Here is a 72,089-nt window from a genome sequence, read left to right as displayed (position 1 = left end):
AAATAATCATTTATTAATACACAAATGCATACATTTATTCACAGGGCATGCACAGAAGTTAGAATAAGTAACATATAACAAAGCTAGGACCAAAGAACATAAGAACTGTTTTCAAAAGTTTAAAATACAAAATAATATCAAAAGCAGTATAAAAATTTTAAAGGCATTTTTGCGATATAAAGATTACTGAGAACAGTCTAGATCTACTGTGTGGAGAAGTGATATAATGTTACAAATGATTATGAGACAGATCAGTTATTTGGTTTCAATTTCTATTCTTTGATTTCTTCCCCAGAGATACTTGGCATAATAGCTTTGAGGAAATGTAAGCCAAAGACGAAGGAAGAAAAGTGCTCAACTTTACAAGTTTGCGTAGGTTATCACAGGTATTAACCAAAATGTCACATTCCTGACTGGTTTACTTTCGAGTCTCTATGCCTAGAAAGTGCCTGGCCTACCGCCTGGCCCAATGCAGGGGCTCGCTGATGTGAATAGAGTGAACAATGTAGTCACTGTCATCAGTCTGAGGAATCCTGGAAAGTGCCAGAACACGGAAGCAAGGAAAACTTGTCTTCTGAAAACTACAAAATAATGAGTTTACTTAAGATCCCTCGCAACTTGTTAGGATGGATTGGGAGTCTTCAGGGAATGAACCATTGAGTCTGACCTAGAAGGGCACCTTAGGAAAGTAACAAGATAAGTGCAGAACCATTGAAATGAGCCCATATTAAAGGATAATTTTTCTATGGAGCCATGATTTTTCATATCCTTTCATATATACTTTTCTCTTTTTTTCCTTTTCCTTTTCTTCCTTTTCTTTTCATCATACAATAAATTCTTCAAGTGAACTTTTAGTGGGCAGACCAACATGTAAACTGTTATAATAGAAGGATAGGTATTTAGAGCATTATATTATTATTGTCCTATTTCTTGCTTCTTCCTTCTCTGGTGGCTCAAAAGGGACTTCTAGAGAGCCCAAAATATAGTCATTCTGAAATTGAAGTATAAATTGATATCAATTGAGGTGCTAAAAATGAAGAATCTTATGTCACCATCAGAGATTCTCATTACAAACAAACCAAAAAAGAACACAAGTATCGTAGATGATGTTGATTTAAATACTGTCAAGGTTCCACACAGTTTGAAACCAGTAGTATGAAGATAAATTGCCTTTTGTGTTTGCAGCCTGACAGAAAGCTTAAGAACCTGGCTTTAAGTATAAACCAATTATAGGTTAATATGGAGGGAGGCTTTAGTGGTGTCATTAGGGGTCATGACTGGTTAGATCCTTTTACTCATTGCTCTTTCAGACTAGACTCATGGGGCATATTCATGATCATAGAGCCCACTGAGAATTTAAGACTAAACAAAACAAAACAGAAAACACCTTTATTTCTCATCTTCTTTGGGGGAACTTAGCCTTTTCTTGTCCCCAGGACAATTCAGACAACTCAAAAGGCAGCTAATTCTTCCCAAATGATGAGTTTTTACCTTATCCCCTTTACTTCCCGGGGGTCATTACCAGTTTAGCTCTTGAACACTAACCTTTCCATTATCCACCTGTGCTAACAGTTTCCTGGGTACTTGTGTTCAATTACTTATTGGCATTTCATTCTTGCTGTAATAACTCCCCCTCAGTGGGTACTACCAAATCTTTTCCCTTCTTTATTTTGTGCATGTACATTTACAAGTAGAATTTTCTCCTCATTTGCTCCTTTGCCACCTTCTAGCTTCCTGAATGGACCATTGCTGTCAATCATGTACCCCAACCATAAGGATAATGTGGTTGGCTCAAATCTGATAGGAATTCTGATTTACCTACTGTGACTGAGCCAGTCAGATATATTCCTCAGATGCAATTTTTTGCTCTCCTCATACACTTCTTTGTATCACAGGGAAGCTGACACCTATAGGCTACATATTCCAGGCTCCAGGTTAACAGCCTTCCAACTCTCTTCACTCCAAATAAGTTTTGGTAGCAAATTTTAGTATCTGGAAGAAAGAACCTCTCTTCCCATTCTGTGTCTAAGGGCATCTCTGACTAGGCTGGGACACTGCATGACTCCAGCTACCTCCTGATATTCTAGTTTCTGTCAGATGTCCTTGGCCTTGGGGTTCAGTAACACTGAATCACTCTTTCCTTTTATCTCACCAGCTCTGTGGCAGAGTGGCTTTTTGTTGTTGCTATTATGAGGATTACCTTAACTTCTCAGTTTTTCCATCACCTGTGTAACCAATTCCCTGAATTAAATCCCCTCTGATATAAATACTTGAAATGGTTTCTGTTTTTCTGATTAAAACCTCACTACTCTTATTTCCTTTCCTTTTCCTCCTCCCCCTCCATCTCCTCCTCCTCTTCTTTCTCCTTTTTTTTTTCTAGCTTCTCCTCCTCACTTTTGCAGCTAAAGAGCTTAACAAACAAAACTCCAAGTCTATTTCAGATTTTCTAGTGCACCCAAATGTGAAACCTCCTCCTATCCTATCCCACTCTTGGGATTAAGTTTCCCTGTCAGAGGAAATTGTTAATTAACCAAAAGAATTTTTTTAATAGTTATAATTATGATCTGTGACCACTTAAAAATAAGATGCAAAAGACTGATTACTAAGTATTGAATCAGAATCATATGATGATTATGTAGATAGAATAAGAAAGATGGGAAGCCCATATGCTACTTTATTCATGAGAATCTTGTGTCATTTAGGAGCAGAAGGCAACATACTGTGAAGCATAAAGTGATAAGAGTTGGTGAGACTAGAGACCAGAGATATGGTTTCCAAGGAAATAAGAATTCCTTTGTCTAGAGAAAATCATGCACTTTTTCTGAGAACAGGCCTTCCTAGAGGGATTCTTAAAGGATTGTGGGTGTTCTGTAATGAAGACTACTAATTTACAGGCTATGATTTATCCCAGATATATCAACTGTGCTGACTGGTAGATAGGGCTCCTTAGTAAACCACAGTCTTTACCCATTAACAGAAATATATTTATTTTGGTAGCAGTACAAGATACTTAAGGATCATATGTCCTGGTCCTTAACTCTTTTTTTCTTTTAAAAAGATTTTATCCATTCATTCACGAGAGACACACAGAGAGAGGCAGAGACATAGGCAGAGGGAGAAGCAGGCTCCCTGTGGGGGAGTACAATGCAGGACTTGATCCTAGGACCCCAGGACCATGACCTGGCTGAAGGTAGACGCTCAACCACTGAGCTACCCAGGTGCCTCCCTGGTCCTTAACTCTTAAAACACTGTCCACCCCTCCCCACCAGACCCTACCAGACCCCACTGTCCACCCCTCCCCACCAGTACCCTTATATACACACACACTAACCTACAAACACTCATACCCTCATGGGAAAACAGACACTAGTAAATTGTCCTCATCAATATAGTTAAGAAAATGGTACATTTCTCCAGATCAGGGATCAATAGGGTCTCTACATCTGGATTTCTAAGTTTTCTTGATAATCTGAGTTATTGAGTACATGTGGAAAGAACTAGATTGCTACTGGATAGATCAAAGGGGCTTTGTGTAAGTAGTACATCTTTAAAAAGTAAACTATTATTAGGCATTTTTTGGATTTGGATTTTAGTTCCTATGTAACCTTACATTAATCATTCAATTTCTTTGAGGTTTGCTTTCCTTATTTTTGTAAAAAGAACAACAGTACTCAACTTACAGAATTATTTTGAGAGTTAAAAAGCACACATTGCCTGGCAAGTTGTAAACCCTCAAAATATTTGTGGATGTTGTAGTTTCTATATTATATATATAACAATTCCCAAGATATGTCCTGTTGTTCTATAACACTAAATTCAACATTGTATATCTTCTGCATCTATAGTATTCTACAGAGATTGAAGTTCTCTCTAGAGAACTTCCTTGAAGTTTCAGAATAAGGAGCTAAAAAAAAAAAAAAAAAGAAAGAAAGAAACCTGAAAATAATTTTTAAAGAATATTTAAAATTTATTAAGCATACTTGTTTGACTAAGGACAGGTAGGTAACAAATTTGTTTTACTGTGGAGTCTTACTATTAAACTTTTCCATTACACTTTAGTTCTTTCCAGTAGACTGTACTACCAGGAAAAATACCAATTTTCTCAATCTTATCTACTGTTAACCATTTCATTCTTTGATCTGTCCTGACATTTTTTTATGCTCATTCACTTCCACTGAACATACTTTATTCCTTCATCATGTCAATGGATTTTACCCTCATTTTTATTAGAATCATTTATTTGTTTTTTTGGATACAAACATACAACTACGCTCATTTTGAACCCTAAGGTCAACATATTAAAAATTAAGCAAGTAATTCTAGGAAAATGGCATCCTGTCCATGTTTATTTTACCCTTCCTCTTCCAATGCATGACATATATCTCTTATGGGCCATTGCTGGGGCAATACACTCTTGGATGCATATGACGCATTGGGTGCTGTGGGAATCTAGCTAGTGAGAGCTGGTGGGGATTGAGACAGAAACTAAATACTAATATCTAATAACTCAGGGACAATGATTAGAACTCAGAGGCCCCTGTGAGAACTCAGCTGAATGATATGTGGGTGCCAGACCAGCTACATAATATGGGGACTCAGTGTAAAACAGAAGTGCAGGAACTCTTGTTCAACAATTGTTAAGAATTTTAGCAGAATGGTAAACCAAGCAGGAGGTTTTTTATTTTTATTTTATTTAATTTTTTTGTGAGGATTTTCTAAGTTTAGGGCTCTATGTAACTCCACAGATCACACACTCATGAACCTGGTCCTTAAAGGGGTCCTTTAAGGAAAGGAGGGTGTAAGCATCAGCCTTGTGATTGTGTCAGACTATGTAGCCCAAGAAATCAAAGAGCTGAAGCCTCCCATCCTTGAAGTGTAGGGAGTATGGGGAGATTGAAGAGCAGAGACACTTCCTCCTAAGATGGTATCAGAGGACTGGCAGCCTGCATGCTACTGGTACCATCAGCCCAGAGGTTTTGGTTTCCTCATCTTATTTGACATTGACTTAGAGGTTCTAACAAAGAGAAGAAAAAGAGAAAATAAAGGAAGAAAAGACTGATATAAACATTGAAAAAATAAAACTATCTTTTTTTCTTGATAATAATATTGTATACTAGAAGATAGAGGATATTTTTCCAAAATCGAAAATAATTGTGATAAGATTGTTTGGTAAAGTTGTTGGGTATAATATAAACATACAAAAGAATACTCTCCCTGTAGTGTTAGTTATGATTCATTCAGGGAAATAGAACTACTAAGAGTATTACAAGAGGGGAAATTTATTATAGGAACTAAACATTAATTCCATGTGGGAAGATGCCAGTGGATGATTGCTGGCTTTTCATGGCCACTGCCTCTGTAAGTTCACAGTTGAGTGCTGGTGGCAGGTCACTGTCTGTCAGTAGGACCAGTGACCAGGACAGAGAGCTGGGAAAAGCAAATGCAAACTGGAAACTGCATATGTATAGCCTAATGACTGCTGCTTCATTGCCTCCAAATTTTCATGCAACGTCACTTGTGGCCAATTTCCAACCTGTAACTATACAAGAAGCTTGGTTTTGGGAGTCATGGTACCCTGAAAGCCAGGTCTAAAATAGAGCAATTGAGCTTTGTATGTCAAAAAAGGATAAGTTGTCTACTTTCTTTCTTTTTTAAAAATTTTATTTATTTATTTATTTATTTATTTATTTATTTATTTATTTTTAGTTGTCTACTCTCAATAGCAAAATATCAACACACCATTTAGTAATAAATTTAATAAGAATGGCGTAAGACCTGAGTGAAGGACATTTTAAAATCTAAGGATATTAAACAAGATTTGGTCTTGCCTTATAACTTAATAGTATAAAAATATGAATTCTCCCAAACTTAGTATATATTTAATATGTATACACTTGGCATCTCAAGAGTTTTTTTGTTTAATAAAATGATCTTTAAGTTTATATATGAGAGTAAATCTTTAAGAATTCCCAGGAGAGGGATAGTGAGAAGTGACTTGCCTTAGAGATTTAGAATGTATTACTAAACAGAAAGCTTCTGCTCATAAATCATTATGGTGTAACTTCAAGAATAGATAAAGTGGAAAACAGGGAAGGTTGAGAGAATCCAAAAGTAGATCCTGATATATATGAACATTTAATATATGATAATGACAATATTTTAATATAGAAGAAAATAATGGATTATTTAATACCTGCATTATTTAGTAAATAAAAGTAATGTATGATTTAATAGAGCACAGCTGGCTGTCCACCAAGAAAAATAAAAAAATGGGCTTCTTTCTGACTTTGTATGAAAAAAATCTACATTTAGATATTTAAATGTGAAGAATAGAAAAAGGATCTTGTAAGAAAAGTTTAGAGTATGAATACTTTAGAGGCAAACAAAGGGTTCTAATTCTAATGCTCGGAACCTATAAAAGAAAAGTAAAAACCAATTGGGTATATATAATTAAAAATTTTTTATGATGACAAGGATACCATAAATGAAAAAAAAAAACAACAATAAATTTGGAAAAAAAGAACAACTTGTAAAATGGACGAAAAAGCTAATATCTGTAGACAAGACTATAGACAAGACTCAAAAATTGATAAGGATATAAATGATAGAAAAACAGAAGTCAATATGAAGAAAATATTTACAGCAATGAAAATCTACATGATCAATGATAAATGAAAAAACACATAAATATATTAGTAGTCAGGAAAAGATAAGTAATAGGTTTCACTTCTTACTCTTTAGATTGGCAAGTATTAAAATGAACAAAATCTGCTGCCACAGCGAGGTGGGAAATGTAGCATGCTAAAAAATGCTAAAAGAGATATGAAAACAATCCCCCAACATCTATAAAAAAAAAGTGTATAACCATGTATACCCGGTAATCTCTTTCCTGATAATCTATTCTATATAAAGAAAACTTTAGTTCCATAAGGATTAGCTACAAAATTGTTTATATCATTATTCAGAGTAGGAGAAAATTCCATAAATAAGTTTTTGTGCTTTCAAACCACTAAAACCTTGAATGAGAAGTTATATATACCAGGGACTGTGAAAGATTTTGTGAAATTGCCTGGAAAAAGCAACAGCTAAAGTATTATGCATCATTTCATTTTTGTAACATACTGCTAAAGCCTATGTGTGGATACTTGTGTATATTTATTTGTACATGGATATATTACCTATAGGTGACTACAGGAGCATGGAGAAAAAATATGAAAGGATACATTTTACTTATTGATTTGGGTTGTCTAGTGGGGAGGAGGCAGAAGAGAAGTTCTGTGAGTGGGGTGGGGAATGAAGCCAAAAAGTAAATTACAAATTAAAAATGAATTAATTAAAAGGAATGCATATGATCATATTTATTCATGTATGTAAAGTCAGGATTATATGACTATGTATATAAAAAAGTTTTAAACAGAGTTTGAGCCAAATGCTTGGCTAGTCCTAAGTGGATAGATTTCTTTCAGGCATTAGCTTTTTTTCCTTTCAAACTTTTCTAATACCAAGAGTTCAACCATGTTGGGGACTCTTAAAATGAAGAGGAAAATGAACTCCAGGGGATTTACAGTTTGCGTGCATTTTCCATTGAATCATTTAAAAGAAGGTGAATTGAATCCTATTTCTTCTTGGGAAATATGTAGGATCGGTGTTTGCAGGGCACTGATAAACAAGGCTTAGGACCCAGGAGGGTGCAAGAATGAATGTGAAATAGGAAACACAAAAGGAGACAGAGCTTCAGAGAGAAGGTCACAAATTTCATTAGAAGAGATTGCATTTGAGATGCTGCTCTCCACACTTCATGATGGGGCTTTAGAGGAAATGGCAGAAGGAGCGGATAGAAGGTAAGGAGTGGGGAAAAGGACCCTCTGTGGTTGGGAGACAGACATTCACAAAATCACTGAGCGAATTTTGCAGATGAAAATCAGTCTTGGGGCAATCACACTTTTAGAGAGAAGGAAGATTAAGTGAGGCTAGTGAGAATGTTGAAGGTCAATGCAAAGAAATAGAATAAGCTGAAGAAAAATTCCTGCAGAAGCAAAGAATATTCCTCTGCATAGAGAGGCTGCCTAACCATGCCAGTGAGATGGAATGGACAGAATGTCCAGGCAGAGAGCAGACCACTAGATTTGTCAACTCAGGGAGGTAATCCTAACCTAGGGCAGCAAACATTGAGAGCTATTGTAGACACTTGTGGGGGTTCTCTCTACGTTAGAAGCAGAGAAGAGTTAAGATGATGTGGGATGCGGGAATGGAGACAGTTTAAATCCACTTCAAGATATGTTTGGGAATCCTTTGAAACATCATTATTATTACTTTAATAGTAAAATGTATCTGTGCCACCAAAATGTAAAACAGCTGCTCAGAGCTCAAGGGTGGAAATTGGTTCAAGGTGAACATGGTGACTCTATTAGTATTCTCTCTTAGTAGCCACCCCCACTCCACTGTACCCCTTAGTTCCAGCCATAGCCACAGTGAGATGTTCCATGTTGGCTTCCCAGCTGCGTGCAGGAGCCCCTGACAGCACCAGTCTCAGGTTTGCCAGTGCATGCCTTTGGCTGCCCCACCTACAGCTTCTGTTTCACAAGAATGTGTGATATTTATAGGAACCCACTTAGTGCTCACTATGTGGAATACTGCTGTGTGAGTGTGTGTGTGTGTGTGTGTGTGTGTGTGTATGTGTGTGTGGTGTTGAAAGGAGATCCTTTGACCAATGAATAAGGACCAAAGGATAAATGCCTCCTTTTCTTTGTCTTAGGCTCAGACACATGAGCAAAGATGTATATCATATGACTTCTCATTTGATCTTTTCAATTAGAACACTATTCCCCCCATAGCAGCAGTGGCCAACTCCATCATGCTTTCTCATATTCCTCTCCCTTATTCCTGTTTCAGTTGCCCTATCCCTCATTCCTGACACCTCCCACTAAATTATTACATGTAATCCTTTGTCTCTGACTCTGTTATCTGGAGGAACTCAAGACAGCTTCTGTTTAAAAACAGAAAACTGGAGCTGTATGGTCCAATAAAGGAATAGAGAATGGAGTGAACACTTTTTTTTTCCACTAGAAAGTGTGAGTCTGTCCCTTTATTTCTTTTTAAAATTGGTTTGTATCTCCAGTTATTTTCAAAATGCCTCTAATATGTTGATTTCCTTAGGTGAACAGCAGTAGAAGAACCAAGTGTTTTCTGATGGATCTTCAATTAATTGCAGAATATACAATGGAGGGTAAAAGAATTCAGCTACTTTGAATAAAATGCTCTTATAATTAAAAATCTGTTAGGAAGAACAGTCCTAATTTTCCTTTATGTGCCTTGAAAATTTGCCAGGAATTTAAAAGTCTTCCATCATTACACATGGCTCTGGACTTTAACAGTCCCTTAGCTACCCAGTTAATTTTATGTCCTAAGCCAAAATTACTTCTTTAGGCTTTCTTTTCTTTCTTATGTCACCCAATTTAGTAAGATTTTTGGAGATGGCTATTCTGATTATGCTTTTGTTATTTAATTATGTGATCTACTGTAACAATTATGCTATTCTGAAAGCAGCTTCTGAATAGAAAACTCTTTTTGAGACTGATCTGGGAGATTTCCAGTTTTATGCCCATTTCTTTTGATGTCAAGGTTGTTCAAAGAATTATATAGCATTAATCGACATCAGATGCAAGACCAGGAGTTGAGCTTCCTCTCTCTATTGAATTCAATTAGAACTCATCCAATTACTATCTATATTTGCTCAAAGGTTATCTGCTAGGGATAACAGTTTCTCCAAGGACAGCATCCTAAACTTTTGAGGCTTCTTTGTATTTTTGGCATTTCATTCTAGGCTCCATCTATTTGAACTTTCTTTAGAGGAAGAAACTGTTTAGCAAATTTGCACTGCAGTACACATTTGAATGTCAAACACTTTATTCTTGCAATTGAATTATACCTCTCATTTTGAGCCTGTGAGATTGAAAAGAAATCTGGCAGACATAAACTCTATCTATGTAAATCTGGTCTCAGTCATTCACTCTTGGCACCATTAAAATGGGCATTGGGAAAACTATTAGCACCATGACAAAGTCTTTAAGTCCATGCATATTAATGTCAAATTGTCTGAGGCTAAATCCTGACTCTTCCACTTATTACCTAATTAGTCTGACAAAGGTTACATAATTTCTCTAAACTTCTATGTCCACATCTGTAAGCACAGGTAATAACTGCAACTATCTCATCAAATTGCTAGGCCCATAGGAAGCACTCACTGATAACTACTATTATTCATTATACCTGCTAATGTCAAGTGTAGTCAATTACATTAAATGTCTACAATATCTGTGGGTTTCTTTATGGTAATATGAATTGTCTTTTAGATTTTTAGAAGGTAAGAAAGCAAGGAAGAACCAAAGAACCTTGGGTGGAATTTGAAACCAATGCCTTTAGGAGAAGAAACACTGTGTGTTGGTGAGCTAAAAAGCCTGGGTTCAAATCCCAACTGGTCACTTAATAGTTCCTATTAGCACTTGAATGAGCTACTTAATGAGCCTATTTCCTCATTCTGAAATGAAAGATAATTATAGTATCAACCTCATAGTTGTTATGAAAGTTAATTATCTGTTCTTAAAGTAATGTGTGGCAGGGCTGGCTCCATGGTTGTAGACCTGTACAGATGCATAAGCTGCCATGCTCAGAGCAATCCCATGCTTGGTTTGATGTTTTGCTTTTGCTGTCTTAAAATTCTTAATTTCTTATTATTCCTAATAATTTTAAGCATGCATCTGAGTAGATGAGATATGCATAATATGCGTGACTGTGGCCTCCACACATAACATTTGCAATGCCTGTGAGTGTAGAATACTAGTGGACCCACATGTGTGTGTGGTGGGGGAGGGTTCAGCGAGGCTCAAAGCAAGTACCAGGTAATGTCTTACATGTATGACTGGAGAAGTAAGAGTGCTGACAGCTCCAAGAGACCACAAATTCTACTTAAATTGAAACTTTCCTCAAAGGCAGAAAGAAGGCAATGACATTCAAAGAAACACAATGACCCAAAATCCTATTATATTTTTTCCTACTCATGTTACTTCCTTGTATTAGCCAACCACTTATGCTAAAAATCACATAGAAGGAAATAGAAATAACTCGCAGTTCTTTCTCCTGTCAGTTTGTCCTTATTCATTAGTAAGCTGAGGGTATAGAGTGTTGACAGAATGTGCATGTATCAAGATGTGATATAAAAATAGCTGAATAATTTTTCTTGCAGTGTTTCCTGTGTCCCAGCAAGAAGGAAATACATATGTACAGTAAACTATAAGAAATACGGGCTGTGTAACTTTGGTTACTTTGGTTATTGTATCTACAAAATGACTGCTCTTTTTTTCTTTTTAAGACTTTATTTATTTAAGGGAGGAAGAGAGGGAGAGAGAGAGAAGGCAGGTGCATGAGTTAGGGGAGGAGCTGAGGGAGAGGGAGAATCAGACTCCCTGTTGAGCAGGGGGCCCAGCCAAGAGCACGATGAGTGCTCTTATGTTTTCATTTAAAGCTGGAATTGCATGATATAAAGATGGAAAATAAAATTCAAGCTAAATTTTTAAGAATTAATTTGGCATTAACAAAGGAAAGATACCATGACAAGTGAGGAGAGAGACCGTGGAAAAAATGGTCTTTATATTTTAATAACTGCAGATGGTCTTCATATTTTAATAACTTTTACAGCACATTTTAATCTTGATGTTTTTAAACAGAGGTCTCTGCATTTTAATTCTGCATGGGTTTTTACAAATTATGTAGCTGGGGCTATTGCCTGGTATATCATAAGCAATATATATTTATATGTATGTTTGTATCTATTATCTATCTATGTATCTATCTCTCTCTATATATATCACAAAAGAGTTAGTAGTAATTCTAGATTTTTTTATTGGAAAGCTGTATTCCTAAAAGGAAATTCCAGAATTTTAATCCCTGAAGAAAATGACTCAAAGAGGGAAAGATGGTGATACTGAATATATTATCAGGATCTGAACCTGTTTCCATGAGTTTTATATTCTTCATCGGGTAGATAGATCCATTACTCCTAGCTTGGGAGTTTTTCTATTCTGCAGATGGTCCCAAGTAGCCAAATGGGCAAGGTCCATAGGACACAGTTCGTTTCTTTCACCATCTCTTAGGCATTTTTCAGTGTTCCTCAAAAGAACTTTACCTCTTTCTAAACCCTTTCAAATACAGTATTTCACCTCTACCCCACAACCTTTTTGAATTAGGCAGTGGAAAACTTAAAAAATAATGTGTGTGGCTGGCTACTTACCAACAGCCCCTGGAGGGGCATCACCTGCTGAGCTCATCACAACCCTGAGTCTGACCCCTCAGTCCTACAGATTCAGAAAACAGACAGTGTCCATTTCTCAGAGCTTTATTGGACTTGGGCATGCTGATTCACATCAACTAAATCCACAGGAGAATAAAAGATAGAATTCAGAATGCCAATGCTGTGATTTGTAGAGAGAAATGTAACTTTCCAGCACACCACAACGTTCTCTCCCTGTAGAAAATCATCCTGGGAAGCTAGATTATCAGAAGGTAGCTTGTGAGCATGGAATCAGAACAAGGAGAGTTGACAGCATAACTCATATGTTTAATGGTATCAGACTGATGGTCTGACAGATCTGTCTTGACAATAAGGAGAATTGGGCACGTTTGCATCATTGTATCTTCCTAGGACACTTTGTTCTTCGGTGCTGGAGGCATACTGATAATTCATGCCTTCCTTTCTATCATGCTCCTTGGTGACTGATTCATTTTCCGATGGACTTATTCTTTCTTGAGATATGTGATTTTTTAACAATATAATAACTGCCAGATTCTTCTCCTTTCTGCTTCCAGCATAGGGAATACTTTTTCTTCCTTAAGGCATTTTTCATATAAAGGGGAATTGCATATAACTTGTGCCAGTTTTAAGGTTTAACTCTTAGATTTTAGGACTGTATTGTTCTCAACCCTGCCTTCAGGCAATATACTCTCTTCATTTTCCAAAACAGAAAACAGTCTCAGGGAATTTTAATAACCCAGTCTGGCGAAGGAATCCACGTGTTTACTTCTCTTCGGGGTTTGTTTGGATGCAAGCATACTGTCCTTCCTGCTGTATTATGCTATGCTACATCTGCCTTCTTGAAATTTCAACACATTTTTAATTTCCAGACAACATCATATTGATTACCTGCCAAACTCCTGCACGTGACCTACCAAATACTACAACTTTTCTTCTTAGCTTGCTCTCTGACTTTGTTTTCTCTTTTTCTTCCACTCACTCCTCCTCCGCTACATTCACGTGTTCTTGCCCCAGGGATTTTTCATGTACTTTCCCCTCTGCCTGGAACGCTCTTCCTTCAGTTATGCCTTTTGTTCCTCTCCTTCACTTCATTTATATTTCCACTCAACTTCAATCCTCTGTCTAAAATTACACCCCATCCCTGTCTATCCTAGTTTCATACTTTACTCCTTCTCATGACACTAAATACTAAGTTATGATAGCACACTTCACTTTTATGCATCTATTTTTTATTTAACTTGTCTGACTTCCTTATTGGAGTAAGGTTCAAAGGAGATTTCGTTGTTTTATTCACTGCTGTACCCAGACTTTTGAATAATCTGTACCACTTTGAAATACTGTGGAATAAAAAAGTGCATGTAGGGCACTTAGCATCAATCCTGGTCTTTACCGAGTGTGTAATAAATATTACTGTGTTGCCTCACACCCATGTGCTCGTTGGTTCATTCACTGAGCATCTTTTGAGTGGTTACTATGTGCACAGAGTAAACATTCATCAAATATATGTTGAGTGAGGAGATGGGTAAATGAGTAATGAAGTGCTCTGGGTTTTGAAAGGAGGAAAAAGTCACTTCTAATCAGGCCAGGTATCAAGAGAGGATTCATAGAGAAGGTAGCATTTAAACCAGGTCTTGAAGGATGAATTTGATTTATTTCTGTGGGCATGGAGATAAAAGACACTCAATACACCTTTACCATGTGTTCTAAAGTACTCTGCAGTTTTAACATCCTAGAAAGTAAGCTTCATGAAAGAGTCTGTCTAGTTTATACTGATATATATATATATATATATATAATAGTATTTTGATATATCTAGTGTATCTTTATACATATGCCTTATGTATAAAGAACAAACACAAAGTATTACACAATTTACAAAGCTGTGGTATTGATAGATATAACACTAAAGACTCTAAGTGAGGTAAAGTAAGGTACCTAAGTAAGGTAGAAATTAGGCTTGTTTTGTGATTATACCTAAGAGTTTTGGGTTGTCAGTGAGATTCAAATATCTTTGTCAAGGGATGTCTGGGTGGCTCAGCAGTTGAGCATCTGCCTTCTGCTCAGCACATGATCCCAGAGTCCCTGGATCAAGTCCTGCATGGGGCTCCCAGCATGGAGCCTGCTCCTCCCTCTGCCTATGTCTCTGCCTCTCCCTCTGTGTCTTTCATGAATAAATAAATAAAATCTTAAAAAAATATATCTTTGTCAATTTAGAAGTCCATTTTTCTCTGGGAAAGTTGGAGTGATAATATGTATACAGTTTAGAATGAATTTCAAGTTACTATAAAGTTTTATTATGGAATGTTGATATTAGTACACTTATTTCATAATTACTTTTTTTTTTAAATTAGAGTTTCAAAAAAATTTTAGTGGTCAAAAGGCTCATAAAGTTTAAATAGTTTCCTTAATGATGTGATGAGACCTTATTTGTCTTGTGAGGTCTTTAATGGTTAAGCTCTGAACCATTGTAGTACCTGAGGATAATTAATAATCATATATCTTTATGATAGGAAATTCTCTCTTGGGAACATCTAATATACGATGTTCCTAAACAATAGGTACTGATGTTTCTTATATCTCCATTAGTCATAGGTACAAAACAGTGTTTAAGTATTTATTTATGTAATGGCCAAGTCACTCAACTACTATGTGGCTGAAGAGGAACTTAGAGTCAAATTTTATGAGTCTAAATGTGATTCTTATTTCACCTCAGCACAGCAACCATAGTGAGGAAAGAAGAGTCTAGTTTTTCCTTGGGAGATATTGTTTCCTCCCTACCTGGGCATGAAGTTATCAAAGGGCAAATTTACCTCTCTTTGCCTTGGGGATGACCAACTCTGATGGCCATTTTAGCACAGCTGCAAGGAGAGACTTGCTAATTCTAAGTACTTCTTTATCAATTTACCTGGCAGAGCATGAAGTGCAATAGATGCCTGACTATTTTTCAGGTAATAATTCCCTTTTAGATTCTGTACCTTCAAAACAACATATGGCAATACTTGGTTTTACAACCATGTTACAACTAGCATGAAATGTTTATTAATTGTGCCTACTAAATTACAATTTTCCAAAGCTAGCTGGGTTAGAAAACATGATATGGTTAATTATTTACACAACTCAGCCAGTGCTGTTGTTTTAAATAGAAAAATGTAGCAAAAGAGGAATTGGATATCACAACATTCTATTTTCTTTCTTTCTAAGTCAATGGTACTTATAAAAATATTATAAAATAACAAAATTTGCTAGGCTTTTTAAAGATTGTAATTTCTTGAAGTTCCAACCTGAGGTAGGTTATCTTTTGCAGAATAAGTAGTTGATTTGAGTTATGGATATGGTGCTGAAAACAAGGAGTGGCCAATAAATTAGAAAAATTCTTTTTTTAAAAAAATATTTTATTTATTCATGAGACACACACACACACACACACACAGAGAGAGAGAGAGAGAGAGAGAGAGAGAGAGAATGAGAGAGAGAGGCAGAGACACAGGCAGAGGGAGAAGCAGGCTCCATGCAGGGAGCCTGATGTGGGACTCCATCTCGGGACTCCAGGATCACGCCCTGGGCTGAAGGCAGGAGCTATACTGCTGAGCCACCAAGGGATTCCCCTAATCACAGAAATTTTGTTTGAACTTTAAAAATCAGTGAAAGGGGGGCACAAAAGAAGGCCAGTACTGGATTAGATGATAACTTCAGAGCCTGAGAAACAGGCAAAGAAAGGGAAAGTCAGGTGTTCTCCATGGCATATCCTGACTAGTTTTTATGGCAACCCCTTGAATATCCATATTTTTGCCTTTTGGGTGTTTTCCTCCTAGTTTTGTTATTTACAGATTAACTTAATAAGATGAAAAGATATCATGAAACCATATTACCCTGCACCTATTCTAGTTTTCATGTACTTATTCAACAAACATTTTTTATGCATTTATTCAGAAAAGGCGCTACAGATGTGGGTTGGGGGAGTTGGAAAAGTCATTATTTTTCAATGAACTTTCTCTGTAATAATCCTGAATGGTAACTTTGTGTGGTGTAATTTTTCTGGGTCAGCCTCGCTAGGACACAATACCTAGATATATGACCAAACACTGGTCCAAATGTTCCTGTGAAGGTTATTTTCAAAGATTAACATCTAAGTTAGCAGGCTTTGAGTAAAGCAGTTTCCTTCCCATAATGTGGGTGGGCCTCATCCAGTCATTTGAAGACCTTAATAGGAAACAGTTGACCTTCCTGAAGAAGAAGGAATTCTGTTAGCAAGTTGCCTTTGAACTTGAACTGCAACTCTTTATTTGGTCTCTAGCTTCCTGGTTTATTCTTCAGATTTGGACTTGCCAGGCTTCACAATCACGTGAGCCATTTCCTTAAAAGAAATTGCTCTCTGTATGTGCATGTGTATGTGGGTATACACATATATACACACATAGAAATGTATGCATATATAAATGTACATATTTAAGTATATGAGCATACATATATACATCCTGTTGGTCTGTTTCTTTGGAGAGCCCCAATATACTGTCTATGGGGCGGGTAGGAAATATTAATGAAGTGATAGCTTGTTTTAAGTGATTTCTTTTAGACAACTTTAATCTTGATTTTAGATGATGCTTTCCAAATTTATTATGATTTATGATTTTCAAAGGACTTTAGGGGATCCCTGGGTGGCGCAGCGGTTTGGCGCCTGCCTTTGGCCCAGGGCGCGATCCTGGAGACCCGGGATCGAATCCCACGTCGGGCTCCCGGTGCATGGAGCCTGCTTCTCCCTCTGCCTGTGTCTCTGCCTCTCTCTCTCTCTCTCTCTGTGACTATCATAAATAAATAAAAAAATTAAAAAAAAAAAAAAACAAAGGACTTTAACATGAATTTTTCCATTTGTGGTTTTTTTCTTTTAAAGATTTTATTTATTTATTTATTTGACAGAGAGAGAGAGAGTGAGAACAAGCAGGGGGAATGGCAGGCAGGAGGAGAAGGAGAAACAGGATCCCTCCTGGGCAGGGAACCTTACACGGGGTTCAATCACAGGACCCTGGGATCATGACCTGAGCTGAAGGCAGATGCCTAAACAACTAAGCCACCCAGGTGTCCTCCAATTGTGGTTTATAAAACTTTGGCTAGAAAATTAGGACAGAGTACAATTAATACCATTTTATAGATTTGGAAAGTATTGTCCAGAGAGTTTATTAATTATTCAATTTCTTATGAAGTGATAGTACTTGCTTTAGTACTCACATTTCCTTTCTCATGCTCTAGTAATCTTTGCATGACATGTTACTGCGTCTTTAGGATATGAGAATGTTAAATCATGGCAGAAGCAATGTATATATTAAGAAGTGTTATATCAGAATAATGCATACTAAAAACAACTGCAGACATTAAAAGAAAAAAAATCTACAAGTTATATGCAGGAACAGTTCAAGCTCAGAGAAAGGTCTATTTCTGACACTTCAGTAGGATAGCCCTGGATACTTTCTTGTATTGGTTTAAGCAGGAGGGCTATTTTTTTCCCCCTTGTGCTTGAGCTTTATGTTGTCTGTTGGAAACAGAGGTCAAACATAGTAATATTTTAAAGTCTTGGAAATCAGGAATGATAAACAATACTTTTTAGATATACTTAGAATACCAGGCTCTTTCATTCTCCACACAGCTCAGGCAGGTGTTAATCTTTTAACAGCAGATAGTAGCATTTTGGGTACATTTCTTTTAAGGCAACTATCTTTGAAAAGTCATAGACTTACATTGGCTTGGTGAAAATCTGACATGAGACAATAAAATAAGAAAGACATAAATAATTTTAACCACTAGATTGTCTTGTCAGAAGTTAATTTCCACTAAAGTAGCTTCAAGTTCCTATTGACTTCTTTTGTGGTGCTTTTAAAAAATGCCTTCCACTACAACCCTAAACATGACTTTGATTGTAGGTGGAATACTAAGGATATAATGTGCAGCTAGCTTTTCAAAGTCTGCTGTTCAGTAATAGCATTGATTAGTGCCTGAAAAAAATATATGTGTGTGAACTATTAGGCTTACAACTGGAGGTTAAAAAAAATCATTGTCATTATGTCTCAGTAAAACTGAAAAAATATCCAACTATTTTTTTTAATTAAAGAATTGAGGGATTATAAAGTAGCTAACATTTGGTATAGACAAGGGAGTTGATCCATACTGTGCTGGTGGTTAGCAGCTGTCAATGACTAGAGCAGATCATCTTTGCCTCACCACATCCTGGCCAGGACAGGATGCTGGGTTCAGAGAGGATGCTCAGTATATGGATACTTTATGTCTGTGCTTCTTCTGGTGCATACTCTTCGTTCCACACACAGGATGAACTGGGCAGTAGGGACATTGAAAGTTAGCTAGGAAGTCAAAATGGTCCTGGTGATGTTCTGCTTGAAGTCCAGGGACAATGGCTGTACTTAAAATACCTTCCTCTGTGAGTGTCCTTCATCTGCAAAATTGACAGGAATTCTTGGGTTTGGGGACCATTCAAATCCCATGATTGTTTGTTAGCAGCCTCCTATATCCATAAATAATATTTTCTCAATGCATTAGCATAATTAGAACTCTTTTTATGGCCAAGGGAAAGTGGGCCATTTCTCTCCCTTTGTGATGCTGATCAGCCTCCCACTCAGCTATTGCAGCTCTATTGTGGGTGCACTTCAAAATGGATTAGATTTGAACACAACCTGTCACAGGCAGTTGTGGCAGGGTTATTAGGTGACAAGTGAAATCCTGTCTGAAGGAGGACATTTGCTGTAGTGAGAAGCACATTGTGTTAGGAGTCGGAAGACCTAGATTCTACTCCACAAAGCTGCATGGGGTTTGCAGGATGACTTGTCTCTCCAACCTTAATTTCCTTTTCTGTAATTGAGGAGGTTGGTTTAAGTACTCTTCAGAGTTACCTCCAACTAAATGACCCTTGGTTTGTTAAAGGATTTTCTAGATGACTGTTAACTCCAGGTGTTAGAATCTGAGGTCTTGAAATTGAGTTTAGAGATTTAAATTTTGGAGCTGAACAAACCTTTACAGGCACTGTGTCCACTACCTACAATGTGTATATTTTGGTATTTTGCAAACTCATCTGTAAAGTTGGCAAGTAATAATTCCGTGCTCATAACACTATTGTGAAGATTGAATTATATGTTACATTTGAAATGTAACTATTTGCTATAGCCAGGTTAAGGGTAACACTAAATTAATATTGCTTATTAGGAGAGAGGGAGATAAAGAGAGAAGAAAGAAATTATTATCAAACATTCAAAATCAACTGACATTTTTAAACTTCATTGAGACGTGAAATGTGGTGAAAAAGAATTGAGTCCGAGCCTTATATTGCATCACTGACTTCCATACAAAATATGAATGCAGAAAAGTCAGTTTTCCTATTTCTAAGCATACAGAATATTCTAAGGTGATTTTTTTTTTTTAATCAGGAAAGATGCTCTTTGCTTAAGGGTGCCAGGGCAGGCTTACATTCGTAAGTACTTCTTTAAACTTAAAAAGATCATAAACCTACATAATTATTTTAGAGGGAGAATTATCTGCATGTGTGTGTAACTATGTTTGTGTCCATGTGTTTATCTGTTACTGTTTTTAATATTTTTTTCAAAGGAAGCACATTCTCAAGTTTGAAAAAACAAGAAAAGAAAAATAGTTTTCTCTCTGGCCTCATTTATCTTTTTTTTTTTTTTTTTTTTTTTTTTACAATCTCAAACTACTTTTACAACATTTAGCTATTTTTATTAGTTTCTTGTGTATTTTTTCATATTGTTTATCCATACGGAGTGCTTCCCTTTTTTTTCATAAAAGGTAGCATATCCCATGCCTTTCATTACCTTGCTTTTTGACTTAATTCCATATCTTATCTTTCCATAATAGTGGAGCAGATTGTATTTTCCAAAAATGGCAGCAGCAATAGCTTCCCATCCCACCTGTTCTTTTTCCAATATGACTTTGACACTCCTCCCGTCAAGACATGAGCTGAATCTAAATGGGCTTGTGACCATGAAGGAAATTATACTGTGTGACAAAGCTAGGACAAAGAAAGTAATACAGCTTCCTTCTGGCTTTCTGTTTAGAAGGCTCCTCTTGGAACCTTGCTGTAAGGAGCTTAAGAAATCACATGGAGAGGCCATGGGTAGGTATTGTAGCTTCAGCTACAGCTGAGATTCCAAAACTGGCAGGCAGCAACATTGTTATAATAAGCAGATCTTTCCAGTACTTCCGCCTCCAGCAGTGGAGTCAGCTCCTAGTCCTTAAGCCTTCCCAGTTGAGGTCCCCACACCTGGTGGAAAAGAGATAAGTTGTCCCTAATGTGCCCTTTCTGAATTATTGACCCAGATAATCCATGAGCATAATAAAATGGTTGTTGTTTTACATCATGAAATTTGGAATAGTTTGTTATGTGGAAGTAGTAACTGCAACAGAGAGTTTCTGCATTTTTTTCAGTTTTATAGTATTCTATTATAGAGTTCTATATTTCCCAGTATGTAATGACTTGAGTGAATACAATTCTTGGCTTTTGGGGAAAAAACCACTAATCTCTCTCTCTCTTTTTTTTAAGATTTTATTCATTTATTCATGAGAGACACACACAGAGAGAGGCAGAGACATAGGCAGAGGGAGAAGCAGACTCCATGCGGGGAGCCTGATGTGGGACTCTATCCCAGGTCTCCAGGATCACACCCTGGGCTGAAGGCAGGCGCTTAACTGCTGAGCCACCCAGGGATCCCCTCTAATCTCTTTCAAACAGATACAAGCATATTTATAAATAATTTTCTTGTAGTGGGATATCTGGGGTAAAGGTAAATGAATTTGTAAGTTTGACTGACATTTTTGAATTGACTTTTTTATAGGGGCTTTATGAATTTATACGCATACCTATAGTGTCTAAAAGGGTTTGTCTCACTATAGTCTTGCTATTGCTAAAACTGTTTTCCTGCTATTCTAATAAGTAAATAATGGTGTCTCATAATTTTAATTTGCTTTTCTTTTATCATATAAATTTGAGCAATTTTTTCCTCTCATGTAAAGTACCTCTTTAGACTTTATTTCAATTTCTAGGTGCTTATATATATAGTCCTATACCTACAAAATGATTTATAGATATTTTTCTTATTTGTCATTTTTTGACTTTCCCTACAGTATTTTGTGTGATTTTGAAGATTTGCATTTTTATGTAAAATTATCAACCTTTTCTTATATGGCTTCTGGATTTTGAGTCTTAATTAAAATGTACCTTTTCTCCCCAGTGTAATCAAATATTTCTCCATCAGTATATTTAATTATATGTATGTTTTATATATTATATACATATAAATATATCTAACAGTTTTATATATAAATAATAATATAGAAATTCATCATATTTCATAAATAAATTGAAATAATATATCAGATTATATATAAACATGTCATTTATATATATATACTAGATTTATGGTACTCTACAAATAAGTAAATCAGTTTTATATATTTATGTAATTATAAAATATCCATTGAATACTACTGATTACTATACATTAAATACTGTTTAAGGAGTTTTTAAAAATTAAAAATGGATGTTGAGGAATGCAACATCAGTAAGAAGGCAGGATAGTGGTTTGCAGTTCTCATTCCCTCCCCTCACTTCCTCCAGAAACTGATTTTGACAACCACCCATAGAGAAGAATATCTTTGTGGGAACCTAGGAGTCCAACAGAGAGGTCTAGTGCACCCTTAGAGCAAAAATTCCAAGAATAAATACATTGGAGTGAGTAAGAAGAACAGTTTTACTTTATCTGCATCACCCCTTCCTCTAGGGTGGTAGAGCACAGTGCCAAGAGAGACCCCTTTGGCCCATAGTTTCTCCCATAGGACAAAATGAGAGTGTAGTGAGTGCCTGGCTTTCCCAGACATGCAGGGAATTGCCTGAGAGGCTCACTACTTCCTTCCTACCCCGCCCAGAACACTGAGGGAATGGGAATGGCTGAAAAGTCTAGATTGCTAGCAGCAGGGAAAAGGGGTGGGAGCTCACACCAACCAAGGCACAGAAGTCAACAAAGGCTATGTTTTCCACTAATTATCTGGCAAACTCCACCCAGAAGCCTGCTCACAAACCTGCCAGGATGAATCACCTGTTGACTGTCCCACCCCCTTACCAGCTAACCCATGTGCACTCCTAGCCTTCTGTGTGTTCCTCCCTCCCGGTAACCAGAGCTCTGTGTGTATATCACTGAGGGCTCTTGGGAGCCTTTGCAGATTATGTGTGAGTTCACACTGGCAGTCAGCTCAACTCTGCTGTTTTGGGGGAAGGTGTTTGCCTTTTAATACTTCAGGCATTGCCTTCAGGAGAAACAAACGATCAAACAAACAAAACAAAACAAAACCAAGAGGCCCTCAGCATCTGGCCTGGCTTTTTGGGATTGAGAGAAAGTATGCAATCCTAATATTTACCTCCCAGCAGAGATAAACTCATCTCCTCTTGGCATCAGATGGCAACTGGGGGAACCAGCTGGAAACTTGGGCAGGAACTCCCTGGAGAAGAGGCAGATGTGCATGGGGTTACCAAAGGGGGGAAGGAGGTAGGGAGAGTAACTAGAAATAGGGTTACTCAGGAGAGGATCTCCTATTAATTTGCCTCTTCAAATAAGTAAAAAAAAAAAAACAAAAGCAAAAACAAAAATAAAAACAAAACCAAAAGAACTCAGCTTGGAAAGCCAGTTCTTAAAAGGGAGATTTATATTGATAAATACCTACATTAAGAAAAAAAAAAAAAGATCATGGGGCATCTGGGTGGCTCAGTTGGTTAAGCATCCAACTCTTGATTTGGGTTCAGGTCATGATCTCAGAATTGTGAGATGGAATTCCACATGGGGCTCCATGTTGGGCATGTAGCCTGCTTAATATTCTCTTTTTCTCCTCTGCCCCTACCTGCCCCCCTCCCTCCCACTCTAAAAGAAAGAAAGGTCTCAAGTAAGTAACTTTTCAACTCAAGGAGCTAGAGAAAGAAGAACAAACTAAGCCCATATTAAGCAGGAGGAAGGGAATAATAAAGATTAGAGCAGAAATACATTAGAGGTTAGAAAAATAGTAGGAAAGATAATGAAGCTAAGAGCTGGAGTTTTTGAAAAGATAAACAAACTTGAGAAGCCTCTAGCTAGATTAAAGACAAAAAGAGAGAAGACTTACATAAAAAAAAATTATAGAAGCAAGATGAGACATTACAACTGATAACACAGAAATACAGAGGATCATAAGAGACTAATTTGAACAGTTATACACCAGTAAATAAACTAGAAAATAGATGTATTCCTGGAGATATACAACCTACTATCACTAAATTAAGAAGAAATAGATAGTCCAACAATACCAATAAAGAACTTTCACTGAGGTGAATCCTGCAGGCTCTGACATTTTAATTGTGTTGAGAAGGGAGGCATTGTAAGGTGCTGGCAATTGTTCTACAGTGGTATTCAGGAGCCTTGGGCTCTGGTTTCAGCTATGATATCACTGAGCATGACACAACCTGAGTGCCAATATTCTCATCTGTAAAATGGGGATATATATATATATTTTTTTTTTAATTTTAAAAAATTGATTGATTAAAGTAATTGAATCAACTATATTTTTTATTGAAGTGTAGTTGACACACAGTGTTGCATTAGTTGATTTGACAAGTTGGTATGTTACACTGTGCTCACCAGAAGTGCAGCTGCCATATGTCACCATATAGCCCTAGTAGAGTACCATTGACTATATTCCCTGTGCTGCTCCTTTTATCCTAGTGACTTACTCATTCCATAACTGGAAGCCTTTACCTCAAAGTGGAGATAATATTGACTATCTCAGAGAGATGCTGTGAGAAGTAAGTAATGGGTGATATATGTACATAACAGATGGTAATAAATGTAGTTTTTATTTTCACCGTAGAGGTTTGTTGGTTCTGTGCTACAAGAACAGTAAATCAATAGAAAGCCCTGTTCTGAAGAAAATTTGAAGGAGAGTTGAAGGCTTCTGCCACTTGACTCCAGAGCCTTGTTTCCAAGGATAGTAAGCAGGTTGACTGTTCAGGAAGATTATGTTTCTTGATATTCATTAGGTTTTGTAATCTTCATGATTTATTAAATTATTAAAATTGTATTTTTGGTAAAAACCAATTTTTTAGGAATTGTCTATTTGGGAGATAATAATAGTGTGCATAAATTATACATTTGGACTTTTGTTATAATTTATGGCTAAGGGCACCTCCGGTATGTGTATACACATACACCTATTGTTTTACTTTCTGCAATGGAATTTTATTCAATTTTCTCCTTTTTTCTTTCTCCTTTTTTTAATTTTCTTTGCCTTCTCTTCTCATTTCTCAGAAGATTCAGGGAATTGGTAAATGGCCTGTCTCCTACTTAGATACCCTATCGCCCTCCACTAAACTGGTACGATGTTTATTTGTGCTTAGTTATCATTTTATTCTGTCTTCTGCAGTTGTGACAGTCCTTGATGCATGACTATATGGATCTGTAAGAGCATATTCTTGACTGGGAAAGTGATTGCGTGGCCCATTTGACACTTGACATCTCTCAGAAGGAAGTACCCTTCTCCAAAGGACAGGGAGAAGAAGGGGAAAGTGGAATGAATCCGAAAGAGATCTGAAGGGCACTGGGCTTTTAGGGAGTGCTCACCAGGCTGGCTGCTTTATCAGAGCCTCAGGCTGGGGGCTGAGAGCAATAAATGCATTCCACACACGTCAAAGGACTTGGCCTGGCCTGGGGATATGTTAATATGCTAGAAGATTTTCCTGATTCTTTTCCTCCCTCAAGTATTCTCCTTCTAAAGCACCTAGGTTTTGAACTAGACTTCTGTGTCAGCATGGGCTATAGTATTCCTTAAACCTTAGTGATTTTTCACTCCTAGGACCAGGAAAGTATAAGTAAGTATTTTTAAAGAGCAGAGTAATTCATAAAGCAGCTTAATGTTTTTCTTCTTTTTAACTCCAAACTCCCTCAGGGGCCTCGTTCTTTCCTAACATTGAATGAAAATGTGGGAAGTTTCCATAGTTTTTCTAGTTTCCCCATATAGTACATTAAAAAAAAAAAAAAAAAAAGCTCAGGGCACAGGCAGTCCCAAGAACAGTGATTAAAATGTGAACTCCAGGGATAATAAAAATTCCTTATTTAATTCTGAATCCACACATCTCCCTTCCTTCAAGTGGGGACCAGCGGTGGTGGGAGATGGGATGTTTATTCTCTTTCTCTCACCCACATGTGTTGTCTTTCTCCTCATCTGTTTCTTCTCACTTGGCAGCCCTTGGCTCCAGCAAGGTCAGAAGGAGGGCATGGAGGCATGGTAGGTGGTAGAAAACATTTCTGTTGGCTGATATATTTTTGAACTGGCATGGTGCCCTTTCTGGGCTTGATAGTTGTCCACAGCTGATGCCCTCTCATGGGCTGCATTCAGATGTTTATAGAAAACACCACTGCCCCCCAAAGTGCCACTTCTTAGGAGAAGATAAGGAATCTCTTTGGATTGGCCACTTATGCTAAAGCTGTCATTTTGGGCAGAAACTCAAATTACCCCAGGATAGACCTTGCTAAATGGTTCATATTTAGGATCTTGGCATATGTTGTTTTGCTGTTGGCCTTTGGGACTTCCTCCCATATCAGTACCCTGTTGCATTAGAATGGGGAAAATGAGGGCAGGAATATAGCACAGAGGTTAAAAGCAAAGGCTTTGTGATTCAAGTCCTGGTTCCTTAATTAAATAGCTATGTGAGCTACTGACTTAACCTCTTGGAGCCTCAGTGTATTTGTCTGTAAAGTGGAGTGATAATACCTAATTTAGAGGTTTATTATGAAGATGGGATGATTAAAAGATCTAGCACATCTACACTCAGCCAACATGTGATTTTACATCTCACCTATGACTTCTCAGAGATGATGTCCTGGATTTGCTTTGTGCTATGAGAAGAAGCAGGTGGTTCAATACCAGACTTACCTTTACATACTCTGGAACAGTTATGAAACTAGTTTTTAAGAACATGCCAGCTAATTATTTAAGAAGAGCTCCTCATATGAGGGCAGTGTTTGCAGTATCTAAACTGTCTTTATATAATTTTTCATGTCATCTTCAAGATACTCCTGTAAGCAGGCCAAAAAAATAAAGATCTTATTTTCCTTTCTTTGCAGATGAGGCATTTGGGGTTGTAGCAGGGACAGAGATCATAGATGACAGTGCTGGACTCAGAACCTAGGTCTTTGGACTTCCCAATGTTCCTCAGGCTGCGCTGACTCTCCTTTTCTGTCCTAACGTTGTTTGTCAAATGGGCCCTGCAGTAGGTGGCACGGATGTTATTCCCTGTGGTGGCCGTTTGGTGGGAGGCCTTAGAAAAGAGAAAAGTTTTCTTGCAAGGTTTTCATCTGCACAGGTGGCCTCCCAAGTGAGTGGGCAGGAATGCCTCTGGTGAGGTACAGGCCTGCTCTGTCCCATTAGGGAGCTGGTCTCTCCTTTCCTTCAGACGGCACCAGTTTCTTTAAAAATCACCCTGTTGACATGCCATTAACAGAGCAGAACATGTTGACATCCAGCTGTTGCTTTCATTACCAATTTGTTTTAATTGGTCTCACACTGTTTTCCCCTCACTTTTTTGTACTGTGTTGGTTTAACTCTGTCTGCAGCCAGCCTGGCTTGAGCTGTAAACCTTTTATGAGAGGAACTTGCTGATGTGTGGAAAGTCACAGGCAGCTGGCTGGTCCTGGCCGACAAGTCTGGAACATTCCAGTCCAGACCTTTACCATTCAGTGATTTTGTTTGCTCTTTCAACATCTCCTTTTTAAAAACTATAATCCCTAAAAATGTACAGAAGGAATACTTCTCTGGGCAGATCTCTAACAAAATCTCTTCTTAGTGCACAAATAACAACATATTGTTAAACTGAATATCAGGATGGTGTTTGTGATGAAGGATGTTTGGCAGTTCTTGCTGTTGGAAAAACATTTGAGTGATCATGAGTAGGACATTTTGCTCTAGTCAGTGTAATGAATTAACAACTGATCAGTGGCCCAGTGCAAACAATGCCCTTGGAGGAGGACAGAAGTCCAGATGGTGGGCCATGATCCAGAAGTTTGGGCGTCAGTCTAGAATGCAAGGTGACTGCAAGGTGGTGAAGAGGGAGATGGTAACCAGTGCATAAAAGGCTATCTTTGGTTGTACCTGCCACTGGGAACTGCTTATTTGGTGTAGTGAGTAGTTGAGATAACAGTTTGCTTTATCCACAAAGAATCATAAGGTAGAACTTACTCGTTTCCCACAGCTCAGCTTTGATTCTCAGTTATACTCAACCTGAGCTTTCATACAGGGAAGAAAGAAAATGCACATGCATGTACATGCACACACACACACACATACAGCAAAACCAGGAGGGCAAGGTTCCATTAGGAACCAATAATTTACTTGTGTGTCTAACCAATATTTATTGAGTACCATCTTTCAAGTACTGTTCTATTTGCAGCTAGCAGAATAAAACCTACTTTCTCTGGAGGATTTATTTAAAATATCAAAAATTCCTGCAATAGAAGATAAATAGATTCTATTCTGTTAGGTGCAGATTTGCTGTCTATTATACTTATGTTCACTAAATAAATGTCCCATTCCAAATGGACAAAAGCGGAGTCCTTTCTTTAAAATTTTTGTCTTAAAAATTATGTGATTAGGCTATTTGATATATATGATACAAAAATATTGGATCATTATTGAAGACACAGAATTTACTTACTTATTCAGCATGGACTCCCAGCCATCTTTTTTTAGGGAGTTGTAGAGACACTGTTTAATTCTTTCAGCAATGTGTATGGAGTACCGTCAGCTGGAGAAGCTCACTTCATCCTTGGTCTCCAGAGTTTTATTGAGGGTTGATCATGTAGGCATGGGACATTCCTGGGCTAAAATTAGTTACTTAGTTTCTAGGCTCCATCAAAATGATACTATATGACCCAAGGTCCCAGTCATAAACCACCTTGTTAGCATAGACTATCTGGCCTGACCCAAGGCCCTAGGTGAACAAAGGTACTCTTATCAGGCAGGATATTCTAAGGGCTTAGGAAGTTAGTCAGAGGCCAAAACTTTCCTTTGGAATGTGCATGGTTTGAATACCCAAGAACTACTAAGTCATCTTTTTATTTCAGTCAGCATTCCGGAGAATGGACCTTACTCATTATGTCTTCTTATAGGGCACAAGAACAATTTTGTCAGTGAGAAGATGATTAGATTATTGGTCACTGGTTAGTTTGAGTTAAATGTCAACTGTTTAGAGAAGTTGTCAGGAAAGCCAGCTGCACTGCCCATGGAGCAGCTGAATTGAGAAAACCTTCATTGTATTCTAAAGGTCTAGATGAAAATATGAGGTAATGTTCAGCTGAAACTATCAAAATTGTTAACCCTCCTAAATTAGCCTGAAAACTTATCAGTACAATAAAAACCTTAGTTTCCCTATAGCACAGTGGATTGAGACTAGGTGATTATTCATAACTTTGCTCAGATGTCCCTGGGTAACAAGGATAGGTAAAACCAAAGCAGTGTGACATGTTTGAATGTTGCTGAGTTGACTATTAGGTGTAAGCAAAACCTTCCAAAGCTGTGATTGAATACTAGGATTAGTCCCTCAGTATGTTGGCTTTTTTTTTTTTTTTTTTTCCCAGCCAGGCTAAAGTTTTATAAATGTGACCTCAGTACTAAATAAAATTCAATAAAATTCATCCTAATCAAAGAGAACTTCTACTGATAATAAAATCCTGAGATGAATCTTTGGGCGTCATATTCCCTAAGGAGCTGAGCCACATTCAGTGTATACTGCTAAATATTTTTGAGGTTAAATTGTTCTGGAGCTCATTATCAATGGGTTTTCATCTGTTCTTTTTGAATCAATGATTTCCTTTGTTGGCTTCAGACTGTCTTTGTATTCTCTTGACACTCCTCTAACAAAAGCTGCCTGATTTAGCAATGCTGTTTGCTGGAAAAATCCAACATCAGGTGAGTCATTCCATCCATTAACTACCTCTGTTCTTCATGTCTGCTCTCTCCAGTGGGGTTTCCCTCATTCAGTGTTGGGCTTGCTTTCCACTTGAAAAGTAAAGGTTCATCTCAGCAGTTTCTAGGTCTTTCTCTCTTTGTACCCAGTTCTTTCTCTTGTTCTTCCCACAAATATCCTTATCCAATCTCTCATTTAGGACTTTGAAATCATCGAGGTGAAAAGCAAGAATAATGAATTTCAGAATGAAAACCATAGGTCTATTACCACTAAATTCCTTGCCAAAGATTTTCCAAACCACTTAGGCGTAACAATTGCTCATTTTTATTACTTAGTTGTGCTATTCTACTTTTTCAATAACTTTGCATCAGGTATATACATGTGCCATATATTTTTATATCTTTTACTTTACTTTTATTATGTCAATTACTGAAAGGTCATTCAAATTTTCAGCTGAACCAACCTATCTGAAAGGCATGTAGTATTAGAAGTTTGTTTCAAATTGAAAGGTTTGTTCTTTTCCTTTTTAAATGGAAGGCAAAGGATTAACTATAGTAGCCAGTTGGGGTTTTCTTTAATTCTAGAAGTGGAGAACATATGTACATGGTAAACTTTGAGTAGTAAGAGAATCACACATTTGTAAGGTAAAAATAGTTAAGTTGCCAGACCAAGGTGCTATTTATAGTCTTTATTACTGAATGTGTCTGATGTTAATTATGTTAAATGTCAGATGGTAAATCCAGAGGACTGCTCTAAATTACGGATTTGATATATTTTTACTGGATAATCAAATATAAAAAAGCTGAGTTTCACCTATTTAACAAGCATAGATAAAATTTTTAGAAATATTCCAAATTGACTGGGTGGCTCCAGTCAACAGCATCTGGGAGATACCACAGGTGGATAAATGTGGACAAGCTCTAGAGGAAGGCAACAGATATTCAAATCTCGAGTCTTTCACTAGCCATCTCTGAGCTTTTTGGTTAATTGTTCAACTTCTTTATGACTGGTTTCTCTCATCAGTAAAATGAAGATGATAGTTATATTTATTTCAGAGAGTTCTTATGAAAATATCCATGTAGAGTATTTAATACATTGCTGAGACCCTACTAGTACTGAAAAATACAGTTATTTATCCTTGTAGGAAGAATCAGAATTATTTCTTAGCACAACTTTCACAATTGAATTAATTCGGGGCTATAGGCAAACATTTCATCAGCCAGTCATCACTTATTAAGGCAGACGCTCAGGGCAGTTTCTGCTTATCAAAAGTTATATAGCTAGCCAGTCTTTAAATATGGCTAATTCATCTAGTAACATCATCCCAAGTACTTTTTTTTAAGGACTTGATTAACACTTATACATGAATATGATGCAGAACTTGAGAACCTCAGTCCCTGGCTCAAACAATTTGGAGCTCTTTTCTGGAAATAATGCTGAAATATTGACTTATTTTTATAGGTGAAAGCATTGTTCTCCTTTGACAGTTAAAGTCCTTGTCTAGTATATCCAATGTCTGGGCTTCCTCAGAGAGTGTTTCTATGTATGTATGTATGTATGTATGTATGTACGTATCCATCCATCCATCCATCCATCCATCCATCCATCCTTTGAATGGGCCATACTTTTCTGTTTCTTTATATGCCTTGTGACTTTTCTTGGTGGAAAACTAGACAATTAAATATTATAATATGATAACTTTAGACATAAGATTTTTCTTCTTCCTTACTTGCTATTCCTTGATTGTTAAAGGTTGTGATCACCTATTTACTTTTCCAAACTACTTTTGCAAAAACTCTATCCTTGCTGTTCATGCTCACTGAGATCTCTCTTTCTTTAAAAGCTCTATTTAGCTAGTATTGTGACACAGATTTTCTTGAAATCCAAGAGCTCAAACAAACACCTATCTCAGTCTTTGCAGATCGGATCTGCACTGTGGCACTTCTTTAACACTTAGCTAGGCCATTTACAACTTTGTCCTAGCCTTCACTTCTTGCTTGCCCTGAACCTGAAGAACTGCTTAGGATCTCCGCAGATATTATATGAGCCTGTATTTGGCCCCAAGCATGAGCCTGGCTTCCTAAATTGCTGAATATATGTGGATGGTTTTGAAAGGGCAATTCCCCAAGGAATTGTCCTCAGGTTTTCCTCCCAGGGTTTAGGCTGTGTATTATATGTCTCAGCCATAGCCCTTTATCCCAGCTGGCTGTGGATTTTCCATTTATCTTACAAAGTTTTAAAAACTATTAGCTGTTCAGTTTATTCTGTACTACCAAAAATACATCCTTGAATTCCACAAAGAAAAAAGCAATCACAGTGGAGTTTCATAAAATTGCCATATTTTTATATTTTTTGAGGTTTTTAAAAAAGATTTTACTTATTTATTAATGAGAGACTCACAGAAAGAGACGGAGACATAGGCAGAGGGAAAAGCAGGGTCCCTGGGTGGAGAGCCTGATTCAGGACTAAGTCTCAGGACCCTGGCATCATGCCCTGAGCCGAAGGCAGATGCTCAACCACTGAGCCACCAGGCATCCCTATTTTTTGAATTTTTGCCTTTTCCCCACTGAGACTTATGCTCCTAGCTGGTTTGTTTCCCAACACTATTACATTTTTCATGTTTCAGAGTCTCTGACACCCTTGAGAGACTTTCCATCTAAGATCATTTCATGGATAAGGGCCTACCATGTTTTCCTAGATAGCCATGCCCAAAGGGCTATGATATTTCTGTGCCATGGTGGAAACCAGGAAATGGTGCCTTACTTCCTTCTTATACCCTGCCTTTGGGTAGGTGTTTTCTCTCCTATTTGTTTTATTTTTAATACCTACTTGTTATGTAAATTTGTCCATGTGATACACCTGCCTGTCTCTTTTGTCTTCATTTTTGTTTGCAAGCTACTTAAAGGTTTCTTTCTTTTCTTTTCTTTTCTTTTTTTTTTTTTTTTAAAGAGGCTTAGAGAAACTTGCTTTTGTTTCAAAACTGAAATTTCAAGAATACTTCATCAGCAAAGAACTGAGTCATCTTTAAGGTCAAGAGCAACAACAAAAATGCAGATAATAATCAGAGATTTTATTTAGCTCATACCACACAAATTCCTCCATAACTTTTATCATGTTGCAACACATTATGTTAGAAAGTGAATCCTGAAAGAGACTCCTTTAAAGGAGCCCTCTTTAATGGTTACATCTCACTCTCTTCCAGGTATGAGTTGTTTGATGAATCTGGTAATAACCACGCTACATATTTTTGTGGTACTTAACAGGCATTCAAGGGCCTTCACAGACATTATCTCATTCGAGCCTCACAACCAGCAGTGAGATAAGCCTTATTATCACCATCACCACTCTCCCATTTTCTGTGAATATCTTTTCAGTGGAGAAACCAATTTTCCTTCAATGAGCAAGTATACACTGTCAGAGATGCCTGGCCAGACCTTTTTATTCATTTTTTTCTTTTTTACTGTCACCCAGTCAACCTACCCTGACTTTATCAGCTGACTCTGCTCAGTGAGCATTCCTCTCCAGGGTGGTTCTTAACACTGACTACATATTAAAATTATTCAGAGTTCTTAAAAAAATCACTTTGTGTTTGGGTACCCCATTAGACCAGTCGCATCAGAATTGTAGGGCAAGATTTGGAAAGTGCCCAGGCAGTGGCTGGCCAGCTTGCCAGTCTCCCTTCCTTCCTTCCTTCCTTCCTTCCTTCCTTCCTTCCTTCCTTCCTTCCTTCCTTCCTTCCTTCCTTAATTTTTGGGTGATTTCAATAGGCATCAAGGTTTGAGAAGCACTACTATCAATGCTTACAACTTCAGAGATGGAGAGCAATTTGATTTCAGTTTTCTAAAAAATGAAACCTTCGTGTCTTAACCTTTATTATCTTCTGTGGCTTTTCTTTTAAGGTAAGAAATCTCACATTTCCGTTTTCTCAAATAACAATACATTTTGTTTATATACTGTTTTATAATTAAAACGGTTTCATATACATTATTGCTCAGTGAGATTCTCTTTTAGACATATGATTGGTATCCCATTTTAGAGGAATGGGAGGCCCGGGGAGGTGAGGTTTCTGGCTCAAGATTAAGTTTGAGTGTGGCTGTATGTATATAATGGGGACAAAGGGAAGAAAAGGGCAATCCAGTCTTTCTCAGGTGATGAACTTCCCCTTGGCGTTCACAGTGTGGTCATTGGTCCACAGGCCCTGCATTATCACCTGGAAGCTTGTTAAAAATGCAGAATCCCAGGCCCTAACCCAGATCCACTGAATCAGGGCTGAAGTTTAACAAGGTCTCCAGGTGATTCAGATTCTCATTAAGGTATGAAACTCTGCTTTCCACCATGCTCCCACTTGGAATTCTTTGTCCTTTGTGTTGTGGTGTCTTTGTATAAATATGTTGCACATATGGATGCTGTGAGGGATAATTTTTCGGAGTTCTTGTTGATAGTTTCCCTTTGGAGGTTTATTTTCCAGTCTTTTCGTTGTGACTTGAGGCATTTTTCCCCTGTAGCTCTCCTACTGCCCTGAAAATGAATCTCTGATCATTTTCTGCTGCTTTGAGTTTTGCAGGTACAAGAGCTGTGGAGGACTCTGAGAGGGTGGATGGTGCATTTTCACCGTCATAATTTTCCTCCTTTTTCTGAGCCAGAGGGTATAACCTATGAAAATGCCAATCAGACTCCTATTAAAATTTAGATTCTCAGTGGATCATGCTGAACTCTTGTTCCTTATTATCATTGCTCACAGTCCATAAGAGGACTTCAGGGATCTCATGTGGTAACATCTTTCCTAATAGGTATTCTCTCTACATACTTAAATTGAAAAGGTTCCTAGTGATATGCATTTCACTTTTACTAAGCTCTACATTTCTTCTGCTTCCCTAATGAGTTCCAAACCTGGAGAAGTCGAAGAGAAGACAGAAAGAGCTGCTGTGCATGCCACAGTTCCAAGACCGAGCTCTCTCATGGCCACTGCTGTTGAAATAAACAAGCAGGTTGTTTTCTGAATCTGAGGCTGTGTTGAGGTGTTGCCGCAGCGTGGGAAGCAGCCCTGACAGCTTGTCTCATGATCCACTGTGCAGTTGCTGCAACACACCAACCGCTTTGGGCTCAAATTGCTTTACTGCCGCTCTGTATCTGTCTTCACCCCAGTATTTCCCCAGACTCGGAGAAGGTAATGACTTTGTACTCGTTTTGGGCGAGAAAATACACAAAGCTCCAGCTATGATCCCAGAGTTAATTTGTGGCTTTCCTTTGAAGAGAGAATATGTGCATGCCAACTGTATATTTGATATGTAAACATGGTTAGGAATATAGCTAAATTCATGTAAGAAGCATGCAAATATATATCACATATTAAAAAATACAAACAAAACAAGGACACAAACTGGCCCTCGTTTGAACACTGTAGCTCTTCTTTATAGCTCTCAAGGAGTGCTTATAGTATGCCTTGTGTTATGGTACATTTTCACTCCCTAAACTTGATTATGAGCTGCTTGAAGTGTCTTACTCATTGTTATATTCCCTAAAGTGCTAGCTCAGTGCTTTGCCCATATCACAGACCATCGCTGGAGTCAATGCATGCCAGACTAAATAATGGAGGAGAGAAAAAATATGATTCTGGGCATTTGGGTTCAGTGTTTCAGACACTGGGGAGAAAGACAACCTGGGAGAGCAGCAAACATCCCTGGGTTCTGTTTCTCGATGCAAGAGAGCAGATTTTTGCACATCCTTTCTAAGGCTACAATTTTAGCATTCTGGGTTGGAGATGTATGAGAACAGCCAAGCAGAAAAGCCCAACTGGAATCTCAGATGAGATATCACAATTAGAGATATGTTTTGGGGAGTCTTCAGCATGTGGGTCTTTGTTAAACCATAAGAGAGGATGAGATTTTGCAGAAAGTATGTAGAGTCATACTTTATGGTTTAAGGTGGGACTCCTGTCAAACAACTTGTAAAGGACAGATGGGTGAAGAGACACTTGTGGTGACTACTGATAGGTAATGTTGGTGAATGGAAGGAAGACCAGGGAGTCATAGAAGCCTCGCCTCCCCTCCCATGGGAAGGCAGTTGCAGGTTTTGTGGTTGTGATTTTGCTGCATAGGTTGTGATTTTTGCTTTACTCCCAGCCCCCCTTTCCTATCTTTCCCCTCTGGGGCTGGGGGGAGGCACTAAATGTGGTCTCTGAACCTTACTCTTTGTTCACTTGTGTTCATCTTTATATATTAAATTCTCATAAATGATACTGATTTTTAAAATACAGGTCAGTGTTAAAATCTTTCCTTTGCAAGTGGAGAGCATAAAGCCAAACCCCCTTTGTGTGACATCTGAGGACCTTCATCACTGGGTGATTTTTACCCAGCCTTTGTCAGGCTCATGTTCTCTTAGTGCCATTTCAAACATTCATTGGATCAGTATCAGATGATTGTCTGATTACAAATATCCCATTCTCTTCTATCTGACTGTGCCTTTGATTATTTTGTCTTTCTATCTAGTGTGCTTTGTTCATTTTCCTTTTCTTGGCAAATGTCTATTCAGTGTTTAAAACATAGCTCAAGCATTTACTTTTTGAATTGCCCTCTTTCTAGGTCACTTTGCAGCTCTTACGTTTGCCCCAGGAACACTTTGCACATGTCACCACTGTTCCATTTCTCTTCTCCCATTTTTGGTTGCCTACCAGGTTGAATTCTTGATGGACTTTATTGTGACTAGGTCATGGGTCACATTTGAACTGAAATTCTCAGGTAAGTGTTAAGATTCACAAATCTTGTTCTTTTTGAGCAACCAAATCTGCACATTTGTAGTCTACTCCCATATTCCTGGCACTATGAGATGTGCTGTGCTAGGATGTCATAGGAGTGGGGTAAGTCTGTGCGACTGGTGACTTGCTGAAAGTTACATTTGTTCCTGATCTGTGGAAGTTGTCCAAGGGTAAGCATAAGAGTCCTATCTCTGATATGTGCTCTGATTTTATTTCTTCTTAAGTTCTGATATTGAGCATATTAACAATATCCTGGATGATACATCAGTGTTAGGACATTTTGGAGCCCTAAGAAAGGGTTGCCTGCATTAATTCCTTACAAGCAACTCAAAATGGTGAATGAATCTATAGCATGTTTGAGTTGCTTTCCATATCATTATTAGCTCATTTATTGTATCACACATAGAAAAACTCAACAACACTTTTTAAATGCATGAATCATCACAAAAATATATTTTCAACAAAAGGGAATCCTTTTTAAAAAGAGCTTAACCAAGTAATGTAAGGCAAAAATAGGAAAATAAAAAGACCTAGGACTAAAATAATACATTTGTACAGATTCTATCTCATCAATTAAATGGGATCTGATGCTAGCTGATTAGTAACACTGACTTATCCCAAGTATTTGTTTTTTCCTTCAGTAACGCTAACTTATCTCAAGTATTTTTTTTCCTTCAGTAATACTGACTTATCCCAAGTATTATTCAAAGAAGCTCTCTGAAATGACTTTCTAAGCAAGTTGGTGACACAGACCTTTGGCTTCTTTTAATAACTGCCTTCATTTCTCTATCATAGCTACCACCAATAATCTGCTTGGTCTGTTTCGCTTGTTTGGTTGTCAATTAACCCAAATCAAAACTACGGGAAACATTTCCTCCAGCTTTTCTATTTCTGTTGACTTAATCTGTTGTCAAAATGCCTAGGTTTCTCTAAAGCTTAGATGTCATTTTTGGTGGGCCTTAATAACCCAGACTGTAACTTTATCTAGTATGAGCGCTAGGCCTTTCAATTTCTTCTCATTCCAGGAGAAGTTTACCCATTGCCTTTTTAATACCTCATTATGTCTCAGAGAGTTTGAAATCCTTGTACCTTTTACTTCCATCAACAGGAAGAAAAAGACTAAGAAAAATATGGCACTAGCCACATTGTTTTGGAATCATACCTTTACACACTTATCCCCAGAGTATAAATGTTCTCTTTTTCATCTTTTTATCTGAGGTATCTGTCATGTTATTTGGCACATAGCTGATGTGCTAAAATATTTGCTACTCTAAGTCAGCTAGTGTGTTACCCTGTGATTTTCCTTTGCAATACAGAACTGAAACTCTCAGCTATTTGCTTTCCCAACTTTTCTTTCTCTTGCTTTCTATTCTTCCTTATCAGGATTGTGTACTATAATTTACATTAAATTCATTTATTCCCCTAGGAAGTGTGTTACCTGGGTTCAGATACATTAGCTTTCCGAGACAATTTGCTTACTAAAAGAATTTCAGGATGGAAACATTCCTTAAATGCATTAAGAAAACCTTAGCACATATCAATTTCATAATAATGCAGTGGTCAGGCACTCAGATTCTATAAAGCCCTGAAAAATCTTCTATATTTAGTCAAAGATAGAACATCTTCATATGATTTTCTCTCTAAAGCATTTTGAAGGATTTAGTAAATGAGTATAGCATCCATAATATCTCTTACCTGCATTATTTAACCAGATGTAATGACTAGCACTTAGGTGACATTTTATCTGTGGCTGTTAACGCAAGTACTGTTGGCCAGGCAAACTGCTTCCCAGTCAAAATCCCACTGCTAGCTTCTGACCAGGCAGTTTCTGCACAGGTATGTATGTATGTATGTATGTATGTATGTATTTTAAAGATTTTATTTATTCTTGAGAGTCAGAGAGAGAGAGAGAGAGAGAGGCAGAGACACAGGCAGAGGGAGAAGCAGGCTCCATGTAGGGAGCCCGATGTGGGACTCGATCCCAGGTCTCCAGGATTATGCCCTGGGCCGAAGGCAATGCTAAACCACTGAGCCACCCGGGCTGCCCTCTGCACAGGTATTTATATTTGAATTTACTTCCACTGTCATATAGTTGGATCTTTAGGTCCATGGTACTTTTGCTTCCAGAGTGATAGTGGAGTAAAACAACAACATGTTAACCTATCTTTCTGTTGGAATCTTACACCAATGGTTACTCCCTAAGAGAATATTCTCCTGGTTTTCCTTCTACCTCAATGGCCACTACCTCTTTTTTGCATTACCAACATGGCTTCCTCACCTCAAACATTATATTTAGGAGTTCCTTGATGCTTGCTTCTACACTCTGGTTTCTCTTTATTTTCTCCTAAGCCAACTTAGGAGATCCAACTTATATGCACCAATAGCTTTACCAGCCACCATAGAATCAGGGCTCTCACATGTCTATCTTTAGGCAAAAACCTGTACTCAGTGCTCTGGGCATATATAGGCAACTACTTATCTGCCATTTGTGGGGGTGTAGGGGCTGTCTTAAAAGCACTTCAAATTCAACTTGGCCAAACTAAATTTGTGATTGTGCTGCCCAAGACTGTTCCTATTTCTTGGTTTCGTCTTTCAGTAAAGAGCTCAATTATCTACTTAGTAGTACAAACCAGAAAACTAGAACTATCCTTTTTAACTATTTCTTTCTTTTTACCTTTTCAAATCTATCACCAAGGTTTGTCCATTAAATCTCCTAACTAGAATTTTTTACTTTCTCTATAAGTGTGAAACAACCTAATCCAAGCTACTGGCCTCACTAAAATGTTATAAAATGCTACTGCATTTACCCACCTACCTCTTTTCTTGCTTCCTTGTAAGCCTTTCTCCATGTGGCATAGGACATAAATCTACTAACATGATGAAGAACAGATATCCTCAGGGTCATTTAGGGATGTGTTCAGGAGTTCCACAAGGTCAAAATTATTTTCTTAATAGTAATCCAGTTTGTCACCCTCATTCTTTCTCAGCGGACTGGAGTTTTCCAGGGCAACCTAGCCTGTGATATTGTAACAGAACAAATGTGAGAATCTAGATCTTCTTTTTTTTTTTCAAAAAAAAAAGATTTTATTTATTTATTCATGAGAGACACAGAGAGAGAGAGAGGCAGAGACACAGGCAGAGGGAGAAGCAGGCTCCACGCAAAGAACCTGATGTGTGACTCAATCCTGGGTCTCCAGGATCAGGCCCTGGGCTGAAGGCAGGTGCTAAACCACTGAGTCACCTGGGCTGCCCGAATCTGGATCTTCTATTGGGGCAAATACTAGAGGGACTTAGAAAAACATAAAACTATCACTCCCCTCTCTCTAATTCATTTTTGTTTTTAGATATATAGTTTTTTAAAAATAAAAATCATGTTATTCACGTTAATGTGTAATACATTTATTTTTGTTATTTTTAAGATTTAAAAAAATTATTTATTTGAGAAAGAGAGAGAGAGAGAGAATGGATGTGAGACAGAGAGAGCATGAGCAGAGGGGAAGGGTACAGGGAGAAACAAACTCCCCACTGCACAGGGAGCCCAATGTGGGACTTGATCCAGGATCCTGGGATCATGACCTAAACCAAAGGCAGACACTTAACTGGCTGAGCCACCCAGTGCCCTGTTTTTGTTATTTTAGAGAAATTAATAAAGGTTTTAAAATTTTCTTGGGTTTAATTTATAGAATAGTAGCTGTTGATAGATATAATGCACAAATAAGCAAAAGCTCTATGATGTTTTGGGTAACTTTAAAGAGTATAAAGGGTTGATCGCTGGATGGGCAGGAGGTTTGGGGGAGAGAGTAACTGGGTGATGTAATTAAGGAGGGCATGTAATGTAATGGGCACTGGGTATTATATAAGACTGATGAATCAGTGACCTCTACCTCTGAAACCAGTAATACAATATATATCAATTAATTGAATTTAAATAAAAATGTAAAAAAAAAAGTATAAAAGATTCTAGAGACTGATCCACTTGAGAACCACTGTCCTAGAAGACCTGGCCTGGCCACTCTCTAACTTCCAAATCCATCTTTCTTCTCACCACACTGCTCTTTTTTCTGCTCCATCAACCTTAACTCCTTCCAGTTCCTATTTCTTGCCTCTTTCCCTTTCAATACAGGCACTTTACTGGAAACTCTTCTTCCCATCCTCTTTATCCAATAAACTTGAAGACATTCCTCAGATTTCATCCTCTAAAATGTACTTTCTGTAGGTAGGCCTTCTCTAAATCTTCCTGACTGAGTTAAATTTACTGTTTTAGAGGCCCCTGGGTGACACAGTCAGTTAAATGTCCAACTCTTGATTTCAGCCCAGATTATGATCTCAAGGTTGTGAGACTGAGCCCTGTATCAGGCTCCATGCTCGGTATGAAGTCTGCTTGTGATTCCCTCTCCTTGTCCCTCTGCCACTCCCACTTGTACTCTCTCTATATATAAAATAAATAAATAAATATTTTAAAAATTCACTATTTTAGGATCTCATAGTATTTGTACCATTTATTCATTATTATGATTGTAATACTGCATTTTTTTCTGTCACTATTTAGTTAGTTTCTGAAGGCTCACTAGCTAAAATGCCATAAATCAGGAATCAAGTCTGTTTTTGTTCAACAACAAAGTTCCAGTGTCTAGCAAGGTATCTGGAGCCTAATAAGAATCTATAGAATAAATAAAATAGATGAGCTGGACTTATGCCACAGGCACAAAAAGAGTCCTACAACATGAAGTATTATGAAGATTAGGCATAAAAAACAAAAATAAAACCAAAGGATTTTTCAGGTAGATGAGAGTATCACAAGGATTTGGACAAAAAGAGAGTTGCCTAATGATTCATCTAAAAGGGAAAATGAGGTGAAAAAAGGACCAAGATTAGAAAAGCACCAACTATAAAATTATATTAAGAAGTAAGAGCATATTGAAAGGAGTAGTAGAAGACAAGATTAGGGATGATAAGAGCCAAACGTTTAGAACTTTGAACCTTAAGAATTTGAGCTTCAAACCATAAATGATGGAGAATCCAATAAGTGCATATGGAAAGGACTGTCAGGAGCAATAGTGCATTTGTGGCACATTCATCTACTAGGAATGTATGTGATGCATTCAGAAAAGAGCTGGTGAAGCTAGCTGGGAAACTACCTGGACTTCTGCACAAAATTCCTCTGAAGGATTTGTGGCCACACAAAATCTATTTTCAGAGACCAAAGATGACTTCCATGGTGTTGAGATAAAAATTTCAAATATTTTATTTATTTGAGAGAGAGAGAGAGAGAGAGAGAGCATGAGTAGAGGGAGAGGCAAAAGGAAAGGGAGGGAATTCTCAGGCAGACTCCAGACTGAGAGCAAAGCCTTATGCAGGGCTCGATTCCAGGACCCTGAGATTGTGACAGGAACTGAAACCAAGAGTCTGATGTTTAACCAACTGAGCCACCCAAGCGCCCTGAGATAGAATTTTTTCAAATAATGAAGTTTCAAGAGAATGGGGTTTTCTCCTCAGTCTTTTAAGCTGTTTCCTGAAGTTTAAGAGTGTTTTTACAATACAGAGTGAACAAAGATTTTGTATGTCACTGTCTAGTGATATGATTCTGGAAACATACATTTCTTTTGCAGTGGGTATTGTACATGTTTACTCCCTTGCATGACCTAGTCTGTGAAGTTGTAACTGTGCACCTGGTCATGTGATGTTTCATCCCTACCAACCGTGTTGTAAATGTCTTTACTCCAGATTGAATTTTTATATACTTGGAATCATGTTGGAATCAAAACTCCAATAACTTGAACTGAAATGAAAGGTGAGATTTTCTTTTTCACTTAAACAAGTTTATAGTCCATTTGCCTCAAGGAATCACAATATCAGTGAACTCTATAAATGGCTATTGTACAGATAGAGTATATGTACTGTGTCTGTTTTTAAAATTGAACAAATCAGAGCATGGAACTTTATGCCCTAGAACTTTACTAATGGTTTTCAATGTGGGCTTTCCCAGAGCCTTAAGAGGCTCTGCAAATGAAGACTCTGAGAAGAAAAGCCTTTTTAGCATTATGGGGAATACCCCCCACCCCATATTATAAATAGAAAAACTTTATAATTTATCATGTTTTTAAGATGCTATAATACATTTGCTCCATCCAGTTAGTGGGGACTACCATTTATTTATTGCTTACTCAGGGCTAGCGTTACGGTGGGTCCTTTAAATCTATTCTCCAATTTAATCCCCATAAAATCCTGAATAGCAGTAGTCTTATTTTTATCTCCTTCGAAGGAAAGATGATTCTGAATTAGAAAATTTAAGTAATTTCTCTGAGGTCATATAGGTAGTAAGTGTTAGAGCTGGGCTTTCCTGATCCATTCATTCATTCAAAAAGGACTTTGGAGAATCACTAATAAATAAGAGCCTTGTCCTCATGGAGCTTGTATTCTAGAGGTAGAGAAAGATTCAGATGTTCAACTAGCAAATAAATACTAAGCAACATGCCTTTGAGGTGATATGAAATCTATGATGATAAATACAATAGGGTAAAGGGATAGAGAATGAAAGGATAATTTTTTTTAAATTAATTTTTATTGGTGTTCAATTTACCAACATACAGAAAAACACCCAGTGCTCATCCCGTCAAGTGTCCACCTCAGTGCCCGTCACCCATTCCTCTCCAACACCCGCCCTCCTCCCCTTCCACCACCCCTAGTTCGTTTCCCCGAGGTAGGAGTCTTTATGTTCTGTCTCCCTTCCTGATATGAAAGGATAATTTTTGTGATCCTATTTTTGATAGAGTGATAAAATAAGTCTTCCCTAGGGCAATGACATTTGACCTGAACTTTGGCTGGAGTGATGAATCAAACTTTATGAATGTTTTAGGGAAAAGTATTCTAGGTAAAGATCCTTAGGGTAGAAAGTGGTGGCATAGTCCCCTGAGACTGGCCTGAGCAGTATGGGTACAGGCAGAGCACTAGGAGATGAATCTAGAGAGTTAGTTAGGTAGATTGTGAAGGGCCTTGTTGCTAGAGTAGAAATTTTGTATTTAATTTATTAGAGTGATGAGATGACACTGGAAGGTTTGAGCAGGCTCTTTCTTAGGAAATTGCTGGGTTTTTAGGAGCTCTGTGTCAGGAGTCAGGGGCAGAGGACAGATATATATATTTCTTACTATGTCACATGTTAGTATCATAAATCTAGGCTGTCATCTCTTGGCTCTTAGATTATTATATCACAAATTGTTATTATATTGCCATGGATGTTTACAAAAGGTTTTTCTGATTTTCTTCATTCATAAATTTAATCTATCTGCTATACCTGGTTCAAATTATTTATTACATAGCTATTTACTGATTAAAATTAATTTATTATCATTCTAAAGAGTTTTCAGATGAAGATTCCTTTCTTCATTATTCTCAGAATTATTTATGATCATATAATACATATAATCTTCGTGCCTTTTCTAAAATACTGGTCTCCTTTTCTCAAAGACAGAGCTATTTCTTACTTAAGATTGATGTATCTTTCCAGGTCCAGTTGAAATAACCTTCTCTTCCTAGCCAAACTCTCACCAAGCTCTCTATTCTGTGACCTTCTACAGTAATTATTGTCTGCCCAGTTCATCCCAGACCTAAATTATACATTGTTTTATATTCATTTATTTAATTATTCATACATTTGTACATTTGTTAATTGAGTTAATTAATTGACTTGTTTATTTAACACATGTTTATCAAGAGCCTATTATGTTTTAGGCATTCCTCTAGACACAGGGCAGAGTGTGGAAAATTTTTAAATCAATTTTAATGAAGTTAATTTGCATTTAATAAAATACACAGCTTTTATGCGAAGAATTTAGTGAGATTCAATGTTTATACAACATTATTCATCAACCAAAGCAATGCCGATTAGAACTATAATAGCACAGTTTACACCATATGTGGCATATATGGCACAGTTTACACCATACTCAATATATTAAACATTTCCATCATCTCCAAAGTACTAAAGTCTCTTTGTTCATTTTAGGAGTCTACCCCCTACCTAATACCTCTCCTGTTCCATCACCATAGTTTAAAATGCTCTTTTACAACTTCAAATAAATGAAGTCATATCGTATGATCCTTTTGATTTAGGTTCCTTTGCTCATCATTATGTCTGTGAGATTAATCTATGTTCCATTTTTAGTGTATTGTACATTTTTTAATGATAGGTAGTATTTAATTGCATGGATATCCACACATCTTTAAAAAATCACCTGTTTAAAAAAAAAATCACCCGTGTAAAAAAATCACCTGTTGATGGATGTTTGGGTTGTGTTTAGTTTTTGGCTATTGTAAAGCCTGCTATAAACATTTGTGTACAAATATTTCTCTGGAAGGATGTTTACATTTCTCTTGATTAAAACAATGAATTGAATTACCAAATCACAGGAAAGGTGTATATTTGAATATGTAAGAAATTTTCCTGACCAATCATAGCATATTTTTCACTCCCATCAGCAATATGTGATAGTTCTAGTTGCTTAAAATCTTCACCAATACTTGGTATTGTCAATATTTTTTAGTTTTAAAATTTTGTTATAGCACGCATGAAGTTACATTTCATTATAGTTCTAATAGGCATTGCTTTGGTGATGAATAATGTTGAGCATGCAGTGGTTTAGCACCGCCTTCAGCCCAGGGTGTGACCCTGGGGTCCTGGGATCAAGTCCCGCATCAGGCTCCCTGCATGGAGCCTGCTCTCCCTCTGTCTGTGTCTCTGCCTCTCTCTCTGATGAATAAATAAATAAAATCTTAAAAAAATAATATTGAGCATGTTTTTGATTTGCTTATTGTCCATTTCTTTATCTTCTTTAAAAGAGTGCTTGTTCAAGTCTTTTGCATGCTTCACTTACTTTTGTTGAATTTTCTTGTTCAAAAGCCTCAGGAGTTCTTTATGTATGTGTGTACATCCATAAGCAAACATATATACAAGTATACATTTTATAGTCAATGGCAGTTTAAAAAATATTAATTGGCATCTTCTGAAGTGCAGACAGTTTTAACTTAAGGAAGTCTGGTTTTTCAATACATGTTTTACAGTTTGAGCTTTTTGTGTCTTTCTATTTATTTATTCATGAGAGACACACAGAGAGAGGCAGAGACACAGGCAGAGGGAGAAGCAGGCTCCATGCAGGGAGCCTAATGTGGGACTCGATCCCAGGACTCCAGGATCACGCCCTGAGCCAAAGGCAGATGCTCAACCTCTGCTCCACTCAGGCATCCCTTTTTGTGTCTTTCTAATAAATCATTGCCTACTCCATATTATGAGGTTTTTATTTTGTATTTCTTCTAAATGTTTTCACATTTTAGCTTTTCTGTTTTAGTCCTGGTCCATTTGAATAGTTTAATTTTCTGTATGTTAGGATGTCCTGTTTGACATTCACTCTTCTTTCTGTGGATATTTAGCTGTTTCTCCAAATTACAAGCACACCTAGTGGATTGACTTGGCACTTTTTTCAAAATACTATATGATTTCATGAAAATATGGAATCTCAAAAAAAAAAAAAAAAAGCTGAACTCATAGGAGGAGAAAGTAGAGTAGTGGTTACCAGGGGATAGGTAGGTAGGGGGAAATGGGGAGATGTTGATCAAAGGGTTTAAAGTTACAGTTTTATAGGGTGAATAAGTCTGGAGACCAGCTGTATAGGCATGATAACCACACTTACAAATATTGTATTGAACACTGGAAATATGCTAAGAGAATAGAAAAAAAGTAATGACTCTGGTTTAAGCTTTGACATGTAAAGAGCTTGGAAATGATCACTCTTGTCCTTACAATTAAAAAAAAAGAGCTAAAAATAAAATTAATGAGTTTTCTTAGCTCTATCAAAGAATTGAGGTTACAGGGCAAACCACCACTCCAAAAATTGAAGAGACAGTAAATTGAATACATAGAGCTACAGCTGAGATCAGCTAAACTAAAGAAGAAACCTCTAAAGCCAGAAACAGGTAGGAACACTTACATGGTAACTTTGGGGGAATTTCTAGAGTCTCAGTATGGGCTAACTTGAGAATTAAAACTTGTGGGGGCCCAGTTTTGGGGAGGTCCCCACAATGCATGGATATTATATCCAATAACTCCACCAGGTTCTCATAACAAAGATCAGAGAAAAATTTCCTCCTGTTTCAGGCAGGGAAAGAGGCCAATTAATCAATTTTAAATACACCTGGATAATTATTTTGCAGTGTATATGTATATCAAATTATCACACTGTGTATCTTACACTTAAGGAATGTTATATGTCAATAAATCCTCAAAATGTTCTTTTTAAATATACCCAGAGAGTTCTCCATAACTCTCCAAAGGAAATTACTTCCTCTGATTCTTAGTTGACATGGAGGAAGGCCTTCTCTAGCCTCCCTGTCTCAGATAGGAAAAGGGGGAAAGAGGCTAATGAATTCTGAAGATCACAGCCCAGGGACTCAAACCCACTAAAAAGCTGAGATTCAATCATAAGATTACAAATTGCTTCCCTTCCACAATACTAAAATCATATCAACAGGGCTCCAGTATAATAAAATTGCATTTCAACCAAGAGAGCTGTAAGACACAGATTTTATTTAAAAAGGAGTTCTTAGGGAAACCCCAAAACAACAGAGGGAAAACAAACCAACAAATAAGAAGATGAGAGGAAACTGAGACCTCTGACACCTATACCAAAAGCAAACATTAAGCACAGCTCAGCTTCTAACCAGATTTAACATAAAACCCTCACACTAAAAGCCTAAGTTCCTATTAATGCATCTATCAACAAAAAATTTACAAGATGAAAAACATCCAATATGAAGAGACAAAACAAGCATCAAAATGAGACTCGGATGTGACACACTCAAAAATTATCAAGTAGAGAATTTAAAATAACCATAATTAATATATTAAAAGCTGTAATGGAAACAATAGATGGTATGCAAGAACAGATACATAATATAAACAAAGATAGGAAAACAAGTAAAATTCCAAAGGAAATGCTAGAAATCGAAACACTGTAAAGGAAGGGTACCTTTGACAGGTTTATTAGCAGATTGGATACAACCAAGGAAAGCATTAATGAGAAAGAACATATGTCAATAGAAACCTATCAAATTGAAATGCAAAGAGGAAAAAGACTGAAAAACAAAAACACCCCATAAGACATCTAAGACAACAGATATTAAAGGAGATGTAACACTTTGGAATTGGAATCCCAGAAGGAGAAGAAAGAGAGAAAGGAGCAAAAGAAATATTTAAAGCAATAGTGGCTGAGACTTGTCCAAAATTAATAACATTAATTATAACAAATGTATCACACTAGTGCAAGATGTTAATAATATGAGAGCCTGTGTGATTTGGGTAGAGGGAATATAAAAATTTTTTATACTGTCTTATATTAGGTTTTTTCTTCTTCAATTATTACTTCAAAGTTTTAAGTTTTATGTTTAAGTTTTGCCCTAGGAATTAAATTCATTTCTCTAGATCTAATTTACCACTTATTATCATTTTCCTTCATCTAGAAAAATGTCCTTTAGTGTTTCTTTTACTGAAAATTTCTTCCAATTTTTTATTCATTTGAATATGTTTTTATTTCATATTCATTTAAAATATTTGGTTGAATACAGAATTCTGCATGATATTTTTCTTTGTTTATTATTCAAATATATAAAGATATAACCTTATTATGCCCTGGCCTGCATTGAGATACATATGTAAATATATCATATATATATATACATTTTGAAGATAGTGTCAGCTAAACCCAACATCTGGATTATCTTGGGTCAGTTGTTTTTTGTTTACTTTTGCATATGAATATGGTTCTCATTTTCCTGTTTCTTTGCCTATTTTTATTCCATTCCTGCAAATTCTTGGTCTCTGCATGCAGTGCCTAAAGGGCTTTGTTCTCTTGGCTTTGTTTTCTGTCATATTGAAAACATTGGCTAGTTATTAATTCTTCTCTGTGTTTCTCAGCTTCTTCCAGATCTTAGTAAAGTACCAATTAATATTTTATTATCTCTTAAATGCTTTTTTCTGTGATCAGAGTGGTGAGTCCTTGACAACTGGCTTTGCACATACTGGGCACTGTTGTCGTTATGGCTACGTGTGATTGATTCCTCACTATAGGAACTGAGGACATACAGCAAAGGGAAGATAAAGGAGAATATGGGATAAAAGTCCTGGAACAACATGTTTCATTACTCAGGTTTCAGGAGGATCTTAGAATGTACTTCATGTAAAATCAATCAATCATCAATATTTATTAAGTGCCTATTGTTTGGGGGGGAAAATAAAAGGAGCACCACACATGATGTTAGCCTTGCATGAGGACTTACAAAGTTTCTGATATCGCATATTAGCTGGCAGGGCAAGACACCTATATGAAGCTCCTCAATTTATTCCCCGAATATACTGAACACTGTTTTGGTGAGCAAAGTACTATGGAATTGCTGAGAAGCTAACAAAGAGAAATACACCAGACAGCTCCTGAAGATGCTCACAGTCTGGCAGAGTACACAGATATGCAGAGATGATTATGATACAAACAGAATGAAATAGGTATTAAAGCAACATATAAAATTTATTGGGCTCTTACTATATGCCATGGATTAATTCAATCCTCAACACAGCCCATGATGTAAGTACATTATTATCCCCCTTTTACAGATTGGAAACCTTGGAAACCTGAGGTATAGAGTCATGTGAAGTCACTTGGTCAAGATAGTGAGTGACAGAGCTAGGGCATAATCTTAGGCTGCCTGACTCCCTTATTCTTCAAATAAAGCCACAATGGAATGCAAAGGAGGAATAAAGTTAATCTTAGAGATAATATGATGCTGAGGGACTTGAAAACATAAACCGTAATATTATCATGAGGGGTTAATTATCAGTAATTAGGGACAACTGGTCTCCCATTGCATGAGGCATTCATAAATTCAGAAAATATAACCATCTTCTGATTTCTTTGTTTGTTTGTTTTAAAGACTTTATTTATTTTTTCATGAGAGACACAGAGAGAGAGACAGAGGCATAGGCAGAGGAAGACTCGATCCTAGGACTTGATCCTAGGACCCTGGGACCACGACCCAAGCTGAAGGCAGATGCTCAACCACTGAGCCCCCCAGGTGTCCTCATCTTCTGATTTCAAAGCTAACACAAATTTCCATGCCAGTGTAGATCTGGCTATCTGCAGAAGAGTCCATGATTCTTATTTCTACTACTTATCTACCATCCCCTAAAATACCAAGAATTACTGCAAACTATCACTCAAGATCTTTCAAGTCACTTAGGATTCATTTTCCCCAAATCTGATAATTATTTACTCAGTTCCTTCCATACTTTAATCCAAATATGGGTTTACCTCAAGAGCACACACATCTTCGAGTCAGCAGAAATATTTATTCCTCTTTATAAATTATTAAATAAACTTTATGGCTTAGAACTAAGTACCTCATGAATCTTGTTATCATGAATTAATTATAATTCTGTACATTTATATAATGCTTTATGATGTTCTTCCACATAAATTATCTTATTTAATTTTCATAGCAATGTAGTGTGTTAGAAAAAGTTGATATTAATACTGCAATTTTCACTATGAGGAATCAAAGACTTAGGAAACTTTGAGTCATTTTCTTGAGTTCATGTGGTTATAGATTATTGAGCTAGATTTAGGAGTGATCCAGTCTGTCTCTTTCTCTCTCTTTCTCTTTCACTCTTTAGAGCCTGATGATATTTGAGTGATCAGAAGATTTTGAATTCTTGAAAGTGTAAAGTCAGCAATCAGAGCTGGAATGATGGTGAATTAACTAGGATGCAGCAGCCCTGTGAGATCTGGCCAAAGCATCATCTGGGGAGTCTCAGCCATTTATTAGAATTGTGCCAAGTGGCTTAGAACTTCAGTGTGGTAGCACATTTGAGATGGGAGAGATTAGTGTGTATGGATTTAATCAGAGGCAGGGAATTTTGGTGGCATTTGAAGGAGGAGTAGAATTGGACTAGGTAGAGATAAGAATTGTGTTTTACTGGATAGAGGCGCAGCACAAACAAAGATAGTAAGAGAAAGATCATAGGAAAATATTTTGGAAGAGGAGACTACTGTATTACAAACCACAAGATGGGGATTAGTCACATCAGCTTAGATAAATAAGATGGAGAAGATCTAGATTGGGAGAAAGAGGTGGGGAGAAAAAGGAAGCAAGAGGTGGAAAATAGGGAACTACATCATGTTCTTGGAACGGAGACTAGCACGCTTAATGGGCTGTTTGGCGATGATCATTCTTATTGGCAGGGTGAGTAATGGTGGGGCAAGAAGATCAGGCTGGGAAGTGTTTAGCTGATGGTGATGAAGGCTCCAGTTGTGGGATGAGTGTAGGAATGGAGAAAAAGGAGTCTTTTAAATAAAGAGATATATTGATAGACTGGATTCAGAGCGTTGAGGCAAAGAGGAAATTTATTTTATTTTTTTATTCATTTATGACAGTCACAGAGAGAGAGGCAGAGACATAGGCAGAGGGAGAAGCAGGCTCCATGCACCGGGAGCCCGACGTGGGATTCGATCCCAGGACTCCAGGATCGCACCCTGGGCCAAAGGCAGGCGCTAAACCGCTGTGCCACCCAGGGATCCCGGCAAAGAGGAAATTTAAAGATGACTTCAAGTTTCCTAGTCTCGGAGGTAAAGAATGTTACAGCCACTAACACCACCAAAAGAAAAAAAAAAGGGGGAGTACATTTTAGAAAAAGGTTTTCCTTAGCTCATTGAGTGTGACATGATAGAGAGGACATCTATGAGGAGAAATCTTATGGGCCAATTGGAAGGTGAGGTAGGAGGAGTTTGATCTGGAAGACACAGACAAGCAGAATTTCATGCCATCAGATTTGGAGTACACACAGGGGCATGAATGAGAAAAATAAATATGGAAGTTCAGTGTTGGAAGCTTATAGAATTATCTGATTTAGGCACTAAAGGATGCATGGAAGCATAGGAGAGAGACCAAGAAGGGGTGATGTAGAAGGAGAACCAGAAAAGAGGCATGTCAGGGACCCTAGAGGAGGAGAAGAGTCAAGAAGTTGGGTAGATCAATAGTGTAAAAAGAGTCGACAATAAGGATTTAGAAGAAATACATGATTGCATATGATGATAATGTCACCAATGGATTCTAGGGGAAATGATTGAATAAGTTAATCACATTTTATCTATCAATATCAGTAAATAAGTCATTAAATGTAAGGTTAATTTTAATATTTAAAACTAACATTTATAATATATATAACACTTATATTAACATTGTATTATACGTAAGATTTATTTTAACATTTAACATATTAGCATGTTTTGCTGTTTGATATATACTATGTTAGAAAGTCAGTGACCTACAAAGCACTTTATAGAATTCATACTGAAAGTTACCTCATAAATATGGCCTTTAGAAATGTTACTCATTTGGATGAAATTAAACTTTAGAAAAGTTAAAAATATTTATAGGAAGAGTGAAATTTAAGAATTAAGGAAAGTAAAAATTTTGTGAAATATTGAAAGTACCCTTAAATCAAGTGGAAAAAAGAGACAGCGCTTGCAGTCATCCTAAATAAGTTGTGTACTTTCAAGCACCTGGTGCTGAGAAAATTTTAGAAACAGTATATTTAGCCACAATCTTACCAGCTCATCATGCATTTCCTATTTTCTTAATTCTCATTTTATTGCTAGAGAGGTTTGCATGATAGAAGAATATAGTTTTAAAAGTTTCATGTTTCTCCTGTTTATTCTTTAACCTGAAGTCATAATCATATTTCTATAGGAATAAATTATGATTTCACGAAGGATTATCACTTTGGGAGGATAATTAGATGCTAGAAAATGAGGTTCTTAAAATGAGGGTCTTGTTTATAATATCAAGTATTTGTGACAAACACAATGAGTAATGATGAAAAAGTGCCCTAAAACATGACATGTCATGTGAGTAATTATCTAAATTCTGCTGGGGGGCTTTCTGGCATCTTTAAAACTTTTATGCTGTGGTATGGATTTAGAAATAATAAGATAGTTCAGCCCAGTCCTGTCATAGAGAGTTCACATGAGGAGATATTTCTTTCCTGGCTTAAATTGCCTCTGTAATTTTATGTGCCTATCACCATTATTGCTACAGAGACTTCATTTGGATTACAAAGACCTGAGATGCCAAATGTCAGCAAGTGAAATGTGCCTGCATGATACTAATTCCTGTAATGACCAGAGCTAAGTAATGTTCCAGTTACCTCAAATACAGTTGGACGTCAAGAACTCCATAAAATTACTGAGAGAACAATTTTTCAGGATTTCCCAGGAAACTCACTTTTTCTATCCCAGTAGCTTATATACACCTTAGAGCAGAAATTCCTTACCTGTGACAATCTTCCCAGCAGGAGGTGAGCTCTCAGGTAGCATAGATGGAATGCTTCTTTGTTCGCTGTCACATATCCAGTGCTTGATATAGTGCCTGGTACATTAAAGAGTGTGTGTGTGTGTGTGTGTGTGTGTGTGTGTTGAATGAATGAATGAAAAAGGAGAATCAGTCAGTGTTATTAAGACCACTCCTAAGAGCAGACTACTTTTTTTGCTCTGTGTCTATAGGAAAGACCTCTCTGCCACGTTTTTCTCAAGCTAGGCAGGAACTATATAATATAGTGCTTCTCTTATGATTTGATAGTACAGGTATTTTCCAACATGTCTGTGTATGTCTTCTGCACTAACAGTTCAGGTTAGATGGTTACCTGGAAGGGTTCCTAAGCTGGTGTTGCTGAGCTCTTTCTCTATGGAACACTGACTAGCCTTTATATAAACCCTCCTGGGGTAGAAATGTCTTCCCATAATACTTTCCCTACACATTGTGCCTACTCATCCAAGATGAATCATATTTCAATATGAATGTGCCCTATGAGGTTTGGCTCCCAAGTTTGTGAGTGGAAAGGAAAAAAAAAACATACCAGAAGAATGACAATCATTGTTTTAAATTTTTATTGAAAGTTATATGACAAAATCATTATCATCTAAGATCTACCAAAATAGTATTTTAGACCTGTATTAGTTAATAAATAATGGCATTAGTTTTCTGCATATTGCAGTTTTTCAGTTTTTTGAAATCTGTGATTGGTTTGAGATTTTATTCATTCTAAGTAAACATTTGCTTTAATGCCTAATTTTTTGTTTCTAATTTTGTATTATTTTTCTTTTCAATTAGCAATAATCATGCTTTAGATAAACCTCATTGGCTATAATACTGCCACCACACAAAGCTGTGTATCATTTTTCTTAAAAGGGGCCACCAAAATTGTATAAGTTACAGGCAGCAGAAAATTTGCTTCCTGTACCAGTTAGCTTTGTGCTTGCATTTCCCTAACAAAATGAGTCTTCATATCACCATTTTAGTTCACAGGAAAAGAAAGTAGATGAAAGGTCTCAGCGTCCCCTTTATGCCTACCTGAGAGTGGGAAGAAGCCCTTTATGCAGAATCTCTGGGGCAATGAGCTCCTAATCACCTCTAGTGGGAGGACAGAAGGAGCAAAAAAATATTTCCAGGGTAAGTTCCTACATTCTCTGGTCTCACAGATGTAGTTCAAAAGTGCTGAATTTGGAGTCAAAAGATGAATTATTATTCCTGACCTACCTCTTATGAGTTGTGGGACCCCAAGGATATCACTTCACTTTGCTGAGCCCCAGTGGTCTCTCTCACTCTCAAATGTGGCTTTTAAGCTTTGTTTATTGCACAAAGATGTTAGAGTCAAATGAGTTAATACATGACATGAGTAAAGGTGTCCTGGTTTAAGTTGTTACTGATCCATGTTACTTCTTAGTAGGGACAAAGCAAATTCTGTGATAAAGAAAGAAAGTACCTCTTCAATGTTTGGAATAATTATGGGTGTTGGGATGTCAGGAAGATAAGAATAAGGATTTGGGTGACATGTTAGCCAAAGGGAAGGGTCATCAGTAGCATTTCAGCCTTGACTTCCCTTAAATCCTGTTTGTGAATGTATCTCAACTAGCTCATTAGCTGGCCAATGTCTAGCAATAACCATCTAATTATTTTTAATGCTTCAAAAATTATAATAATCCATGTATTTGATGGTGACTCTATTATTTGGAACTGTTGGTCCACAGAATAATCCATATCAAATGATGCAAAATGAATAATTGCTCTTACCATTACTTTTGTTTTCAGGACCAATTGCACAATGCATAAAAAAGTATCATTATAGGCCATATGGTAGAGGAGAAAGATCATTCTACTATGAATGAGGATATTCTATATACTTGTAGCTTTTAAAAAAGCAGTGTGAACTTGAGGTAAGTCACATACCTTCTCTGGTATTTTTTAATGGGTAAAATTATATCAGCCCAATTTAACCAAGTGTTATGAATATCAAATAATAAAGTATAGATGTTGAGGGATTTGCAAAGCATTTAAAGCCTACCCAATTAAATGGTAATATTATTTGCTGAAAATTACTAATGAGGAGGCAGTTAAATAAATTAACTATGAGATTGAGAAATGGAGAAATCAGCAGACACAAAATCCACTAATTTGATAATTCCTAGGGCCATTAGCTTGTCTTATATACAAAGGCATAAACATAATAAAAATAAATGAAAACACATTCCTTTTATCTGAAACTGCCTTTCCCTTTTCTGAATAGTTTCGTATTGACAATCTGGCATCTACCAGTTCCATCTAAGGGGATTGTTTGAAGCATTTAATCAATCTCTCATAAAATGTATGTGTGCTGCTTTTATAACTGTGACTAAACAAAGGAGGTGTTGAATATATTTTGCTCCATTTCAGAATCTCAGACTTCGTAACTGGCAAGGATTCTGGACCACAACATCCTGCAATGTCCTGGTGATAACTTTCCTTCCAGACAGATATCAGCTGAGCACAGTGTACCATCAGCTGCCCACACTGGGAGAAACAAATCAGAAAACTGCTGTTCCATAATCACAGAATTGAAAGAACTGCATACGTAAAATGACAGGCTATTAATTCTGGTTTAGAAAGCCTGAATAGGACTTTTTGATGAAGTTTAATTTTCTTTTGGCTCTTCAGAAATGGATAAATCATTTAAAATAAAAATAGATGTTGTATTATAGGACGCTCATTTCTTTCAATATTTATTATTTTGGGGGAAAGTATTTTTTTAAATGATGAAATGAAATGATGAAGTGTTCACATGAATGCTCCAAAATAGTATACTGTTCATTCTCTGTTGCCTTACTAAGCTCTAGATTTGAAAATTATTTGGTGTAATTTAAGTAAACCTCCAGTATATAAAATTTTAATTGAAAAGATATGATATTTCATTAAATGCTGTCACACATGGCTATTGTTGCCAAATGAGGCTTGGCAGTACCACCAGGACACTTTTCTCCTGATCTGATTTTGTCTCCAACCTGAACCAAATAGAGCCTTCAAGATATGTATCAGCTATCATGTGTTGCATGAGAGATTATATAGATATAGTATGCTTTTATGTTTTTTATAGCATTTATAAAATATATTCATATGAGTATTTTTATCAGCAATTTCATTATGAAACTTCAATGGCATTAGAATAATTAATTTTTAAAACTCTTGCACCTGGAAAAGTATTTATAGTTTCATGAATTATCTATACAGAATGCTGTGACAGTAAGATACAAAAAGATGGGGAGAGGGTATGTGTAGGACACAGTTTGGAAGTAAATATACCTTGAGAGTCAGTCTAAAATGTGTAAGCAACGAAGTTAAAAATAATCCTTTTCCCCATTGGCCTAAAATGTGTAAGCAAGGAAGTTAAAAAGAATCCTTTCTCCCATTTGTGAGAGAATGAATTTTATTTTGTTTTTCCTGGGGTTAACAAATTCACCTTTAAAAAAATGTAGGGACTAAAAAAAAAAAAAAAATGTAGGGACTAACAATGAGAAAGGCATATGCACGTGACCACAGCATTCTCATGAGGACCCACGTAATCATATTCTAACTATACTTATTATATTCTCTGCAAAGTATGTTAGGGCCAAGGAGCCCATAGGATCATTCTGCCTCCATTTCTCTAGAATATACTAAAGTGGTTAGTGAGCAACAAGAGGTAACAACTGCACACTCAGTGAATAACTTAATTTACCTGGAGAAAACTACTACCATAAACCCACCATTTTTCTTCATTTGCACCCAACCTGGGCATTTGCTGTGTGGGGTGGTTTCATCTAACAATTCATCTTTAACTGTTTCTCTTTCCCAAAGCCTCCGGACAATGCCTCATGTCACCAACACCAGCAGTGCCATGGCCATCAGTGCAGCAGAAGTGACTTGCTTCCAGATCCTGCTTCCAGTGGCTGTCACACTGGGCTTTCCAGGTAACTACTCCTGTCTGTATCCATAAAGATTTGCAAGTAGTAAGAATCTTAAGGACAGAGGCTCAAATTAAAACAGACATCCAAAATCTAATGTTTATTTTCCAAGTTTTAATATTTGGTGGAAATATTTGAAACATGGAATCATACAACTTTTGAAGAATATTGTTGAGTTTTCTCATTTTATGGTCTTGTCTAAAACTTAGTGCTAATGTGTATTTTTTAAAATAATCCTTTATAATTAAAAAAAGCATAAAGCTTTTCTGCTGAAAGCATTTTCTGCTTTGTAAGCAGTTGACACTTGAATTCACTTTTGGAGCAGGCTGTCCCTTTGTTTTGGGAAATAAAAACCCCACCTGACTGTATTCTCTAAGAAACCATTTTGTAATGCAGAAGTACCTCTCAATTTTCCTTAAGAAAAACTATTTTTTTAATTGGCTTTTGTAGCCTGAGATTCTGAATGAAAATGGGTAAAGTAAATCTTATGGAAGGCTATGGCTCTAAGTCTTTTTTTGGAGTGTGTGGGGGAGATTTCTTTTTCTTGATACAAACAGCTTGTGTCTGTAAATTTTGCCTTGCAATTCTTGTGTAGATGCATATGCCTGTGCAAGTGAGAACGTGATTGAGAAACAGAGGCAGGTGGGGAACTTTTGTTTGAACAGCTTTGCACTTGAAATAGGAGGGCATGAAATGGAAGATGAACAGGAAGGGCTTTCAACCTTAATGTTCATCTGTGGGCAAGAAAGGACAGCCTCCGCTTGATTTAGCTAAATGTGGATTGGCCAACTGATATTCTGCTCATCCTGCTACACAAGAACAAGTAATTCATTATAAAGATTATATTCTACTATAATTGTTGTTTCGGGGCCAAAGGGTAAGTCCACCTTATGGTGGGTGTTAATGATCAAAATTACAATAGCTAATACCTACTGAGCACTTACTTTATGCCAAGAAATGTTCTAAATGCTTCACATATGTAAACCGTTGCCCTCATAACAACTTTCCTCATTGGGAACAACTTATCTCCATTTTATAGACAAGGAAACTGAGGCTTACAGAGAACTTTCTAATGGGTCTGGAAAGAGAAGGGTAGAATTTGGGAGGGAGCCCATCAGAGCTGATAAAGCTGAGTTGCATGTTTGTGTCTTTTTTGAGTTACCAGGGAAGATAATTAATTATGACATCACTTAAGAAGGCCTCTCTCACCGTGGGCTTCCCATCAGGCATAGAGCAGCCTATCGGTGGAAGGGCCACTCATACGCACATCACATAGACTTCTATCAGTCAGGTAAGATTTTTTGTGGCACCCTTTCCTTGTCTCTATCCTTTTTGCCTGAAATTCAGGTTTCCTGGGATGTTTTCTCCTAAACCCATTTTTCCCCCTAAACCCATTATAATGTGTTAATTGTTATCAAGCTATTCTTACTGCTGGTACATTAATATAGACATAATTTTGAATAAACATGACCAAACATCTTTTTTTAGCTTGATATCTTTCTATCTTCCTGAAGACAACTATTGTTCTCACTTTTGGTGTGTGTGTGTGATTGGTGTCTATCTTTAAAAGTATTGAATTCAAGTGGTAACAGTAGACATCCTTATTTATTCTGAATCACAAAAGAGAAATTATGGCTATTCATTAAATAAGCTTTTTGCTGAAGGTCTTTTGTAAATATCCTATAGAAGTTGATGAAATATTCCTTTCATTCCTAGTTTGCCAGGATTATTTTTTTAAGATTTGATTTTTTTTTAAATCGTGGATCAATATTACATCTCATTATACTTTCTTCTACATTTATGGGGGTGATTTTATGACTTTTCTTCTTTACTGTCTTCAAGGGGCATAGTACAAGGCTTTTCTAATGTTAAATCAACATGCATTTCTGAAGTAAATGCTAATTCACCATGATATAGTGCATGTATTACTGAAATAGTTTTATTAATATTTTGTTTAGAATTTTCTGCATCTGTGTTCATGAATGGGGTTGGCTTAAGTTTTTCTTTTTTCTTTTTTAAGATTTTATTTATTCATGAGAGACACAGAAAGAGGCAGAGACACAGGCAGAGGGAGAAGCAGGCTCCATGCAGGGAGTCTGATGTTAGGGGGGACTCGATCCCAGGTCTCCAGGATCACATCCTGGGCTGAAGGCAGCACTAAACTGCTGAGCCACCTGGGCATCCTAAGTTTCTCTTTTCTTGTACTGTTCTTTTTGTAGTTTGATATCAAGGTTATGATGGCCTCACAAAGAGTTGAAGAGTGACTCACTGTTTCTAGTCTCTAGAAGAGTATATATAATATTGTTATTTATTTCTTATGTATTTGGCAGAATTAGCTGGTGAAACCTTATTTGTCTAAAGTTTTCTTCAAGGAATGATAATACAGTCCAACCTCCTTATTTACAGAAGGGAAAAAATAAGGCCAGGAGAAAGTGACATACTTAGTACGTGACAGCGCCAGGTGCTTCACTTACTTTATGTTCCTGAAATTATTGAGATTATTTTTAATAGTTAAAGGAATATATCGATTTTTCTTTTTGAGCTTTATGAATTTTGTTTTCCACAGCTCAACAATTGAGTTGTTTTAGTTCATCTAAAATTTTGTGTATCAACAGATTTGTTTATATTACACCATTTAATGTCTAATTTATGGTGTTATTTCCTTTTTTGTGTTTTATATTGGTTATTTGGTTTGTTCTTTTTTTTTTTTTACCTTGACTAAATGTCATTGGAAGTTCTTCAAATTTATCATTTTTGTGGAAAATCAATTTTTGGCTTTGTGGCTATTGTCTATGGCTGTACCCCAGAAAGGTGGCCAGAACTTGGAGGTGATGGCTTCATACTGCAATCAAGGAAGCACTTTGCTAGGCATGTGGCACTGAAGCAGAGAGTCAGCAAGGAACTAACATCCGTGAGGATGTCAGGAGTCACTCAAAGAGGTTGACTGTTAGAAATCCTTTTTTTGAATATCATTTGGGTCTTTGAGATTCTAATGTAATGCTATATGGAGAAGGAATTTCCTTGATTGCTCAGATAGAATTTTCCTTCCATCCCAGAAGTGCAAGCTTGGGGATAGAATTTTGTTGGTATAATCTAACTTTTCACTGACTTAGCTTTATATTCTCAATCTCTCTCTCTCTCTGTCTCATAATTTATCTTGGTAAAAATCAAATTTTCATGGACTTATCTTCATACCCTTTCATTTTTGGTTTCCCACATAGACAAATCACTTCAAAGAGAAGGGCCAGAGCCTCATGTGTCCTGCTGCTATGCTGGTCTCATCAGCTTGCTGTCATTGTTCCTTTTCACTCGCTCCTGAGCAATTACACTTCCACAGCTTAGAAGAGATTATTTTGTAAATAAGTAAAAAAGTTGTGTGTGTGTGTGTGTGTGTGTGTGTGTGTGTGTGTGTGTGTATGAGGGGGATTTGATTATAATTTTTAATTAGTCCAACTTCAGGTTTATATATCTCAAAGGAACACTACAGGTATTTGGCAATTAATGTTTGTAAATAACCTTGAGATCCTTGAGGAAGAGAGATGCTATACAAATGAATAATGTGATGATGAAAATAATAATACATGCACTGACATTCCCAAGCCAGTTGCCTGAATTAGGTCTTAAAGTCTAAGGAAAGCTGTACAAAATGTAGCTATTGAAATAAATATTTTTACACCCCTCTTTAAGTCATGATGGAAAATATCTGTGGCATACAGAATACAACCATAATGCATGATTGTGATTTACAACGCATTTATGAATGCTTATTGTTTAAATAAGTAACTATTTTGCTATTTGTATATAGTTGTTAGATCAAGAACTACAGGACATAATTCTTTGGGATGATAGTATGTGGATGCTAACTGGCAACTGTCTCAATGTAATTGCTAAATGTTGCTCAATAATAAATTATGGTTCTATTATTAATTCAAGTTTTTCAGTGGCATAATAGATATTTTTGCAAAGATCTTTACAAATAATTTTTTAGAGAGACAAAAAAACTCTGTCACCCTCATACCATAAAATAAATTGCTGTCTCTCCACCTGACCACCTTTCATTTCCTTTTGATATTAAAGGTCAGTGATTATATGCCTCTGACAATGCCCCTGCCCTTTGGCACTGTACAAGGGGTGAAGGGAGGAAGAATACACCTGTTTACTTTGTATGCCACTAAATTCTACCATTTTGTATTTGGTTGCTGAAAGTTCTGAAAATGGCATCAAACTTCACAGCACAAGTAAAAATGAGCTGTTGTCCATAACTGTACAAAGTAAGTTACAGCATTGAGCTTTTATTAAATAGGGCCTTTAGGACTGAGAGAATAGACAAAAGAGCCATTCTATTAGATATTAACCACTATTATTTTCTAATTCAACAATTTCATTCACTCACCACTCAGCCAATTTTAGTATGAGAAACTGTTTTTGTTGTTATTGTGTTGTTTGATTATTGTCTATCTCCCCCAACAAGAATATAACTCTTCCTCCAACAAGAAAATAACTGTTGTCTGTCTTTTTCACAGGTATTCCCAGCACTCTAAGTTTACCTTCCATATAATGAATATAAGATCTCCCACCTTGGGAGAGCTTATTGTTAAGTACTTGACAGTACACCACTTGTCGGAATAGAAAATAAAATAGAGGCTTACATGATACAGATGAATCATGGAAAATCATAATATAGAATAATATAACAACTATTTTTCTTCTGTGCTGATATCAGAACAGGAAGAGAAAATATGTCTTAAATTTAAAAACATAAATAGCAATGAAATATCCTTATGGTCTTTAAAACATTCTCACATGGATTATCACTAGTCCTGGCAGGATGTATCTCAGTTCCAGCGGAGTAACAGTGTGAAAAGAGAAGTTTGAACAAATGAGAATGAATGTTTTTGGAAAAAGAAAGATTAGATTCTACCTATTAATGAAACTTTGTAGACTAAAAGATTTATGTTGAGGTTGAGGATTGGAGCAACACAAAATTGAAGGATTCTCTAAGCAGTTGAAAATGTGCCTGGATTTGGGTAGAAGTACATGTTCAAAGTAAGGTTTTTAGAAACATCTATATAATTTATAGTCAATGTTTAAAAGTGGATATGACCATAAATTCATAGAAAAGAATGCTCAGTTCAGAGAGTTGGGAGAAACTCCATCATTTAAAGGATGAAGGAATATTAAAAAATTTCAGAAAAGTGGGGTGCCTTGGTGGCTCAGTTGGTTGAGTGTCCAACTCAATCTCAATGCAGGTCTTGATCTCAGGGTTGTGAGTTTGAGCCATGAATTGGGCTCCACGCTGGACATGGAGCCTACTTTTTTTTTTTTCCAGAAATGTTAAGCAGTAAAAAAAAAATACTAATTGAAATAGGTAGGGATCCTAGATAATACGGAAGCCCCAAACCAATAGAATGGTCAGGAGGGGAATGGTAACCGTCAAATTTTGCAGGAAGGTCAAAGGTAAATGATGGAGCAACAGCTGGTTTAGAAATGCAGTCTTAAGAGAGTAGTTCTCACTGAATGGTAGGAATGAAAACTAAATTAGAAAGGTTTATTGGTGGATGGATGCTATGGGGTGATGAGTAAGAGTTTTTGGGAAGGCTGGATGTAAAAGAACACAAATTTTCATGAAGGTGTGAAAGAGTTTATGTTTGTTTTATTTTGCTTATTTATTTAATTATTTTAGAATGGAGAAGACAAGTGTATTTATGGATAGAATTCAATGGAGAAGAAAAGTAGAAAAAATAAGGCATATAATTTTATCAAGGCAATAAAGAGACAAGGGGAAGGAATAAAATTATATAGAGAGACTTGGGTGTTGGAAGGGAGTTAATATGTTCTATGGTAACATATCAAATAGTAAATGAAGTCATATGCTGAGATTAAACAGGGCTATTGTCATGGAGTGAATATACTACAAATTTTGGACGCTGATAAACAGGTTCATTTGTAGGCTTTGCCACTTATTTTGCGACTTTTGAAAAAAGTTGCTCACCATCAATGAATCCACTTTCTTGTAAAAGGGAATAATAACACCAATCCTGCAGAGTTATTTTACATTTAGGATAACAGTGATTAACATTTATTGATCACTTTCTACCTACCAGGCTCCATTTAAAAAACTTTACATAAATGAACTCATTTAGTTAACTTTTGAGATAGGGCTTATAGTTATCCCAATTTTACAGGAAAGGAAATGGAGGTTTCCAGATGTTAATAACTTTCAGAAGATCACATAGCTGGTAATAGGCAGACCCAGGATTTGAAAACAGGCAGGTAGTTTACACTGTTTTTCTAATATATCTAAAAAGGCTTAGCACAGTTCTTGACTAACAGATGATTCAATAACTAAGATTTATAATTATTGGTAAAAAGTTAGCACTTGTAAAATGTACTTCTAATTTTATAGTCTCTTAAGTCCAAAGAAAATGATCAAATAGGAATTAAATATTTTCTGAACACCATAGGTTAATTCTGAGGTCTATACCTGAATTTAGTTATTTATTGATCTAAATAGGCACAGATGAGGACCTAGTATGTCCCGTAGTGCCCTAGGTGGCTTTATTTGCTCTTTAAATATATTTAATATATTTATTAAATATAGTGGTTCCTTCCTAATAATGTCAATCAATTTAGGTAAACTTAGACAATAGAGGCTTTTCTCAGATAATGAAGATATTCTTCCCTAACTTCTTTTCTCTTGAGGATTTACAGGTATCAAGGTATATTTTTGGGAAATATTGTGGGACTGGTCTTTACTAATCATTAGATGAAACTGGTATCAACTGAGATGTTCACTGCCTTGGATCCTTGGTCTCACCACATCCCCACTGTTCTGGAACTCTGGCATCGGCTTCTATATTAACCTCCTCATTTACAAACAGCACCTTTTATTTTCAGTGGCTGTGAATAATTTTGAATATCTAGCACAAATAGGTAAGTTGAACAAATATATTAACAAATAAACCTTTAGCTTGAAGGATTAAAAAGCCGATAGTAAAGAAGTCCTGCACCAAATTCAGAGAGAATAAGCAAATCTCGAGTGGCAATGAGACTAGACTCTATGAATGTATTTCCCCTAGGGCCATTTTCCAATTCCAAAATAAGTTATCAAGATGCTACACAATGCGTGACAGTCTTATGTGTCTCAGAGAACAAGGGTTGGAAGTCTCAAGTCTCTCAAAAGTAGGAAAGGATTTGATAAACTCTCTACTACTTCATTTGGGACACTGAAATTCTGCTTCCTAGGAATAATGATGAATTAGAAATAGAATAGCCCTCACGGGGAATGAAACCTAACACCAAGTTACCTAACACTGCAAAGGAAATTACAATTATCCCAGATTGCAGGTATTCCCAGGAATCTGGCAAAAGCAAATAGAAATTCTGTTTGGAGAAATACACCATAATTCTAGGCCTCAAATTATTTTATTTTTCTGACTTTCAAAGGTTTTGTGATTAGCTCTGAAGTGTGGCCTGAGATTTTGAATCTCTAATAAATTTCTAGGTGAGGATGATGTTGGTGCTCAGATAATTACTCATTTGGACCAAGAATAAAGCTTATACTATATATGTTTAAGTAATAACCCAGAGACTAAAGTGCATGCTTTACTACTCTATGATTTAATGTAAAATTTATGGTTTAATATAAGAATATAATTATATATTAAAGTATGAAAATACTAAACAACCACTTTCTCTCTCTCTCTCTCTCTCTCTCTCTCTCTCTCTCTCTCTCTATATATATATATATATATATATATATATATATGAGGTCACATAGCTAATAAGTGGCTGGACTAAGATTTTTTTTTTAAGATTTTTTATTTATTTATTCATGACAGAGAGAGAGAGAGGAAGAGACACAGGCAGAGGGAGAGGGAGAGAAGCAGGCTCCATGCAGGGAGCCTGACGTGGGACTTGATCCCAGGTCTCCAGGATCACACCCTGGGCTGAAGGCGGCGCCAAACCTTTGGGCCACCGGGGCTGCCCTGGACTAAGATTTGAATCTAAGTAATGTGGTGATAGAATCTGTGCACTTATCCACTGCTCTACACCGTATACTATTTCCCAGGTGTGGCCTATTGGAACATTGGTGGGTATCATCCAGCCCATTCCTTAAAGTTTCTGTCACCTCCGTCATTCTTCATGTCTCCCAGCTTTATATGATATTGTCACTAACATAGGCCAGAGTTGCATATTATATCAACCAGAAGCCAGAGTAAATGAGAAATGACTCCTTTGCTCTTCTAAAGGAATAAATAATACATGTAGAGGCTATTACCAGTATTACCAGGCAGACTCAGTCTGACTACTCAACTTGACCATCCTTTATGTTGATCTGAATGCTAGCTTCATTACCCTTCAGGTGTTGTGGCCAGAAAACAGGCAAGCTGATCCACATAAGTGTCCTCCCAATTTAGTACTGGTTGAGGGCCACAATAAGTCTAACACAAATGATCTGGGCTTTGAGGTCTGTCATTGTATTAACAAAAACCCCTGTTATTCATTATTCATGATTTAAATTGAATAAGGGAAGGCTGAGAATCTGATCAGTCTCCTCTTGCATCTCCAGAAAAATATCAGGCATACAGCTCACTCTTTTCAACAGGTCAGGACCCATCAGTAAAACCTTGGAAATGCCAATTACTCTGCCCTGTTCCAAACAAAGCCCAGCATCCCAATCTACAGGGGTGGAATTCCAACTTCACATTTTCTTGCTAATGCAGATTTCACAGAAGACTGGAAAACGCACAAATGTACACACACACACACACACCTTACTGTGAAATAGTAAAAATTACCAAAATTCTCTCCTACAGTATCACAGGATTTACAGAAGTTTCTGAACATCTAAATTAATTGCCATCACAATTTTACATGTCATTGTCAGAGTATGGTTTTTGTGTCCCTTGTTTATAAAAAATTAAAAAAAAAACAGTGCAAATCCAGCAAATAAGTTGCTTAAGCATCTGCCCACCTGGTACAATTTAAGGGAAGATAAGAATCATTTATATTTTTCATTCTTTCACCCTAGAAAAGCTTACCCATATACCTACCTGAGTATCTAATAGTTGACACAACAAGGTCAAGGCACTTTTGTACAATAAAGGCTGATCATATTTGTAGTGACCCTGCCTAATAACACATTAACTCATTAGTAAACTGGGCAAAGTGAAAAAAGCAAGAGCTTTGGAGATATAAAGTCTTGAGTTTGAATCCTGATTTTGCCACTTTCTAGTTGAATAACTTGATAAACCATTTAATTATTCAAATTATTTAAAAATGGGAATAATGATACCAATCTTGTAAGTTTTCTGAATGAAAGAGAGACAGAATGCTTGTGACAATGAGTTTTTTTGTGAGAGATGTTATAGATAAACCTAGAAATTTTCTACTCGTCTATAGTCTACTTGAGGAGAGACAACACTACTGTAGTGAACAAAGCTAATGCTTTCTATAAAACCAGCAGAATTAAAACTATAAATATAGGGATGCCTGGGTAGCTCAATGGTTGAGCATCTGCATGATCCCGGGGTCCAGGGATCGAGTCCTGCATTGGGCTCCCTGCATGAAGCCTGCTTCTCCCTCTGCCTGTGTCTCTGCCTTTCTCTCTGTGTGTCTCTCATGAATAAATAAAACCTATAAATACAGTGATTCTTAAATTATTGTTTTCCGATACAATATATAATCTTAGTAAATTACAAGTCTAAAGCACTTATTCAATGACATTTTAAATTAAAATCATAAGATTAATTTCTTACTCTAAAAAGCCAAATTCTCTTTAACATTACAACTAGCTGAAATAATAAATTTGGACAAAAATCTTTCTTAGCACAAAAAAATATTACTATGATTCTATAAAACTTGTATGTTTAATCCTAAATCTTCCTATGGGTTAGGAAATGATCACATTATCCTATGCATATCCTCCAAGAGTTAGAGTCATATAAGGACCTGTAATGTAGGCCAGGAATATGAGGTCTGGAGCTAAAAATATCTAGAATGATTTTTTTCACAATCCCAACTTCAGGCTGACTTTCACTTTTAGGCACTTTATCTTAGAGTCCTTAAATTAAAAAGAGTGGTAATGTAGCCCATTTTCCTATTCTGAAGTCACATCCTTACCTTATTCTGCAACTTTTGTTATATAACTTTGCAACCTTCTACCTAGGCTGCTACATTATTGAATCAAATTTTGTGTTTCTCTGGCTCTAATTGTATAGATCTAATAATGTCATAGGAATTAGTCATTCTTTTCCAATCTGCTCTCTCTCTTAGGGTGTAGACTTTTCAGATTTTAAAATGGTATCCATGGGAATTCTACAGACCCTTCGTGGCTTTGTCTGTATTATGACAACCTCATTAACCTGGTAAAACTAAAGGAAAGAAAAGGTTCAGCTTCAGTACAAACCCAAAGCACATTCAAAAAATTATACTAGATCAACCGAAGAGACACTTACTCAGACATGCCATGTTGAAAAGCTCTTGAGGGTGCAATTCATACTAAAACTTGGAGTTCTGAGTATACTAGGTATTGTTCTGTACCCTGAAGACAAACTAGTAACAAAAAAGACAAGTTCCTTTCTCTTCTGAGGCTTATATTCAAGTGGCAGCAGACAGCCAATACATGAGTAATCAAATAATAATACCAGATCACTGTAATTTTTAATAAGTGCCATAATAGAAACAAAGTTGGGGGGCATAATTGATAGTAACAGTGGATGGCTATGGAAGGATTAATTTTGAAAATGATAATCAGTAATATCTAAGGAGATGACATGGAGCTGGAGGATGAGAAAAATTGGCTCTATGAAAAGCTGGGGAACATCTTTGAATGCAGTAGATATACAACGTGCTCCCTGCAGCATTACTAGCATGTTTCAGGGAAAGAAAAAGACCAGCATGGCTAAGAAGAAATCACATGGGAAGGTCTGATGTGAGCTGAGAATGAGCAGTGGCTGGGCCAGACCATGCAGGACCAAGAGGTTCTGGTAGAGCTGTGGTAACAAGTGTGGGTCCTTTTAGAAGGTTTATAAGAGTTTGGACTATGGAAGTAATATGATTAGATATGTATTTTTAAAACATTCCTCTGGCTGTAATATAAAACCTAACTATTTGGGAAACGAGAACTCAGATGAAAGGTATCGATGGCTTAGTCTAGAGTTATGATAGGGAAATGATGTGGAACTGGACAGTTTTGTGACGTTCCAAAGAACATGGTTTCATTTCTCAGCATAGTTTGGGTGCTGGGAGATCATGGAAAGTGATGAGTTAAGGGTAAATCCTGGGTATGGGACTGGATGGTTAAGTAGCTGTTGGTGCCACTGGTCAAGATGGAGAAGACTAAGGAAGACTCAGGTAGGTGGGGATAAGGAGACAAACGATGCAAAGAGAGGGTGTAGTATGGAAACACACTTGACATGAGAGAGGATGGAGAACAGAATAAAGGAAAGGTTGGGTTGGGGAGAGACTTGGATAAAAGGAGAAAATTTGTTTTATACTCAAAGGAGAGACAAAGAAAATGGACACATAGAAGTCATGGTTTGAGAGCTTGCACTGAGAAAATGAAGCCATTTTGGTCAATTATTATTGCTGATAAAATATGAAAGAAGGAATAATGCAGTTTCTCTGTTACTTTTGTCACTTTATTAAAATTATTTCATTTGCTAATAAAGTTCTTCATGGGACAAAAATGTACATAAAAGCAAACTTAAGCCTACTTTCTACAGTGTGTTTTCTAAATGTGGGAGCATAGACAAGCCTCAGCACTTAAAAGTAATCAGATTTGTTTGTTGACAGTTTTCCTCTGGTGATCAGAAAGGTTTTATTTTCCCTTTATGCTATATTTTGTGATGTATTTACTGTAGGTAACAGAGCATACAGTGAGAAGATTAATTTGCTCTGGGGCTCTGAAGCTTACAGTAAAAAGACACAGTATTTTTGTATAATGTGTAATTATTTACTAGTTTGGGGCTATCCATTGGCACATTAGAGAGCAAGCTTGCAAACTAAAATCAATACAAATAATAATTGCCTCTCCTGGGAGAAGTCCCAGAAACTAGAACAGGGAGTCAGTGATGTTTGTTTTGTTATTATTTTTGTAACCATAGAATTTTAGTTGTTTTTTTCCTCTCCTTCACTGATGCAAGATTTTATTGTTTTCTGAAGCAGATTCTTTTTTTTTTTTTTCTGAAGCAGATTCTTATTTCCTAGACAATGATTCATGTCACGGAAAATACACACACACTCATTCATGCCAACAGCAGGCAGCTCTCAATCCTCTTTCCTGACCATAGCTTCCTAGCAATAAGCACTAGTCCAGAGTCACCCATTTTATGTAGAATTGTCACAGTGATGGATAAAAGTATCTTCATAAATACTGACTCTGAAAGCCCAGAGTTTCCAATACTACCAAAATAAGGTAACTTCAAATCAGGTACACTTTCTATTATTGTTATTTCTTTCCTGTTTAGCGATTGCCCTAACAGAAGTTTAACTAAAAATTGTGAAATGTGATTTGATATAGGAATAGCTACATACGGCAATGCTATGATAAGATTTCAGCCCAATCATGGCTCTTACTCTTTCTATCCTATGATTGGTAGGATTCATATATCAAAAATATTTTGCATTTAGATTTGCCATATTCAGGGAATTAAGGTAAGAAAACAATTGTGACAGTTAAAAACAGTAACAGAAATATATATAGCTAGGAGAGAGGATAACATAGGAGATAGGGAATTATATAATTAATGCAAACAATTACAAGCAGAATTTATAAAGAGAAATTAAATTTAGCTATAGATACTATTACTCCAACTAAAACACTTTACGTGGCTTAGGTTTTGAATGTATCGATTTGGTATCTGGTTGGAAATCAATCAACAAGTCAACCACTGAGAACTCACTGAATCTGACCAAGGAATTAGAATATCAGAAATGTCTCCTATACTTAAAGAGTTCATAAGTTCATAAGTTTCCTATACTCAAAGAGTTCATTTAAAAAAGAAATATTTTACTTTATAACCAAGAGTTGCGTATTATTCTGTGCATGAGGGATTTGATGTACAGAATAATCTGCCACAGCTAATAAGTGTCAGGGACAGTATTCAAATCCAGGAATCTCTAACACAAGGCTTATGCTTTTTGTATCTGCAACAAACTGCTTGAGTAAACATTTATGGGAGTTCAGAGAGAGGAGGACTTTAATTTGACCTCAGCTTCTCCAGCATGCTTTCTAAAGACAGAGTTACTTGAATTGGTTCTTGAGAAAGGAATGAGATTTTTTTAAATGTTGAGAAAATCATTTAGATACGCAGGAGCAGGGGCTGCACATGCAAAGCTGATAGGGAAGAAATAAGAATTTCATGGGCACAGGAAAACATGTAGGGTTACTCGCCTATAACGAATTGTGTGCTGAGAAATACTGGAACATATGACTACATGGATGTGAGAAACCAATCTCAGAGGGGCTTGAAAATCAGAGAGAAGACGAAAACAGAGTTTATATAGGAGGAAATAGGAGTTGTAGCATGTTCCTGTTGCATAATGAAAGCTAAATTCTGAAAAGAGTAGTCTAGGTAATGAGTCCTGAGGGCCTTAAATGGAAGACAAGAGAGGCAGAAAAACAAAATATCAGTAAGCCCATTGGAAGAAACTGCATCAAGATAGCTTTTTGAAATTATCTTTATCTATCTAGATGGTGTTAGGAGTAGGGGAGAAAAAAGTGTTATGCTGATACAATCAACTGATCGTTAAAAAGCTGATGGCACCAAGCCAATAGGAGACCAGAGTTCCCCCAATCAGGCTGATGCCCCTCAGAGGGCCATGAGTTAATATAATGCATCTGAAAATACAGATTTCAAACAAAATTAAATTGACAAAAAATAACATCTTACATTTACATGAATTTCTACTTTTCAATATTTTGTAAGCCATATTGGTTAGTCTACTGTAAATATCTAGAAAAACAGATGCATTCAAGTGATATTCAGAAGGTGAGGTCAGAGCAATCGGGTGAACATAAGGAGGTAAAAGATGAAAAGGAGCCAGAGATTACTGTCAGGGTTCTCACTCACATGACTAAATGGTGGTGGTACTAAGAAATAATATAAAGAATACAGGATGAAGACAAGGTTTGAAACAAAATTACTTCCATGTTACATGCTGAGTTTGAGGTATCTGTATAGGATGATCATTCATTGTGGTTTGCCTGAACTGTGCTGATTTATGCCTGTTGTCCCAGCTTAGTTGAGGCAATCAAGTGAGTTTTGACATCTGAGAAATAGAAACAGGAGCAAGGCCTGAGACACAGATGGCAATGCTGAAGGAACAGAGGAAGTCTATGATGTGTGGAGAAAAAGATCCTTAGCTATACTTCTAACTCACTGTGTGAAACTGCACAAATTGCAAACTCTCTAGGCCTCAAAACCTTTGTCTCAAAAAAAAAAAAAAAAAAAAAAAAAAAAAAAAAAGAGGTGCTTGCAGAGGTGGGTTATTTTTAAGGCCTTTTCTGCTTTCAAGTTCTTTGATGAATGTGGACTTAGGATGCTGTAGGAGCAAATAGTAAGAATTCTCTTACTAAGTAAATGGAAGAATGATGCCATTTTAGGAACAAATTAATACGTCTATTTTGATTTTAATAGCACTACATAAGTCAAAGATATCTTTGGGGAATGAATGAAGACAGAGATTTGAATCCAAATATTCAGTCAGTGAGGTAAAGACTCGGAGCCCAGATGAATAGCAATGGATCAACAGATGCATGATTCAAACACCAAAGATGTAGGAATAACTGAGTCTCAGGGGTCAGTGTCCAGGGAGATATGGATCAAAAATAAGCAACAGTAACTAAAGATGCTTAGCAATGTGACTAACCCAATGCAGGATAGATATCACACAAAGGTAACTGTTCCTTACACATTTCTTGCCCAAGTTAAAATTAAAGTGTAAAGTTTAATCCAGCTGTGCTGGATGGTAGAATCAAGAATTAAATATAATATTCACCTGCCATGAAGCAGCTCATAACCTGGGTAGTACTGAGTATGAGGTAAGGACATCTGACCAGAGCTTAGCCTCAACAACCAGGAAACTGACCTGTTCTCAGTAAGACAGGAAATGTTTCTTCAGGCCATCAGTTCTCCATAGATTTGCCAGGTCCCACCATTTGGTAGTGCTGATGATGAGCCAGTGCAACAAATAAGAATGCTGAGTTAAAATGAAACCTCCATTTACACTGCCTAATACAAACCTATTTTCTACTTGTGCCCTGAGAGGTCAAAGTTTCTGTATGTGCAAGTAAGCCAGGGTTTCATAGGTCTGCTGGGTTTTCACTGAAAAAAGGCACTGCTCAAGTCAAGGAGATCTTAGACAATGGCCATAAATATTTTCTTGAATTCAGGTATTCATATAATGAAACAAAGAAGCAATAGGGAAGAGGACCAATTGTTGGCATAATCATACTCTTAAAAACCTGAGTTTGTCAATGCGTGGCATGTGAACGATATATACATAGTCTTATCTACTTAATTCTCTAACAATGAGCCTATTATTCACATTAATTTGGATCCCTCATGTTTGTATAGAAACTGTAAACTTCATGAAACTGCTACTGTAGATTAACCAGTTAACATGTTAGATATCAGGAACATGTGATAAGTACTTATTACTTTCCTTCACAACAATGTGATG

At 36.7% G+C, this 72,089-nt stretch overlaps 1 long non-coding RNA gene and 1 pseudogene across 1 annotated transcript; one reads left to right on the top strand and one right to left on the bottom strand.

Annotated features, from left to right (window-relative positions):
* Positions 1–35,947: 35,947 nt before the first annotated feature.
* On the top strand, positions 35,948–55,157 carry LOC140600008 (uncharacterized). Its single transcript, XR_012003174.1, has 6 exons — positions 35,948–36,034; positions 41,776–41,842; positions 50,523–50,714; positions 53,445–53,595; positions 54,235–54,359; positions 54,856–55,157. It is a non-coding gene; the product is annotated as an uncharacterized lncRNA (long non-coding RNA).
* Positions 53,233–53,313, bottom strand: LOC140593760 (U4 spliceosomal RNA; annotated as a pseudogene).
* Positions 55,158–72,089: the final 16,932 nt, after the last annotated feature.

The sequence above is a fragment of the Vulpes vulpes genome, chromosome 8, assembly GCF_048418805.1.
Source record: "Vulpes vulpes isolate BD-2025 chromosome 8, VulVul3, whole genome shotgun sequence".
Classification (NCBI taxonomy): Eukaryota; Metazoa; Chordata; class Mammalia; order Carnivora; family Canidae; genus Vulpes; species Vulpes vulpes.
Note: the sequence above shows the minus strand (reverse complement) of the source record. Positions and strands in the feature narration are given on the sequence as shown.